The sequence below is a fragment of the Vigna angularis genome, chromosome 4, assembly GCF_016808095.1.
Source record: "Vigna angularis cultivar LongXiaoDou No.4 chromosome 4, ASM1680809v1, whole genome shotgun sequence".
NCBI lineage: Eukaryota > Viridiplantae > Streptophyta > Magnoliopsida > Fabales > Fabaceae > Vigna > Vigna angularis.
This window is the reverse complement of record NC_068973.1, coordinates 29,472,661-29,544,749: the sequence shown is the minus strand read 5'-3', so window position 1 is coordinate 29,544,749 and position 72,089 is coordinate 29,472,661. Positions and strand designations below refer to the sequence as shown.

Sequence of the window (72,089 nt, the reverse complement as noted above, 5' to 3'; positions counted from 1 at the left end):
GAAAAAAATAAACAAAATAAAAAAAATATTAAAGAGTAAAAGTAATCAAATATGATAATTCAAATTAATTTTATTCACTTAAATTGATAATACATCTTTGAATATAAATACACAAAAAGAAAAGTGTGTAATCAAGATTATGATAGTGGAAAAATATTGAAATATGAGTGTGTTTTGTAAACACAGAACCAGTTAAACAATTGAAAGAAAAGAGAAAGAAAATAATATATATATATATATATATATATATATATATATATATATATATATATATATATATATAATTATCTAGTTAACTATATATAAATATTTTAGTTGTAACATCCCAAGTAATAACAATATAATAGAATTAATTACATTTCATAATCAATCAGTGCAGTCTTACATTAATACCAACATTCAAAAACCGAACAGCGTTAAGTACATAGTTAATTTACAATATTACAGAAATAAGAAAGAGTCAGGATTGAACGGTTTTACAAAACCAAATACCGAACGATCGCTTACAAAACAACTAACATCTAATACTACCGAACGACCTAAGGTTCGGCCTTAACTTCAACGTCCACCAGATTCTCCTCTTCAATCACGTCTTCCAACAATGCTTCTCCTTCTGCTCACATCCACACGGATGATCATTGCAATGACAAGACGGACGTACAAGTACGAGACAACACAAGAAAACACAGGGTAAGCTTATATAATTTAATTCATACATCAACATAAAAATTAAACATTCCAACAACACAAGAGTAGTTCAACACATATAACTATACGAAAGCTATCACTAGACGGACCGTCCGGACTGTATGAATATGTGTAGCTACAGGCGTTCTTGCACCCGGGTGATGTAGTAACTGGGATACACTCAACAGTTGCCACCCGAGGTTAGCCCTATCCAAAGTACCCCTAAGGACTAGGACCTCCTGCCGTTCCCACACATGACCTACCCTCCTCTACGTGAGGACGAGTACTCACGGAACATCAGGATGAACTGCCAGCATTAGCATGCCCACAGTCATACTTTACAAATTTCAAATATTCAATACATGAGTCGTTCCTCCCCGGAACGCTTGTTCAACTTCACATAATTTTATTCATACTCAATCTCGTTTTCATCTTTCACTATCACTTTCCTCAATTTTCTCTTTCATTTCCAATACGTTTAAATTCATCATTTGCTCTAAGAGTATAAAATACCGAACGTTCAGACCCCTTTAGAACGAGGACGAATGATAAGAATGACAATTTTCCCATTCAGAACAGAATAAGACTAAGAGAGTTACTTTTGGATTTAAGAAATGAACTGAGTAAACTAGTACAATATGTGACGAACGGTATTTACCACGTGAGTCAGTTGAATGAACTAACTCTCTTGAGTTCAAACCAATACTTAAGGAATAAGTCAAATATGGAGGCCTTAGGCCGGATCCAATAAAAGAAGACTAATCAAGATGTTAAGAAATTATATTTAGAATAGTTCACATACGGAAATCCAATGCCAGTAAATGACCGAACATGGTAAAGGAAAATATTACTGAAGTTGGACGAACGCTATTTCAACAAGCTTGATAATTAAAGACAAGTATGAGCGTCCGGTATAAGACCGAGCACTACTCATTACGAGCGCTAGGTATAAGACCGAACACTAATTAGTACGGACGCTAGGTGTAAGACCGAGCGCCACTTATTACGAGCGCTAGGTATAACACCGAGCACTACTAGTCTTAAAGTATGAGGGTATATATATGTATTACTTTATTTCGGATATCCAGGTACACTATGCTTGAACGAACGCTCAAACATAGTGTTCCACATGAGAACGCTCATCCTCGATTAGAATTCTCTCCAAATGAAAGAATTCCAATTTTAAACAGTTTACTAGAAAAACCGAACGGTAGAGGACCGTTCGATGACGAACGTAAATTATCATAGTGAACATTTCATATTCAGATTTTCATTTATCTCAAATTCAAATTTCAACACATCAGTTCATAACCTTATAACTTCACTCCAAATTTCAATTTACATACTTTATAGAATCCATAGTTATAATTCATACTCCAAAACGATTACTCATATTCACATTCATACATATCAACCATCACCATACATATCAACCAGCATGCACCATATTCACTCAGTCAAACAACGGACGTTCATACAAAACAACTACATACAGATTAAATTAAATAAGCTTCCCTTACCTGGATCAGTGAGTGAAACGTCCTAAACGTAAGATTTTGGGTTCGTCCGCCTACAGCTTTCTACCCTCAAAGATCACTTAACTCTTCCAACTAAATCTAACCAAAAATCAAGAATAACTTAGACTATACCTCCTTCATGCAGCCAGAATTTGGCTTTGCATGTAACAAAAGAACGCACGACGAAGAAGAGAAACTTACCAGCTCAAACTTGAAATTTGTTCGGTTTAAGAGGAAGCTTGGGACGCCAGGAATACTCCTACGGTCTCTGAATGATGAACGGAGAAGAGAAAGATGAGTTACAGTAGAGAGAAGGGAAACTTCTAGAGAGAAGGAGGAGGAAATGAAAAATCAGAATTTGGAAAGGAGAAGGTGCATGCAGAGGAGAGTGGGCAGGGTTTTCAGAAAAATCATTTTTGTCTACCCCACGTCCAAACGGACGTGCGCTCTCCTGTGGACACCTGTCCTCCACTACTGATTTTCGAATCTTCCATTCTTGACACCTAGCGTCAGTTTACAGAGTCTTGAGTGCGTTTTAATGATTCTTTGCAGGGTTTTGGGTGCATTAAATGAGATTAAACAGGTGGGGTTTGGGTTAAATTTCCAAGGTCTGACATTAGTCATTTAAATACAAACATGAAAAAAAGAAATATGTCTTTGGAAAATGAGAATGGCCATGTATATAATTATTTTTATCTCTACATTTAATTGAAAAATATAAGATATTATTCATATTTATATATTCGAGTCAATATGATATTTCTATAAAAACATAAATGAATTAGGATAATATCCATAAATACTATTTATTTGTGATTCCTATTCATTCAAATATTTTTATTATCATGTAATGAAGAAATAATGACAAAATTTGATAATATGTATCTTAAATCTTTAAATTAAAGGAATCACGTTTTATTAACTAATTTTCTATATTAAATATATATATATATATATATATATATATATATTTTAAATTTAAGTTATGAAACCTGATTAAAATTGGATAAATTTCAAAAAAAAATGTTTAAATAATAACTTTTCACATAGTACATTTTAAAATTTAAAACTAATTGGATTGGCGTCTAAAAGTAAGTATTATTGTTAATATTTATTGAATTATAAAATATATTATTTGTATAAAAAATTGTTAGTAGCTTTTATTTCATCAGTCTTTACCAATATTGTTTTTGCTTGATTATATTATTCGGTAATTGCTTCATGTTAACTCATTATAAAAACATATAAAAAGAAAATAAAAGAAAAAACAAAGTAAAATGGCATGTTCATCAACAAAAGAAAAAACAGAGAAGAATTCTTATCAACTAAGCTACGTTAAAATCTGTTATTATGAAATGCAATGCATCTTAAAACACCGAAAGAGAAACAAATTACTTTCCATTAGTGGAATGTTCTTTTATAAAAATGAAACTCTGTTCTCTGTTTTATTCCCTTCTCACTTGCTTTTTTTGTGCCTAGGGTTTTAGTAATATTATGTTATTAGGTAAGATTGGTTAAACAGTTATCAGTTTTGTACATATATCAGATTGTAAGTTAATGTATTTTATTTCCATTTTAATTTCTCTCTCTCGTGGAATATCATGCTTTAAATTATGATAGTACATTTTCTTAAAAGTGGTTATATAAGTTATTTTATAATTCTTAAAGAATGACAGAATAAAAAAAATTCCATGTTCTTAAACAATGGCGTGTACTTGGGTTGATTCCTCCCATGCACAGGGCAAAAAGAAGCTGCCACCGCGTTTTGTTTTTATTTTTTAATATTCTTTTTATATTTTCCCGTTCCGAGATGTTAAATAATCGACGTACGTAAGCTGCTACATGTCATGGTTAGTTCGTCACAGTTTTACTTTAAGTAACAGCACACATTTATGAATATTTACAAGTAAAATAGTTATAAAAAAATAAACTATATAATTTTTCAAAAAATAAAAAAATGATGTTAAATAAATGTAAAAAATATATGTATATTAAAATTTTATTTTTCTTTTAATTATACTTTTACTGAATGGTATTTTTTCAGTCTAAGAAATTAATTTTATGACTCTCAAAATATAAATAAGGAATGAAAATTTTATTTAGTCATAAAAATGTATTAAAACTACTGTGTTATTCTGTACATTATATAAATATGAGACAAAATGACCAATCGAAAAATATTGATATTTGATGAAAGTGAGTAAACATTAAGACGAAATAACAGTTATATTAAAATGATTAAAATAAAAGTTGTTTATAACTCAAGAATATTTTTGGGACAATGCAGAAAATGAAACCATTTTAAAAACATATTATATGTATTATTAATTGTAATCAAAATCAATTTTTTATAAGTTTATTAAAATGGTTCAACATGATTAATCAATTTCGTTTGAATGGAAAAATGTGTTTGAAGCCGAAGAGGAAAAAGTTATTCGAAAGTAGTCAGTTACAAATTTTCCTATAGAAAAACATTATTTTCAGAAAGAGCACCTTTACATATCGAAACTATTGTTTCAAACACAAATTTTATTTTACGAACAACTTTATTTCTAGAAACAGCATGGATGAAGTAAGTGTTTTTGGAAAGGAAATCATGGGTACTTTTTACATAATAGATTTTTTATATATAAATACGATGAAATTTTATAATAGATTTAGAGTGGTCATTCATATTTTTTTAAAAAATTATTTTTAATAAAATTTTCATTTAATAATAAATATATTAAGGATGAAGTTATTTGAAAGTAAGTGATTAAAAAAATGTAGTCTAATATAATAAAGTATTGTTGTGTGAGGGGCATGTCTCTTAAGTGGGAACCCCATTCACATTGATATTTCCTTTTGAAGAAAATGATTATTTAATAAAAGTGGGTGCTATTTAATTAAGTGGAAAGAGGTGGCATTAGCGTGGGTGGGAATGAGAGGGTTGAGGTTGTGCTGCGAAGGTGTTGAGTATGACACCAAGGTGGAAGCTGAGCCAAAGGACAAAATCGTTGTTCCTAGTAAAACAGAGTCCTTCCAGAAACCCAGGGAAGCAACTGTCATCCCTGCAAAGAGAGTCGGTGTCAAGAAAATGATGTGCTGTTGCTTTATCCGTTGCATGTGTCACAACTGCTCCAAAACCAAGACCAAGACCAAGCCTCACTATGCTGCAGGTAACCATTTCAGTTTGATTTATTCAGTTATCCTCGTAATCGATGTTTGCTTGTTTTCATTTTTGGTCTCATTTGTTGCAGCCAATTGTGGAAACTAATCAGAGCCCAGCTTACTCTCTGCAACTGGAAAATGAAATAGGGACAAACGAACAGTGATATGGTAGTGGGGAATGGAGATTGTTGTTTAATGCTTCGTGCTTGAATAAGGAATAAGAGTGATTATGTAATTTGTATGACATCATTGGAACTTTAGCATTTGCAAACGTTTTCTGTTAGTTATTCCAAAGTTAAGGAAATAAAAGTAAGCTTCTTGTTTTAAATTTGCTTTGACGAGTATGTTCTCTAGCTCTATTAATTCTACCCTTTTAAGTGTTAACTACTCAACATTAAAAATGTTGATCACAATATTTTTAACACTATGTTCTATCATAATTTATTAGTAGAGTTGTCAAAACGGATAACCCGGTTCGATCTGACCCGACTATCACGAATTGGTAATTTAGTGAACCAATCCAACCCAGACTCATTTCATTATAAGTTTTTTATTTAAATAAAAAAAATTATAATTTTTTTAATTCAAATCTAAATAAATTTCATACAATTTAAGAGTAATTAAAAAACAAGCACAAGGAGAACAAATAAGTTTTTCATATTGATAATTTTTGTATCACTTGTCCATCTTTAATATTAGAGTCTCTGTAATATTTTTCTCTCTTAAAACATCTTTTTTTATCTCATCTACAATCTAATAAAAAAAATACTAACTAATAACTAATAATAATGAAACACAAAATAATAAATAATTAAATTAAATTAGGTGGGTTGGTGAACCAACCCGATCGAGTGAGCCGGTTTTTAGGTGAGTCAGGTTGAAAACTAATCCGCATAAAAAAATTATTTTTTTTTTTAAATCCAATCTGACTCAAATCCGTGGTGAGCTGGATTGACTCGCAGATCACAACACATTTTGACAGCAGTATTTATTAGAATTTGAGATGAAATGGTTGTAATAAAATTAAAATATATGATTTGAATTTTGATAAATTTGGATAAATGATTTTAAAATGTATCTCTGAAATGGACCCAACGCTCAATATAAGCAAAAAAAATTATCTTTTGACTGCACTAAACACCACAAAATCCAAACAAATTGTAGGGCAGCTAAGGGACCAACCAAATTCCATATAAAGCCACAATCAACTCAGTTGAACGGCATATGATTGAAGGACATATGCAGTTTTTTTTTTCTCATAATATGATAGATACAAAGTCTGATTAATTTTGTTAATATTTTTATTTTATTTTTATAAATCTTGATTGATCATTCTGAAATCTCTTCTCTTTTTTTTTTCATTGACGAAACTTGTCTTAAAATCTCACATAAGATATCCAAATTAAATTACCTATTATATGTATGTTCGTAAAAGAAGCATAATTAACTTGTGATAGATGGTGAAATATAATATTAAAAACGCTGCTTTTTTTTTACCTCTTTTTTTCTTGGGAATCTGGTTTGTGGTGGGATTCCTGACATGGTTTTGATGCCATAAACTCCATTTTTGAGTGGCTCATAGATGTTATGACAAGAAAGATCAAAGTTTTGATTTGATTCTATTATGTTTTGATGCCGAAGCTAATAATGTCTAAACCTAAAATCCATAATGAGGAACGGAAGAAGTCTTTTGTGCTGTCATAGACTTGCATGATTATGTAAGAAACAGGCGTTTTTCTTCATCTTTAAATGATAATTAATAATTTACTACAACTTTTATGTCATTTTAAAAACGTGTTAATGACGCAAATTTCCAGAACCTTTACCTTCTTAGATAAAATAGTATTTTAGATATTATTTTAAAGTATAAGTTTCCTCAACTATCTTTTGTTGTCCCATAAAGCAAATTGTTCAAGTATCCGGGGCATATTTTTATAATAGATTATGACAGCTCAAAATCGTAAATGTTTCTTTAAAATAAAAATTTAATTATGTAAGCGGATTCTGGAATGAAGAAAATTGGGTTTAAATATATCAATACGAGTTTGAATATTTAATTTTGCAAACTATCCATATCCAACTTCAGCAGAAGATTATCTTAACAAATTTCAATGAAATTCGTCAAAATGTAAATTTAAATTTTCACTTTTACTTTTTATATGATATTTTTTTATTTAAACTTAGCAGCAAATTAGTACAAAACATATATCTTACTGTAAAAATCATTATTTAAATTACATAATTTTTCCTCTATTAAATGCATAATATAATTATTTAATTTATTTATAACTATGATAAAATAATTATTTCTTTCTAAAAAAAAGTTTGAAAATTAAATTTAAATAATTAATAACTATTAACCTGCAACTTAGCGGATAAAAATAACTCAGAACGTGAACAATCAAAATTTGATTGATATACGAGTCAAATGGTTGAATTTGAGTTACATTATATTAATTAGATTGAATCTAAATCTAATAGTTAATTACATAGCTCTCAATTTGACCTATGGGTACATGGATACATTTTAATTTACTTTTGAATAAGATTTCTTTCAAGGAACTCACAAATGAGAGGGTAAAAAGAAAATTATAATCCTTCAAGCTTTGTCTCAAATGAGTTACTATCAAGATCAAGGTGAATTTGACCTCACTATAAAGATTTTGATTAACTCTTAAAAACAACACATTTAGCCTAAGTCAAATGTTGAATCAAGTCGTCTCCACCTGAAGATCAAGATGGATTGACCTAGAACGAAGGTTGAGACATATCTGCTCATACCGAAGGTCAAGACAAGCTAACTTGTGCTAAACGTCAAAACGCATCGACCTAGCCACTACAAGAAATAATTGATTTACATATGTAACTGTACATACAGATCTAAATCCGTATATAAAGCAACTGTTATATACGGAAGGTCTAGTATAGGCCGAAGGTCAATATGTGTCGACTTGGGTTGAAGGTTGATATGTGTCATCTCAGTCTGAACGTCAAGATGGTTTGATATGGGGCAAAGGTAAAAACGAGTCAATGGTAAAAATGAGTTAGTTTAGATTGAAAATTGAAACAAATCGATTTGGGAACAAGAACGAGACGAGAAACTTGTTCATACCTAATATTAGAAGTAACTCTTAGAATAATATAAATATGTTTATTTCATATTTGATTTAAAAAAATAAATTACATGAAAATTTATAAAATAAAAACTATCTTTAAGGTATATGTTTTAGACAATTTCAAATATGTTATTGAATTTTCAAGAAAAGCACAACAAAAATAAATATTAACTTTAAATGTTTAAGTATGCAATATAAGAAAATCGTGTATTACTTACAAACACGATAATAACAAAATTTTGTTAGTAAATCAAGTTTATTGATGAGTTACCAATAGCTAAAAATTTAATAATAAATTAGTTGTCGATAAATTTTACTGAAAGACCACAAAATTGTTTCGTAATTAGTAATGCTCACAAATTTGTCAATATATATATATATATATATATATATATATATATATATATATATATATATGTCAGTACTTGTCGGTAGAGGTGTCATTTGAGCCCCTGACCCATGGGTTGACCCTGACCCCTTCTAAAATCAAGCTCCAATTTTTTAGCCCACTTAATAGGGGGCTTTTTAAAAGCCCCAACCCCTAAAGCCCCACATAAAGTGGGCTGGGGTAGGGTTAGGATGGGGCTAGGCCCCAAACTAAATTAATTCACTTTTAATATTTTTTTAGTTATTTCTTTTATTTACTTTACAAGTTCAATAATTTCCAAAGTTTACATGATATTTAATATCTTTTTAATTAAATATAAATGTATAAATATTGATTTTATAAAAATTATTTAAAATATTTTTTTAATTATAAGTATATTTTAAATATATAATTTTATTATTTTGGAAAGTTAGAAAATAAAATTTTTATTATTATTTTTATTTAAAAAAAATGAAAAAAATTTCAAAAAAGAAATTATAAAAGTAACACAGTTGAAAATTCCATTTTTCAATAATCGAATTCTGATATCTATATAAATATTTGAAATATTAATTATGGATAAATTTTAAATTCAAATATACTGATTAGATGAATTTTTAATATCGGTGTAAAATTTTATTTTTTATAGTTTGTCATATAAAATTCTTTTGTTGAATGTTTTGTATAGATATATACATTAAAAAATTAAACCACAAACTTTATAAAGTTTAAAATTAATTTCACGTAATAAAAGAACTAACTTTTTAGTGAAAATCCTTGTTAGGCAAAATTGTTATAAATATTATATATGTTAGTATACAAGATCTAGATGTAATCCTAGTGGTTATAAAATCAGATTTTTTTTCTAACCTTTTAGATTAAATTAATATTTTAAAATCAGACTTATCTTTATCCAACAAAGATCGATTTTATTGAATTATTTATCATAATTGAGCCGATTGTAATAAAAATAATTAAATAATAGATACAATATTTTTAAATAAATATAATGTTATAATTTATAATACTAAAATTAAAATTATTATTGTATTTAATTATTAACATATAAAATAAATAAAAATTATAATAATTATTATAATAAATAAATTACATCAATGTCTCTTAATAAGAAACTAATAAAAAAGACAAATGAATATAATATAAAATATATGAAAAAGACATAAAAATATATAAATTGATGAAATGACTAAATTATACGTTTCATAATTTTTTTAAAAGAATTATATAACTTTATAAATAATAAATACTAATTTTATTAAATTTGGAAAATTAAAAAAGTTAAAAAGTTATTAAGTCAAAATTTTAACATGTTCACACCAATTAAAAATAATGTAATTTTGATAACAAATCTTAATCGAATGATATTGATTTAAACTAGTGACAAAATAGATTACCATCTATAAATAAATTCGTTAGTTCATCAAAATTTTACAAATTAAATTAAATTTTTTAACTTTTAAACCTATTTTATGTGGATATCTTTAAACGGTCAAATTTACAAACCAAAATTAAGATGAAAAAATTATCAAAACAAAATTTGGAAATTAAAGAATAATTGTATAAAAGCATTATTATTAAACTAATTAATATAGAAACAGTTATGAAGTAGAAAATTAATTTTATTGGTAAAAAAATATAATTAGACATGAAACAATTATGTTTATAAGTTATTACTAACAAAAATAAAATGAAAGCTGGATAAAAAATACACATGATTTGTGATTACTTGTATGATGATATTATGTTTCTGGACGTTAAATTTTGTAAAAAGGAAAGCCCATGGGCTGGCCCTGACCTATAGGGCTTTAGGGATTTTTAGCCCTGCGAGCTTTTTTAATAAAGAGTTTTTCTGGTCTTGTGGGCTTTTTTGGCCCCAACCCACATGGGCTAGGGCTAAATCTTATTGAAGGAGCTCATTTGACAGCTCTACTTGTCGGTGGATTCTAGTTATCGATAAAATCTTTCAGTAAATGTTGTTCTTTCTCCTCCTTTCTTTTTCTCCTCCTTTCTTTTTCTCCTTTTTTTCTCTGTTTTTTTTTTCTATTCATCTTCATCTTCTTACTCCTCCTACTATTCTCCTCTCTTCCTCACCCCTCCCTCTATTGTCGCCCCTCACATCCACCACTGCCGTCTCTAACTCTTCCTCCAACTCTGACTGCTACATGGCCAAGCCGTCACCCCATGCCATTGTTATTGCTATTGTGTTGTCCTACCCTCTTCTCCCCTCTTTCTTATTTTCTTCTTCCCACCCATATTTTCTTAATATAAAAAAAAAAAATCACAATCAAACTTGATAAAAAATTATCGTTTATTTTATAGACAAAAATATTGTGAAAATAGAAATTACAAATTACTAATGAAATTATTACAAAATTGGATCTTACAAATGAATTCTTTAGTAACAAAAAAATATCTGTTACTAATTTAATTTTTAAAATTTGTTTGTAAAATTCATCAACGAATTTAAGTTTATATAAAAAATTACTGATAATTACAAAAATTCTTACCATAATCATATTAAATCATATTAAGTAAATAGTTTATCTTATTAAATGTAGGACTTCAAAACATTATTACCTCCTTTTAATGGTTGATGTTTATAACAATTCCGCACAATTGACGTTGACTCGATGGTAGTCTTTCTCGCTTTAAGACTATTTTACTTATTTATCGATGTTTAGTTTATAAATATATTTTTTTAATAGTTAACTCTCAATAAAAACTAAATATATAAAGATTTAAACATAAGACATTAAATCCAAAAAAAACTCGTTCATTAGGTAAAATATATTAAGATTTAAGTATTACATAAAATCATAAAATTCAATATAAAATTCTCAATATCGTCATTTCTTAGATGATCAATGTCCACTAGTGCAAAAAAGGTTTTTTATACCTCTTAAAAAAAGGCTTTTTATACCTATTTTTGGGTAGGTATAGAAGCAGGGGATATAGAAAGTTTTCGATTTTTTATACCTACTCTAGAACCAGTGTAGAAAGTTTTACTTTTATGCCTGTTCTGTTTATAATAGGTATAAAAGTATGATATTTACACCAGAGAAAAAAACTTTTTTTTTATACTTGCTGATGCTATAATAGGTATAAAAATCTCACTTTTATACCTGCTGGTACTATAACCGGTGTGAAAAAACAAGACTTTTTATATCTGATATAGATTTAACCAGTGTAAAAAGTGACGTTTTTTTAAAAATATTTGATTTGTATATACTACTATCCATATTCAGACCTGCATAAATTTCAATCCTAGAATACAGTTTAAATAATCAATAACGAGTAAAATAATCAATATTATTTCAATTACTAACACATCAAAATGTAATATTTACCTAACAAAGTTCCTAAATATATTTACCTAACATAGTTACTTAATATAGTTACACATAAAATAGTTCCTAAATTCAAAATGTAATATTGAAACATCTAATCATTTACAAATGGTTAAAAAAATGCAATCCACTGCTCCCGAACATCCTTTATGACATGTTGCTCCATTGGAAATGTGTCATCAAATATCTACACAATGAATACTTTGAGTCAAATTATAATATTAATGGCTTAATATCTTAATTATAATATTAATGACTTAATAATAAGTTACCAATTTGTTTTTTTAAAACCTGAAGGTGCATTCAAATAATCATGTTAGGAACCTATTTACTACTCTTTGTATGGTACAAAAATCAAGTCGGTCAAATTTAGGGACATAAATTTATAATCATGTGATTTTAATAGAAAGTAATTGTCAAAATATGATATCACATTCAACAGGACATAATATGGCCTTCACCAGGATAGGTAATATTAATTCACATAAAAAAAACAAATTAAACAGAATTACTCACAGTGAGTGGCCACCCTCTCAAAGTCAAATTATTGCTACCTTGATTTGATCCTTTCACCAGAAAATATCTTGTTTAATCTTTTTATGTGCATGAATAGTACAAAAGAATCATAAAGAAATTAACACTAAATGTGGAACTTATTTACCCTAGAAAAAAAGTATTTTAGGTAGTTAAAAGTACTAATTATAATAGTGAATGAATATTTGTACATCGTTAGTTCTAAGAGGATCCAATCAGCACCTATAAATGAGTGATAGAACAGTTTCTTACCTGTGGCTCACATACATAATAGAGCAAGATAGAGAATATAACCTGGCATGATCCTTTAATGCTCTGTTCATTTGTTGTTGTGCAGTGTGCTTCACCTCATCAATTGTCATCTAGGAACAATGATATAAGCTAATTAGAACATCCTTTCAACAAGATTAAACAGAACTTTCTAGCAAGTCAGAAATAAATTCCATTTTTTAGCATTAGAAAATATGTCAGCAGAAATAAAATGAAAATATGAACATAGACAGTACAATGAGAGCTTGAAATATAGGGAAGCTGGTAAAACTAAAATCCATATGGTTTTACTGATCCTATTTTCAACCCAGCTTACTACCATTCAAGATAAGAAAGTTTTCTCAAGTTTAGAAGAAAATAATTTATAGTCTCATTACATACATATGATATACATATATACATTAATTGGATAAATTTGGAAACAAGCACTTCCTATTCTAGGAAACAAATGCCTGAGATTGTGGGATTGATATGCTATTAATAAAATCAAGATATAGCCAACATACAGAATTAAAAACAATAGAAATCAAATCTGAAACTTCTCAAAATAACTCGCCAAGTTTGGACTTCGGATTTTTCAACTTTTTCCTTGTACATTTTCATTCCAATTCCTCCCTCTCTCCCCACCAGACATTTTTGAGTAACAAATTAGTAAATCCAATTCAGATAGTTTCTACGGGTTAAGTCTAAAGGCTTTGGTAAAAATGAAACAAAAGTTCTGGAACCCAAACTATCTTTGTAGCATTTACATCTAATTTCTATAACTGCAGATTAGCACTGAATTTATTATGGACAAAAGAATAAAATTTCAACACATGTTAGGAGGTATTTGTAAGAGCTTCCACAAATATTATGTGGGCCTCTACCCTTATAAGCACCTTTTATCTTATTTAAATAAGCTTTTTGGCGAAGTTTATCAACACAAGTTATCTCTAACTTGCTTCTTTAATTGTTTTTACAGTCAAATTTAAGATAATCTCTAATGTGATAAGAGCTACCTAAGTGCTTAATAAAGTTGTTCACTCAAACTCCTCATACATTGAAGAATTCTGTCGAAAATTCACAACTAACATATGAGCATGTCACTTAATAATAATCCAGCCATCCAGTGAGTAAGCCAACAGACCATACAAATACAATCACATAGCATAAGCCTCCTTATGCAGTGTTATAACAGCTAATTATAGGCAAATGCAACTACATATATGGTCAATTTTTTTAAAGCATTAAAATATGTAGTTGCAGGACAAATGGCATTTTTCTTGAAAGTTTATATGCTTTCTTGTTAACAATGCATGGTGATTGGACATTTGTACATAGTACCATAGCAACCTCTGCTCTCATATAATGCTAGGAGACCATATAGAGAATTGCTTGTTTTTATAATAAAAAAGAATCTAGCCTATGTTCTCCTCATCAGGGCCAAAGTGACGAATACTAATTATCCTTTCTTTCTTGTTTTTATTTGTGGCCATGTGTCCCAAGACTAAGATAACATGCAGATTTAATGTTCATAGTAATTTATCATTTAGCCAATAATGCAAAGGACAGAGAATATTAATACATGAGTTGTGGTAGAAATACTTACATATTTTCTTTAGGCTTACCAGAAAACTCTTGAATGTGTAGGGCAAATGATGAAAACTCTTTGGAGTTAGATTTTGGAGCTATTGATTTCACCACCCCATTTGGTGGATAATGACCAGATTTGGCAACTGGCAGCTTCTTAGCTCATATCACTTGGAAAAAACACTCTGAAAACATTGGAATACTAACAAGATTCCCTAAAAGTAAATATCAAGAATATAACCATGAAGTTGCCCATGTCTCAAGTGACTGCTTAGAACTTTCATCACTTACTGCTAAGCTGACATCAGATGAAATCAGTGATTGACTCTTCTGATTTGGCACACTAGATGCTGAATCCTCAAATTGTGGAGAAGACAAACCACTAGCATTAGGAAACTTTGATACAGAAGAAGGTGTGAAGAAGATGTTGCAGGAGAAGCAACAATGTCATTCTCAAATTGGACATGAGATTTCACCTTAGACACGTCCAATGAGGGAAAATTATTAAACTTCAACGGTAGCCCACTGTTAGAAGGAACCAACTGAAGATACAATTCCTTGCAATTATTAATAGGTAGACAACTATTTTCCATATAATATTGTTGATTGCTCCCACTGGCAGGAGTAGGCAAGAGTTGTTTCTGTAATGCACAAACAAACACACTTGAGCCCATAGGAGGACATCCCATAGTATAATAAAGGTTTGAAGACAGGCGTACTCCATCCTTCGAAACCTATGTAAATGTAAAAAAATATAGAAGTTTGGTAAGGATAGATGCCGCATAGTTATTATAAATATAAATACATACAGACACTTAGATATAAAAGAGGGTCTCCTATAAATATAGCTCATAAGAAACAATTTTATGAAAAAAAAAATAGTAACAGGACAAACCTTACTAGCAGGAAACACCATTGCAAGCACAGAGTAGTTCCCCACATCATCATCATCATCAACTGCCTTCCCAATTTTTAGTCCATGGCATTTGGCACACTCATTAGCTAATGACATGAGGGGAAAACTACGCACCACAGGGATCTTGTCTCGTACCCTCACCATCATCCACTCAATCACCTAATCCCATATCTCATTGCTCACTTCTGCGTCATCTAGAAGCCGCAATATTATCTAAAATTCAACAAATCCGAGATATTAGCTCTAATTTTAACAATCTTCCGTGCAATCATAAATCTTGAAATTGTAAGCATTTTTCACCTAAGTATCAGACTTCATAAAACTATCCCTTCAGTGACTAATATATATAAAATTCAGTAATGTTCAGAAAACTCAATTAAATAGTGCTTGGAAATTGTGAGAATCAGTTACCTCGAAGACGATCTGGCACGCTCGGAATCTGGCTGTTTTGTTGGATGTCGTAGTGGCAGCTAGGAGGAACTTGAGGAAGTAATCGAGGAACTCGTCGGAGGCGGAGGCAGCAAGGGCATAGACGAAGGAGACTACGCGTTCAACAGAGGCAAGGCGCCTCTGGAAATCAATGAGAGGAGTTAGGGTTCTGGAGAAGGCAGAAAAGAAAGCCGAAGAAGAGGATTTGGCTCAGAGGAGTGACATGAGCTTTCGGTTGTGGGTGGCGTATGATGTTCGAGCCTCATCGAGAATGGCCGCAATTTCAGCATCAATCGCTTCTAGATGAGTCGTGGAACCCTAATCTCCCAAATATAGCAAAAGAGAGAAGTCGCAGTCCAGTAGGATGAGGGTTTTCACGATTGATTTGGCGATTTAGAAGCAAAGGAGAAGAAGTGCAGCGTGAAAGTGAAGACACGGGGAGAGGAAGTGAAGAGGGAAAACGCGGGCAGAATATTAAATATTCCATACCAGTTTAAAGTTGTAGTCGGTATAAAAAATCAACTTTTATACCTATTTTTATTCTAACCGGTGTAGAAGTATTTTTTATACCCATTTTCAGTATAATCGGTGTAAAAGAATTTATCTTATTTACGATATTGCCATTACATCATTTTTTATATCTGATAAATTTGAACCGGTATAAACAGTAGATATAAAAAGTCTATTTTACACTAGTGGTATATAAAGACTTGATTCTATTGACGTTAACTTAATCTCTATACAAACCTTTTTATAGCATAAATTATAACATAAATTAAGTACAAAATATTTAAAAAGTATTTTTTTCATTTAATAGTTACATTTACTCTTTTGTATCCTTTTCTCTTCATAATTTTACCAATATCATTGATAGTATTGTTGCTGACCTTTGCTTGGACTACATTTTCATCTCTATGATGTAAACTCCGAACCATAATCCATGATCACTGTTGTATTCTCATATCATCATGGTTGTTATTATTACTATGGTGAAAATAACCATTCTTATTTTATATTATTATAATCACTATTATCATTGTATTGTTTTAGTGCAAGAAAATAATTCTACATCATTTTTAGATGTAAATTGTATGTATGGATTTCAAAATCAATTTAGAAAAAGTTTATTGAATGTCAATTATAGATTGATGTAAAATATGTCAACTTATATATTGATTATGACTATAAGTGATGTTAAACTATCCAAGTTTTGTCTATTTTACTTTAGTTTATCATACTAATATTGAATGTATAATTTTTTAATGTTCGGTCTATCTTTAGAGTAGTCCCAACTTGCAAAATAATTTTTTTCATGCCTAAACAAAAATATAATTTAAATTTTAAAACTGTTTGGGATTGTAGGGTGGAGAGTAATTTATTCACACTTTATAGTGTCTTGCTCTATTCTTACTCCTCTTACAACGTTTTTCTATTCTTTTTTACAAGTTGAGTGTGTGGATACCTGTCAAAGGTATCTTGACATTCAAGTCAGTTAATTATTCCGATATGTTATTACAGTTAATTCTTAAATGTACAATAAATGTAACCACCTACCTCCTTACCTTGCCTCTGTATTTGTAGATTTTGGAGTGAATTTTTTGTTAAAACTAACCCAATGTTTCATAAGTGTTTACTTTGTTAATCATATTGAGTTTATACAAATGACTTTAATATACAAAGTAACGAGCGGTTCCTACCCCGGTCACATGTTATTTTAAATTCTAGAATACTAGTGACAAATTGATCACTTTGAAAATGTGTTAATTGGAGGATATATATGGTAAAGAAACCTCATAAACAAAACGTTACAACATAAATGAATAAAATAAATAACAATGTACACACTTTAAAACAATTTTAATTGCCTAATTCCATATTTCATGTAATAAAAAATCTAAAACTATTACATATTTAATTGTTAGCACATCGATTACTAATGTCATTGGTGATCTCCATGGTTAAAGATTATTTTCTCTAAATACATGCAATAAAAAATAATTATAAATAGAGTATAAATATACGTTTACATTCTAAACTAATAATGTTATCTTATTTAATTTGAATAAATTTTATTGTTATTTATTATTATAAGTCGCATTCAGTAGGTAATAACCAAATTACAATTACAAAATTGGCTATCGAAATAAAATCGAATACGATGTTAATTTATTGTTTAAATTAACTGAATTAAATTTACAATTGTATGAAAAAGTTACATGACTTTATAATCCACCGCGATTCATCGTTTACCAGTGTGTTCTCCATCATAAATTTACCAGTCTTGAAAATATTATTTATTTACGAGAAAAATTGAAAATTATTAGCATAATTGGACCAAGAATTAAAATTTTAATGCAATAAAATAACGAAACAAACGGAAAAATAACCATAACAAGTCAATAATATTGTCTATAAATAAATGGTTTAAACCCTCCCTTGGTCCTCAAGTTTGTATGGAAATCTCATTTGGGTCCTCAAGTTTTCATCTGTCTCAATTAGATCATATTTTTTGTAAAAGTGAGCACATTGTACCATAACCGTTAAGTGGTGTGAGACGGCGTTAAATTGATGTTGACGTGGTGCACAGAGAATGTGGTGATGTGTGTTGATGACTTACGTGGACTGTTTTGTTTAAAAAAATAGTGTTGATGTGGCATAAGTACCCTTTATTCATATTAGGTATATCAGAATTAGGGATTTGAAATTGGAATTGGGGATTTAATTTCGTTGTTGCGAGACGAAGCGGAGGACGAACAAGAACTCCAATCTTGAACAAGATGAAGAGAATCCAGCTAATAGTTGACGCGACTAAGGTAAGATATTTCGTTTCGTCTTTGGTTTTTTGTTTGAGCGCATAAGTGTGATTTTGGTTTAACGAACATGTGCATCTTCGACAATTGGGTTTTTGTCTTGGTCTGTATGAATTATTATAATGATTTGTGGTCCCCATTTTGCATGTTCAATTGTTACATTGTAGTTTACACATTGTGGTCCCAAATTTTGTTTGTTGAATTGTTTATCAGTTGTAGTGGTCCCCTGTCTATGAGTGTTTCGTTAGTGGGGATGTTACTTTGTTCCCTGTCCCCCTGTCTTTGTCGATGTGAGTGTTTAGTTAGTGAGTGAGTGTTTCCGTAGTGGTAGCACTGTAATATTCGAAACAGTTGTTAACCCCCATAATGTACAGGTTATAAAAGCAAGTTGTTGATATGGATGAGGAACGTATTAAGGTGGTGGTCCACCATTCTGGAAATTTTGTGAGTGATGATAATGGGAAGTTAAAATTTGAAGGAGAGAGAGCAGAATGGTCTTGTGATCCAGACTTGTTGAGCTATTTTGGCATAGTAGCGTCAGTCAAAGAATTAGGTCATATGGACATCAAAGAATTATGGTACGGTTTAGGAGGTCAGTCTGTGCACCCAGATAGGTTAGAATTATTAACTGATGATAGGGGTGCCATGCACATGTTGAACATTGCTAGGTTAAATGATGAAGTTCATCTGTATGTGGTTCATAATATGATGGAACCAGAAATAATAGAAATGATTGATTGGGTTGGTGGTCAAGTTGATGATGAAGGTGATGTTGCAAGACAAGTGGAGGAGGTTGAGGTTGAGGTTGTTCGTGATGGTCAACTTGGAACAGAAATGGTGGAGGGTGAGGGGGATACCCATGAGGGTGATGTTGAGGTCCATACTGAAGTTGGAACAAAAATGGTGGAGGGTGAGGGGGATGCCCAGGATGGTGATGGTCTTGATCATACTGCAGTAGGAAGAAAAATGGTTGAGGGTGAGGATGATGCCCATGAGGGTGAAGGTGATGGGTATGAGGGTGATGGTGAGGATCATAGTGATGCTGGTACAAAAAGGGTTGAGGGTGAGGGTGAGGGTGATGGTGAGGATCATAGTGATGGTGGTACAAAAATGGTTGAGGGTGAGGGTAAGGGTGATGGTCAGGATCATAGTGATGCCCATGAGGATGTTGAGATCCATCATGTAGAGGAAGCTGAGGTACATGATGTAGATGATTTTGAGCTAGAGGATTATGGAGAGGATGATGATGTAGAAGACAGTGAGGGTGATGCACATCAGGCAGAGACTGAGGACGAAGATGTAGATAGAAGTGAAGGAAGTCTAATTGATGTCAGCGTGCATTGTGACATTGGGACTTTTAAAGGAAATGTGGGAGAACAAGCTTCCAGTGCCTTACTTGAGTCTGAACGGTCAACAGAAAATGAATTTATTGATGATATGTGTAAGTTGTCTGACAATGAGTGGTTATCAGAGGAGTTGTTTAGTGGATCAGATAGTGAGGACAATCATGTGAGGACTAAGATAAGGTTTCCCACTTTTAGTATGCCTAAAACTTTGGTGGGTTATAAATGGGAAGTAGGAACCTATTTTACTGAGAAAAATGAATTCACAGATGCCATAAGGACTTATGCACTAAGTAATGGGAGAAGTTTAAAATTTATTAAGAATGACAAGAAAAGGATTTCTGTCAAGTGCTTGGGTGGAAGAGGAAATTGTAAATGGTATGCGTATTGTTCCTTTAGGACTGATGTCAGTGCATGGCAACTGAGAAAAGTGTTTGATGTTCACAACTGTAGTAGAGATTTCAATGTAAAGTTGATGACTTCAAAGTGGTTGAGTGAAAGGATGGAGAAAACTGTGAGAGAAAATCCTACAATGAAGGTCATGGACATTAGGGACAAAGTTACTAGGAAATGGAATGTAGGAATTTCACGAAATATGGCGTTTAGGGCAAGAGCAATGGCAAGAGATAAGGTTGAAGGATCATTCAAGGATCAATATAGAAGACTTCACGATTATGGTCATGAGTTGCTGAAAACAAATCCAGGAACAACAGTACAAATTAAAGTTGATAACAGTAATGGTGAGGTCATATTCCAAAGATTTTATGCATGCTTGAAGGCATGCAAGGATAGCTTCATTTGTTGTAGACCTATTATTGGCTTGGATGGATGCTTTCTGAAAAGCAAGTATGGAGGGGAGTTACTAACAGCAGTGGGAAGAGATGGAAACGACCAAATGATGCCCATAGCATATGCTATTGTTGAGGTAGAAAACAAAGACTCCTGGACTTGGTTCTTGGAGCACCTTATTGAGGACCTTGGTGGGGCAGCTGTATGTGCAGGATGCACATTTATTTCAGACCAACAAAAGGTCAATGAATGTTCAATATGTTGTACATATAACTGAATATCTTCATTAAACAAATGTTAATTACAATATGTTGAATATGTCAGGGTCTTTTGCCAGCAATCCAAGATCTTCTACCTGGTGTAGAACAAAGATTTTGTGTTAGGCATTTATATTCAAACTTCAGAAAAAAATTTCCTGGAAAAAACCTTAAACGTCTCATGTGGCGGGCAGCAACAGCAACACACCCACAACAATGGGAGACTGAAATGAGGAATATTAGAGACATAAATTTAGACGCATTTAAATATCTGCTTGCCATCCCACCTAGGTATGCATTAAGTCGTATAATTATTAACTCTTATAAATATTTCAATATTTGCTTCCCATGACACATACTTGACTAGTTATATTCACTTATCCCAGGTTTTGGTCAAGATCTAGATTCACCTCTAGATCACAATGTGACACTCTTGTGAACAACATGTGTGAGGGCTTTAATAGTGTGCTAGTTGATAGTAGGTCTAAGCCTATTATTAGCATGTTAGAAGACATAAGGGTTTACATAATGAAGAGATGGGCTGCCAACAGGACAAAGATCACATCATATCAAGGTTCAATCTGCCCCAAGGTTTTTAACAGATTTCAGAAGGAGTCCTGTTAACTAGATATTGGTTACCAAGGTAACTTTTATTATGTGTGTTTCCATTCATGTTAACTTTCTTTCCATTTATAGTGATCCATCTAATTGTGTTTTGAATTGTGTATTACATATAGGTGGTCAAGAGAAAAATTATTTGAAGTGAAACATCTTTCAGAATTTGGTCAGCAATTTGTTGTGAATGTTGACACCATGGACTGCACATGTAGAAAATGGGAAATTACTGGCATTCCGTGTACTCATGCCATCACTGCAATGAAATTTTTGAATATAAATGCAGAAGAATACATTGGCCACTGGTTTAGGAAGTCTACTTATGAAGAGACTTACAACACAATAATTAACCCTATCAATGGACAACATGTCTGGGATGTTACACCCTATGCAGATATATTACCACCAAAGAAGAGGACAATGCCAGGAAGGCCCAAGAAGAAACGAAGACTAGAGGATTGAGAGTTGAAGAAGAATAACAATGAATTAAGAAAGGGTGGGCAGAGGAAAACATGTGCCATCTGCAAAGAACTTGGACACAACAGAAAAGGCTGTCCACAAAGACCTCCAACAGTAGAGGTTCCTACAGCCCAATCTGTACAAGTCACCCAACCTCCAGCAGCACATGTTCCTATTAGTCACCAAACAACTATGCCTTTATCTGATGAATGATGTGACGAATGATCTAATGTACTGAACTTATTTATATTTTGTAGCAAATGTTTGCTCTATCATTTTGAACACAGTCTGTGCAAATGTATTGTTATGATGTATTTTGGATATGTAAGACAATGTTGTTATCATCTAAGACAATGTTTGTGGTTATCAGAAAGTGATTACTGCCCAATTTTGTTATCACTCATCAACTTTATTGGTCATTACTTTATCATGTTTCTCATTATTCCACTTAGTCATGATTTTGCTTTATCATTATTCCACTTAAAGTAACAATACAATTAAATGAAATTAAATGACACACATTATCACTGTAATAACTCACCAACATTAATAAAACACACATTACATATAAGCCAAGTTTCAAGTCTGATCACAGATGACACAACATCAACCAACTTTCATCAACATTGCTAATACAATTACATTCAAAACAAATATGACAAAGATCATCCCCACTAACAATTTAAACCACTTATCCAACTTAACTAAACTTTTCTCTATAAAACCCAGTCTGATCTTTTGACAATATTTTCCTTCCATTTGCAACACACTGTCTTCCATGCTCATCACACCCACTTCTTCATTTCTTTCACTATCAGTCCTTTCTTCTACATTCAGCCATTTTCCTTCATTTCCTTCGTCAATGCACCACTTGAAGAAGTTGCAACCAACCAATTCTCCACTCCCACCCTGTTCAACAACAACACACACTCCTTCGTCAAAACCCAAATAAATAGACATAGATTTATGGTTATATCAAACTGACCTTGAAGTTAGGGCAACCCCAGAATTTTTTCCCCTTGTTTTTAGGGGTTCTCGCAATACGAAACACTGCACTGTGACTACATAGGCATCTTGGGTTTCCATCGAAGCTCCTAACACTGCCACTACTGCGTTGCATGGCCGAACCCAAACATTTGCAAGAGGAAGATGAACGAGACATCCTTACCACCACCTCAACAGTGCTTGCCCAAGACGTAAGACAGCAGCTCTGCTTCACCAAGACGAAACACGAAAGACATTCCTCCTCTCCTTCCCTAACACGAAAATATACTTTGGATGAGAGGGGATGCCCTTAAATGTTAGGGCTTCGTAGCCTACGTGGATAAAACACAACAAACAGTCAATTTTAGTGCACAATGCCACGTCGGTAAATGAAAAAATCCAGCTCACATCAATTTAACGCCGTCTCACACCACTTAACGGTTATGGTACAATGTGCTCACTTTTACAAAAAATATGATCCAATTGAGACAGATGAAAACTTGAGGACCCAAATGAGATTTCCATACAAACTTGAGGACCAAGGGAGGGTTTAAACCTAAATAAATCGACAGTTTGATCAAAATAATAATTAAATACAATATATATTTCTGAAAATAATTAACAGAAAGGGGTTGGGGTTGGGCATCTTGAAGTTAGATCTTTTCAAACAAAAAAAAAATGAAATGATTCCTGGTTGGGTGGGATCTCTAACCTGAAATAGTTGTTGAGTTGGGAAAAAACGAGCATTACACAGAAATGGAGTTTTAGACCCTACCATTTATTCCATATATGTCTCAAAGGTCAAAAGCAAGGAGTAATAAGAATATGATATATCCACTACCACCATGTTGGTATCCAACCGTTACCCAACGGAACCTCTCCCCGGTACCCAAATTCAAATAAACACTCTCAAAAGCAAAAGCAAAAGACATTCATTCCCTCACTTTCCCTTCCTTTTCAAATCCTACTATATCAAACTTCAATCACTCACTCCCTTCTTCTTCTTCTTCTTCCTCATACTACCAATTCTACTATCTCCTTTCTCAAAATGGGTTGCTGCGTTAGCAAATGCAGACCCGACACCAAACCCTCCCCAGAACAACATCAAAACCAGTTCAACTTCAACCTCCTTCAAGACAAACTTCCTCCACCACCTTCCACCCTTTACTCCTCCACCAAAATCTCACCCTCCCCTCCTTCTCCAACCTCTTCCACTTCCTCCATTTCCTCCTTCACATGCACCACTTCCAACACCATCTCCTCAGCCTCCTCCCTCTCCACCGCTTCCTCCTCCTTGAGCTCCAAGGACAGGTCCTTCTCCAACGAATTCCTATGGTCCTGCTACAAGGACAACCCTCACATCACTCGCATCAACTCACTCAGGGAAGCCTCTCTCTCCTTGATGCCACCAACTAAACCCAGACCTCATCATAGAAAGCTCACAAATGTAAACCCATCACCACCTCCCAAACCCAACTCGGTTACACGCAGGCAGTCTCCACCGCCACAATCGTTTTCTATGCCCCAGAAGAGGGTTCGCTCAAACTCGCCAACGAATCTGGCCAGGCAGAAGAGTTTCCGGAAGGACACGGAGAGGTCGATTACTATTAACTATGCTTCCGACATGCACAGTAGGACTCTAAGGTCACCCTCTCCGAGCAGAAGATATATCGGAGACAAATGTGGGAGTGCTAATTCGGCAACGGACAACGTTGTTTCGAGGAGAATGGTGAACAGTTCGAAAGTTAGTTTTCCTGGTGTTCATTCTCATCATTCTGGTTTGCCTTCAACGAGGAAAGAGAGTGTTAAAGCAGAGAGTCCAGGAAGAGTAGTTAATTGTGGTGGTTTAAGGCAGAATGAGAGATGTACTTTCGGGGCTGGCTCTAAAGTTGATGAAACTCTGGCTAAGGATGTGGTTTCTGACCATGACATGGACTTAACTCTGATGGAGGATATTAACAACCCTCTTATCTCCTTGGACTGTTTCATCTTTTTGTAGAAAACACTGTGTCCTACATATTCATATATTTTTGTGTCCATATAATGTTCCCAACCAATTTTCTGCTTCTTTTTGTTTCTTTGTTTGTTTCATATTTTTAGTCTTTTGATTGTTTGTTTGTTGAATGTGACAAAATATTCATAACTGCCCTAGAAGTTCAAAGGTTGATGAAATTCTAGTTTTAATCTTTTAGATATAAGATGAAAAACACTGGTGTGTGTTTTCTTCCTGGTTTGAATTTGTTATGTTTCTGCATAACCACAGAGAGTCCTGTATCATGTAAGACTGTACGTTTGAGATGTGATTTACATTTCATTATTTAATGGTTTTAATATAATATATCAATACAATGACTGTTCAAATTAGATTTGATTATTGTTTTGTTTATATTTTTATTTAATTAGTTCAATTTATTCATTTATTTTTAAAATTTTGTTTATTCTTCTAATCTCTAAAATCGAATTAATCTTATTATTTCCTTTAACCCTTGCAAGTAACAATCTCAGCTATTAAATATGTGTTAATTTCTTACCTTTTAACTGTAAAACATATGTTGTTATTTAGAAGAAAATGGTAACGTTAATGTAAATTTATATTGATGAAAAGTCATATTCGAAGTGTGTAAAGAATGAAATTAATCCGTTTACGCAGCCGTTGGTAAAGTGGAATTGGCACTACCAAACACATCTACAAGAAAGATAGCAGTTGAGAGTCTAAATCTCCCTTTTGTTGATTTGAAAATTATCTATATTTTTCACAACCATTATTCTACATATCACAATTACTTAATAAAGTATTAAACTACAAATATAATGTATAACTTTGAATAGAATAATCTTAGAGACGTAAGTAGTTAGATGGGATGAAACGATTGTTAAACAATCATGAGAATTTTTATTATCCCTATACTTGGAATAAATTAAGTAAATGAGCAAGAGTGTGTATTAGAGACGATTTCATATAGTGGCTTCCAAACAGGATTCTATTTTTCTTTTCATTTTATACCAAAGTTGTGATTAGTATTTAAATTTTATTTTCAAATTCATTTAGAAGTAATATTTAAAAATACGATTTTATTTTATTTTTTAAATTTTAATTTAAAGTATAGTTCTAAGTATTACTTCAGTGTTTTAAAAATTAAGTTAAAGTTGCAATTAAAAGAATGCCTTCAAATTTTTTCATTTAAATTATATAATTTGAATTTTTCTCTAATTTAGGTTAAATACTAAGTATTTTTTTTATGTAAAGTAAAAGTGAGCATGGATTTAAAATAAATTTGCTGAGCTTAAAACTATAAGATATTATTAAATACAAGTAAAAATAACAGGTTGCTAAAATAGGTAAAAGTATTTATTAAAAATGACGAAGTTGTGTTTTAAAAGATTTTTAACTTCATATAAAAGTCGTATTCTTATTAACCGTTTCACTTTTTACTGTTATATATTTATAATTTTATACACGTTTTATTTTAACACATGGAAGTAGTACTTTTTAACATATGATTTCCTTTTTTTATTCTTTACTTATTTTTTATTTTTAAGTTTAATCCTTTTTATGTTTTTTCTTTCAAATTTTCATATACATTTATCTTTTTATTTTAAATTATTTCTTAATAATATGGTTATTATTTTTTTAATGTTTTTATGTTTTCTTGAATTTTTATACAACCATATATTTTTAAATACTTTTTATTTTGAGATATCTGTTAATAATTTAATTAATTAATTAAAAATAATGTTTTAATTTCTTTTACTTTTTTAAAAAACGGTTATGTCTTCTTATTTCATATATAAAAATATTTTGAAATTTTTAAATAGTTTTATTATTATCTAAAACTATATATAATTTACTTATTAAAACTATAAATATAAATATTAATTTTAAAAAATGTAATAATATTATATATTTTGAGATATTTTTTAATAATTTGATTAATATATTAAAATTAAATTACCAACAAATATCTCAAAATAAGAAATATATTAAAAATATATGATTGTATAAAAATTTAGAAAAACATAATTTTTTCAAAATCTATTAATCATATTATTAAGAAATAGTTGATAATTAGAAGATAAGTTTATATAAAAACTTGAAAAAACATAAAAAAATATAAAATGTAGAAGAGAAAAATATTGAAAGGCAAATGTTAATAGCACGACTTTTATAAATTAAAATTATATATATATATATATATATATATATATATATATATATATATATATATATATATATATATATATATATATATATATATATATATATATATATATATAGACAAGGGAAGTCACAAGTAGGAAAGACGACTTTTATATAAAACTAGAAGTTGTACTTTTGGAAAATGATTTCATCATTTTTAATAATATGAAGTTGTATTTCAAAAACACAACTTTATTTATTTAAGTGATTTTTTTAAATTTGTCGATATTGGTAAATTCGATAAAAAAAATTGCCCGAGTAAAAAAAAATCTGTACGATCATGAGAGAACTAACTATGATGAGAACATGCATGAATTCCTTTTTTATGTTAAGATGATGTGTATTATTAATATCTTTTCATAGCTTCTTCTTTGTTTGCAAATGGTGTATAGATAAAATGGGTTGATAATAATTTATGGATGATGTTCATCAATGAACAACAAATTCTAAAGTCATTATTATGAAAAATTATGGATGATCTTCATTCTTGTTGGTATTATTATGAAAAATTATTTGCTACATATCATATTATTAATATTTGTTTCTCTCATTATTATGAAAAATTATGGATGATCTTCATTCTTGTATATATGATGAGAAATATTTATAAAATTTATGAAGTTTAATTTCATTTAATTCGTAATTAAGATAATTGGTGTATACATATACACGTCCACATTTCATTTTCAAACCTAACATGCAACTATAACAATAAAAGAACAACTACCACTAACTTTCATACTAAAAAAATTGTACTTACCCCATCATAATTTAGTTAATTATTCCTCAATAAATGTACTACAATAAATTCATAAAAAATAATTAATCATTTTATTAACTAAATTAAATATTATTTTATGAACTAAAATTACTAATATCTAAAATAATTTCTATTATTAATAAAAAATTATAATTGATTTATGAATTAGGTGTTAAATCAGTATTTAATTAGGCACAATTTATTTAACTATTTAATATTAATTACAAATGTTTTAACTATTTACTATGAGAAACTCTTAAACACCTATAAAGTTTTTGGTATGTTTCGAGATGACAATAAACTCTTAAATACAAATAACTGTTAATTTGTCTTTGCATGAATTTTGATTTGGTGTAGCAACTTCTTTTATAAAGTTATCTTCCTATGCCACGTATATTTTTAGAATAAACTCTTTCAAACACAATTTATCCATTTATATCTTTTTTTCCCCATCAATACTTGCATTAGTAATTTCCAAATTAAATTGCACAATAGTTTTTGTTGAGAAGATGTTATACTAAATTCTTTTTTGTGGCTACTTTAGGTTAAACTCCTTTGGACCAATCACTTAGGGTCAAGTTCTTTTGGATTGATCACTATAAATCGAGCTCCTCTAAGCAGAGCTCTTTTCGTCGATCATTATGGGTCAACCTCTTGGACGTATCATTCGTGGTTAATTATCCTGACTGAACTATATGACCGATCAGTTACAAAATAGTTAGATTAGTAATGGTAATGACGAATCAATCTTTTAATGTCGATTATAATATGATTGAACCATAGACTGACAAAAAGGTAAAAAAAGTTCATAACAAACACTATAAATAAATCTTGAAGGAATAACTTTCATATACATGCATCACTACATTAATATTATACCAATTGATTATCTATTAACTTTAATAATAAAATACCTTCTATAGGTATTATTTGAATTGTTATGAAAAAAATGCGAGACTTTGAAACGTAAAGGATAAAAAAGAGGAGCAGAACAGGAGAAACAATCCATCTGTGGTACAACTCATCCGGATATATGACACAACTCGTTCAATGAACACGCGAAACATATTTCAATTTGTTAGAGTGACTTAGTCATTTAGGAGTGGATTTGTGAAGTACTAATTTTAATTAACAGGAATATGAATAGCTAAATAAAGGGAGAAGTAAGATATCGAATAATAGATAGAGACTGGCTCTACAAAAGTAATGGGCTACGAAGTGGTCCACTAAAACTGAGTTCAAATATCAGTTCATGAACAAAAACACATATTTTATATAGAAAGAAAAATTAAGTTCTGTAGAGTTTAATTCAATCGAGTTGTAATATTATTAAAAACTGTAGGTCTAACATTGCGGCCCAGTCTATCAAGGCCCAACATCAGAGAATTAGGGCCAACAATAATTGCCTCTTAACAAGTTGTTTATGCAAGATGACGGAAAAACAGAGGAATCAAATGAGAAGGGAAAGAAAAAAAGAAATTGAAAGTATATAAATGTAGTAAATGACATGGTGCAAAAAAGTGAAATAAAAAGAGAGGAGAGTTGAAAATTAAATGCAAAACAAAGTGGAAAAACTTCGCTTGCTTTTTATGTTGTCTCTTCCAAAGTTGCTGTCTCCAAGATAAAAATTACAGCATGATACGAATACACGCATGCTTTGAAAGTTCCAATAAGTATCAGATTTTAACAATACGTTGGTGGGTTTAAAAGGACAATTCATATATAAAATAGTGAACATTCAAATTTGAGTTAAGATACCTATATATGATTGTGACTGCAAAAAATAAAATGTCATATACTACCACGTCGATGTACTAAAAAGACAAGTTACGACTTCTTTTTCTTTTTTTAGTATGCGTGTGATCTTTTAGGTAAGATTAGTTGACTTTTTCTTTTTTTTCAATAAATTTGTAATATCTTGGATATTTTATTTTTAACTCTGTGGATATTGTAATATATATATTGTTTCAAGTTATGTAACATTGGAGTGATTTAATAATGAAAAGTGTCAAAAGTCAATTACACAATAGTTAAGACAGTATCTTCAGCACAAATTTAAGTTATATGCCGTGATATTACTTTTAAGATTTTTTTGAAAGACATATTAGGATGATTAATAAAAATAAGTCGATCATTAAGTGATTATGACATTATTTTTTTAAATCATGTTTATAGTTTTTTAACATATTATTCAACTTTTTCATTTTTATTTAATGTGAGATTTTTAATTTATATTTAAACTTTAATACATTTACATGTGAGACTTTCAACTAAAATTTAAAATTTTAATGAATTTCATGAAGAAAAAATAGTTAAATATTAAGTACTTTTCTTTAAATAAAGTCTTTTTATACTTTGTTTACTCTTGTGATTTATTTTTTCATTTCGCATCTTGCTATTATGAATAATGATTTGTTTGTTCTTATTGTGTGTTTTTCCGTTTTTCTGTGACCAGTTCTATGCTTCGCGGATAAAAGGCCTTGTATTATTTTATAGTTACAGGATTGTTTAGTGTCGTTTTAATTCGAAATTTAGATGAAAAACGACATCTTGTGTGGTCCTTGAAAGTTGTCGAAACTTTTGGGTCATACCTGCAATTTCGTAGAACCTTAGATTCTGAAATATTACGTAGGCATGGGGTTATTGGATATGGTAGGCGTGCGTACTTAGATTCTATTCTATATAAAATACTAAACTTTCTTCTCTTATTGATATTATTTGTAAGAACGTGAAGACAATAAAGAAAAAAAAACACTTGAGACTTTTAATCAGTCATTTCTTATATTTTCAATTTTAAAAAAAGAATTAATAGCATATTTGTATAATGTAAATGTTTTGTACAGTATTATTTAATCACAAAATGGTCACATATAATTAAATTTTATAATAAGTATTTACATAATATATATATATATGTACTATGATAATGATTAGCTATAACTAGTAGAAATGTGAATAGCTAAGTGATATTAATAAGAATAGGAAAATTAGTTTTAAATAAATTAATTTTTATAGTTTTTTTTAAACTAATTTTTTAATATAATTGTATATATGCTATAAATGACATGGATGGATTAGACCATATTTTTAACAGTAATGACAATTGAACATTTATTTCGTAGTAAAATTAAATATTTAAAGTGAGACCATATGATTAGTATCACTCAAATTTAACCAAAAACATTAATGAATCCACTAAAACGATATTATGTTGAGTTATTGTATCTCCATAATTTCAACTTGTATTTTTATAAATTTTTATATTCTGGAATGTATAATTTAGAAAAAGGTTTTTATATTTTAAAATATATAAAATAAAGAATATATTTCAAATAATATAATTTAAAATATAAATATATTTGAGATTATATAATTCCAAAATACAACTTTTATATTCTAGATTATATATTTCGAAACACAAAATAAAATATGGATTTCAGGGTGTAGAATACAAAGTTTCAAAATATAAAAAATCATAATGAGTATAGGTTAAAATTATAAAGGTGCAGAAAGAAATTGTTATTCTTGTATTTTTTTTAATGTCAAATTCAATCCAACCCGATCCTTTTGAATGAGATTGTTTTGTGTTAGGTCAATTACATCACATTTTTTGAAAAGTTTTTTTTTGTTAAGTAATCTTTACAAAAATTAATTTAAAGTAAAATAATATATTTGTCCAAATTAATTCAAGAAGTCAAAAAAAAAATAACAATTTTTTTTATAAGATGTCTTGGAATTTAAATGAGTTTAAGTCTCACATTAAGTAAATAGGAAAAAGTTGAACAACATATAAGCATGAAGATTCATAACTCTATTACCTTAAGGTTATGGGTTAAAAATAATTTCAATCTCTTGTGGATTTGACTCAGGTTCCATTATTGTATCTTTTCCGTGAATCTTTTTCCTTGAAAAACCCCATCATGATAAGTATAACAATGAATGGATCTTCAGTCATTCATGCTAAACCCATATACAAAATTATATGAGCTAAATTAAAACTTTTCCTAGATTTCTTTTATAAGATGTAATTGAATATGTTTAGCTAAGATGATATTTATTTCAAATCGTGATTTTTTATGCTTAAGAATTTAATTTACGAAAATGACTTGATAAGTTAGTGAATTGATTCACTTAAGAATGTTTTTTTCTTTCAAAATCATTTTATATATTTATTATAATACAATCATAATGGGTTAACTTAATCTATTCCAGGCTTTCCAGTGTGCTTTGTAGAAAATTAAGCTATCCTTCAACCGTATAGTCCAGATCCCTCTCATTCCGGTGTCGTCCATGTACCCCTTCCACCCGAAGCTGTCAGGAGCCGCTCCTTGTCTGTGTCCCTGCACCATGCTTCTTGCACCGGCGTCACTCCCCACCCTCGTCAGTGCCCGGGTGTCACATGCCCACCAGCTTCCGTCTGGTTCGTCCTCGAACCACATCGTACTGGGAGAGGCTAGGTTCTGATACCATCTGTAACGCCCCGGCTACTCACAGGGACCATCGACTGCCCCCACAGATCACCACCAGGTCACCCATCCCAGAATTACTCCAAGCTAAGCACGCTTAACTATGGAGTTCTTATGAGTCAGGCTACCGAAAAGCAAATGCATTTTGGTGATATGAGTAGTCAAATCAATTCCTTTAAGCTATCCTTCAACCGTATAGTCCCATACCTATACAGTCTCCAGATCCCTCTCATTCCGGTGTATGTTCGATTCGTCCATGTACCCCTTCCACCCGAAGCTGCTAGGAGCCGCTCCTTGTCTGTGCCCCTGCACCATGCTTCTTGCACCGGCGTCACTCCCCGCCCTCGTCAGTGCCCGGGTGTCACAGCATTATTATAACAATACGAATTCAAACTAAATTTACATAATTTGAAAAAAGAAAATTACATATCTAAACCATTTAAACATTATTACACAATATTTTAATATTTAAAAAATTAAATTGTCAATCTGAACAATTAAAAGTAATAATTATAATAAAAAACTTATAAAAAAATAAAAATAAATAATTATGGTTGATGGATTACAAAACAATCTATCTTCAATTTGGTTCCAATTCATATAACCTGCAGATTAAGTATTTCAAGTTCAAATTTATTGATATTTAATAAAATTTATTTTTTTTAACTCGACTTAAAATGATTGAACAATTCACATGTTAAAATTTATTTTAACTATAGTCAATTCACTAAAGTTAATAAATAGTAAATAGTAATAGTAAATATAATACATTTAAATATTTGATCTTGAGTCAAATTTTGGGAAACCTATTTATTACAGTTATACTCAATAAAAGTTAAATTAATAAATATTTAATGGTGACAGAAATTAAAAGACATAAAGCCAATAAAAATGTTTAAAAAATAGTAAAAGTAGCATGTCTTACATTTTAAAAAATAATTTTATTCTAAGAACTAAATCAATTGACTTTCTTATAAAATAAATTATTATTTTGTCAAAATTATTTTATATATATTTATGTTTCATAACAAAAAATAATTAATTATATTTTTATCTTTTAGATATTCTAATGATACGATTTAATATCAGTTCTTAACTATATCAGTTTAATGTGTGTGGTTTTAATTTTTAAACGTTATAATTGCCTGTTACTTAAATATTATAAATCTATAATAATTTTATTTACGTGATAGAAAACGACTAAACGTGTTCTTCTATTTCCTAGGATAGCCCAGTCTAAACATTCCCTTAATCTTGTTTTTGTCCTTGATTGACTTGTTTAGTTGTTAATGCAGCCGCCATGACCGTGAAATCAATCTCACAGCACAGAATATGTTGTTCAAAGATTCTGTGTCATTGATTCCAAAATGTTTTCCTGTTCCTTCCTGATTATTCCACCTCTCAGCTCTATAAGTACACGCCATGTGCATTGTTCAATACACGTTCCCTGTTTTCCCTAGTCTGAGCTCACTACTAGATAATCACCAGTGTCTGTGTTGGAGTTCCCTGAATCCTTCCTTAATTTGAACATCATCATAGATTTTTGTTAACGTGAGATGGATTCAGGTTTGCTGCGATCAGAAGGTGGTGTCGTGTCCCAAATGCCCACGAATTTCGTTTGGCCAAAGGAGTATTTGGTGGATGCCCAAGGCGAGCTCCAAGCACCAGTGGTGGATCTTGATGGGTTTCTGAGAGGGGACGAAGAGGCCACACAATGTGCTGCAAAGCTCATAAGGGAAGCGTGTTTGAACCATGGCTTTTTCCAAGTGATCAACCATGGGGTTGATTCATGCCTCATTCGTGAAGCACATCATCAAATGGACACTTTCTTTAAGCTCCCAATTCACAGGAAGTTGAGTGTTCACAAGACACCAGCTTCCATGTGGGGCTACTCTGGTGCACATGCTCATCGCTTCTCCTCCAAATTGCCATGGAAGGAAACCCTCTCTTTTCCCTACCATGACAACACCTCCGAACATGTTGTAACCAACTACTTTAAATCCACCATTGGAGAAGACCTTGAACAAGCTGGGTAAGATATAAACATCATGTTTTTTTCTTCTTTTCTATATCTCTTTCTTTGGAGACATTATAAAATACGCTGTCACGTTCCCAGAGTGATATTCCAGAAGTACTGCGATGGTATGAAGCAGTTGGGGTTGAAGCTGACGGAGCTATTGGCCATAAGCTTAGGCGTGGATCGGTTGCATTTCAGGGAGTTGTTCTCCGATGGATGCTCCATCATGAGATGCAACAACTACCCATCTTGCCAACAACCGAACCTTACGTTGGGGACAGGACCACATTGTGATCCAACATCAATAACCATACTTCACCAAGATCTTGTTGGGGGACTTGATGTTTTTGCGGACAACCAGTGGAAGACGGTTCCACCTCGTCTCGATGCCCTTGTAATCAACATTGGAGACACCTTCATGGTAGGCCATATAAGCACTAGCACATTGCATGATATTATTACTACCTTCGAGTGCTGATTTTCCACACCATTTATGTAATATTTCTGTTTATCTTTTACCTTTTCCTTTAATCCTATCTCCTGTCATCACCCTGCAACGACTCATTTACTTGGAGTTATATGGAGTTGTGTAAGTATCCAAATAATTTAAGTTGCAGGGAAATATATATAGGCTGGACATAATCATATATAATTTTTTTAATCAAATTTTATATTATTATGTAAGATATTTATACTTTTGCCTATTTGTCATATTAAAAAGGTTAAAAGAAAAAAACTTTGGAGAATTGCTTCAACATATGGATCGGTCCGAGATGGAGTACTTGAGTTTTTTTTTTTCTAAAATAAATGAGTGTATACTAAAAGAGTGTTATATTATACTTTTTTATTTTCTATTTTTTTCTTTCTAAAAAATACAAAAATTATTTTTTTATAATGATTTTACTGTTATAATATGTGCTAAAATGTAAATGTGTAATCATATTATTATTCTATATATAATATTTGAAGGGGTCAGTAAAATGGTTATATGTGCATTTAAAAAAGATAATGTAAGGTGTCTATGCATTTTGGAAGCAAAAAGAGAGATGGCATAAAACATTCTTTAAAATATTTAGATTAATATTTTTCAATGTGAAATTTAATTAACCACATCCAAAAGGTTGACATTAATTTAAGAATGAAAATATAACTCATTCTGGTTTGAGTCTAGATTTAAATATATTCACTTAAGAACTGGAGTATTTGATTTTTATCCCTTATAAAACATCAATATTTTATCCAGCGAAGAATATATTTAAATATTTAGACATGTTTGAGCAGATTTGATTAAAGGATTTGATGGGCAGTTTAACCTATTAAGTGCAGGCCAAGTTTTTATCCACACTGTTTATGACAATTATTGAATATGAAAGGCCTTGCATGTAGAATTTTTTTATAAACTTGTTAGCATTTAATTGGGCCGATTCTTAATATGTAATATTGTATAAATATTAGTCGATCGAGCACTGTAATTAATGTGAAGCAGTATTTAGATAATGTATATGTGGTAATTTGGGGAATGATTTGTGGGTATTGATGATTGGAAAGGAAGCGTGCATGGTGTAGAGTGAGGAATGATATGTTGTTGGTTGTGCAGGCGTTATCAAATGGGAGATACAAAAGTTGCGTGCATAGAGCAGTGGTTAACAAGTACAAGGAGAGGAAGTCGTTGGCGTTCTTTCTGTGCCCTAAAGAAGACAAGGTGTTGAGAGCTCCAGATGAAGTTGTTGAGATGGATGGGACGAAGCAATATCCCGATTTTACATGGTCACATTTGCTTCATTTCACACAAAACCACTACAGAGCAGACCAGGCTACTCTGCCAAACTTCTTCAACTGGTTCCTATCTTCCAAAACCACAGACTAGCTTTTCGCTAACCTACAAATCCATTCTGTTCTACTACTTTTTCTTTTTCAAACCACCTTCTTCAACACAATCTCCCTTCTAAATTCTCCCTCTACTTTTCCCACCTACACTCCAAAACTTTTCTACCATCCATGTCTCTTCCACTTTGCTTATCCACTCGCCTTAATCTTTCCTTTACCACCTTTTTCTACACCTACTCCATCTCGCTACCTATTATCTCCTGTTCAATTTAAATAAATCTCTAATATATCCATATTCATATTTAATATTGTTTACATTATTAATCACCCCGTTATTATTTTTATCATCAATGTTTTTCTAATATTGTTATATGTAAGCTTTGTTTTACCAGTAACCTATTACTGCTTTCTGTCATTTCATTTTATTCGTCACTCTTATATATGGTCAATTAATCAAATGTCTCCCTGTATATACTCTTATGTTCATTGTTAGGCTTTGTTGAAAGTAATTTTCCAGTGGAAAGAAAAGCGAATATTTTCTCTATTTTTATCCCATGATTTGTAAAAAAAAAAAAAAGAAAGAGAAGTTGTTTGAAAAGAATCTTTCAACCCATCTTACAAAATGTAAAAAAAATGAGATAAAAACTATGCAAAACTATATAAAAGAAATGAAATTACAGTATAATCCTTATTTAATTCAATCTACTTCATATATAAACTAACATAATTGATTATATATTATGTATAAAAGTTTTAATAGTTATAATATGTAATAACTGTTACAACATACTATTTATAATAAATTTATATAGTAATAAATTAATAATATTAATACTAAAAAAATAGTGATATAAATAATAATTAATATAAATTCATAAAAAAATAATAATATTTACTATTATTATAATTTTATTTTATTTTCTATATTATTTTACTATAAGGTTGAATGCTTGATATTGATTATGTGTTGAATTTTTACCCTAAATTTGTAACATTTTATTTTGAATAGCATAAACCACTAAAATAAGAGTTACAAAAAAGATACTAAAGAAAAACTACCAATTTTCAAAGAAGAAGATACTATACATTTGAAAAACAAAGACCTATCTATGTTGTTTTACCTTCAACTTTGCGTTGATAACTGGAAAGACGTTTATCCTAAGCTCACACAATTTAAGGTGATCATTGTAAAAGAGAGAACAAACACAGACAAACAAACACAGACAAACAAACAAAGACAAAAATAAAAACAAGGGTAAGCTAATGATAAAAAGAAACCAACAAGATATATTAATATTGCATCGTACATCACATTTCAACCAAAGTAAAACAATCATCCTAATCATGCCATAGACCTAAACATGACCATCCAAATATAGTATGAATGTCGAGTTATAATAATACCTGTGTGGTGGAGTAGCTAACCCAATCAAAGCTACCACACAAGATTAGTCCATTAAAACGCTCTTTACCAAATGGAGAAAGACCCTCAAACTAGGACCTTCTATTACTATCATCGCATGACTCATCTATCTCTGTTTGAGCTCGGATGATCATTAGAGCGTTAGGATAAACCCCAACTTAACTTCGTCCATTCATACTAACAACACTTGAAACCACCAATAAGAAGTTTCTCCTTAGAACTCATTTCCACAATTTTTCATCATATATACAGTCTCATATAAATATTGCAAGCAATCACATGATATTACTAAGTATCCGTCAAAGTACAAGGAAAAGTCCATCAAAAGATCACAAAACAACCTTAAACACACAAGACTAAAGGGTGCTTAGTTCCAAGCCCACTGAAAAGAGGCACTCATGCGTCAGAAAGGGGCGCTTAATGCTAGGGCCATTGGAAAGTAGCGCTCAGGCACCCAGAAAGGGGCACTTAGCGCCACACGAGTTGACATCATCCTATATTTTGAGACTTATTTCGATTGATCAAGTTGGGTCTTTAAACATTAGAGTTGATGTGAAAACACATTTATAGGTAAAACCAAGTACCCCTTTGATCATTAGACCTAATGTGCATTAGACCATTCGACAACTACAAAAGTACCCAAACTCGATTCCACACCTTGTAACACCAAATTCTGCAAACTAAGGTTGTGTTTACTTTGAAAGATAGATTTGAGGGAGAGTGAGTTGATGAATTTGAGGAGATTTAAGGATGAATTAATTGTTGTTTATTTGAGTGGATTTGGAGGTGAGTGAGAGTGAACTTGAAAGTAAAATTTGTGAAAATTAGTGTAGGATTTGACCGATGTGACAGATAAAAAATGGTTTAATTGATAGAAATTGAAGATTACCAAAATACCCTTAGTAGTAAAAGTAATATAAAATGATAATTGTTAATATTATATATAATTGTAAAAATTATTATAAAGAGAGAAAAAATAAAAATTAATTTTTAAAATTGTATTATTATTATTATTAGAAGTAAAATATACATGCAAAAATATACATTAGATGGAAGTAAAAGAGACATAAAGTAAAAAGTTGTTTTTGAATAATAAAACTAAGGAGATGAAGAAAAGCTAGGGCTAATGCATGGACAAACATCAACACATGGAGGAAAGCATATGGAGAGGTGTGAAAACTCATGGAATTGGATAAATCACCATGGAATCGAATAAAGGGTGTAGTGGAATCGAATAAGGGGTGTATGGAACCGAATACAAGTTTATGAGAACTGAATACACATATCAGTTGCATTTGTTCTTTCTACTGGAATCAAATACTCAAATACAACTCTTCTTCAAGATTTGTTATTCACCTTCTTCATCTTCAACATGGCAGCAACCATCAACCTTGAATCACTATAGACCAACCTTCATTCTTGGTCATCATCTCCAACCTCTGGAATCAAATTGCTTGCATTTTTACATGGTATTTTAAAAATAGTGGAGGGCAAAGTTGAGATTTCAATTAACATCACCGCAAATCCGAGCATATTAGCGGGATGATGAAAATGTGCATATCCCGCAAGTTAGCTCAAATTCATCTTCATATATCGACTGAAACGAATGCAATGTATCTCACAAATTTGTCCTAGCCTTTCCTCTTAAATAGTCCAATCTGTTGATGTGAACATAGCCTAAAGGTCTGAACAAGTCCTAATGGATTCAATAACATACCCCAAAAATCTCATTTTAATCACAACCTCTATACTTAAAGTTTTCACTTGTTACAATCTCCAATTTTGACTAAAACGCAATAGAAAAACAATATATTAACCAATAACAGCTCCATATCAGATTCATGGTTTAACTTACATCTAAACAAGTTTATTATAACTACAAGACATACCTTAAACCTCAATTTTATATCAAACTTGCTTCCTTTAGATTTCTACCTATTAAACCTCTAAAATTAAACCTAAAAGCTTCTAAAATCACCTTATTAACTAACACCTATTTCTAACTCTTACTTTTACTATCTCTAAGTCCCAATAAGTTTAATTAACTTGAAAATAGACTTGAAATACCAGATTTATTAATTAAACCCTTATGTCACAAACTTGCCTATCAAAACCTATACTTTTAACTACAAAACCCATAACTTTGATAACTCACAACCCCTTGAACATGGCATCTAATTCCAATCATCAATAGAACTTCATAACATACTATTCATCACAACAATAACATCAAAAACCTCATCATACCGAACATTCAAGCATCATCCAAACACAATGAATACTAGAACATATATCACAATTACAATTAAATCATCCTATCATCCAAACAATCACAGATCATACTAGTAAATTGAAATTTTAAGAATGCACACTAGCTTCCCTTACCTTTTTAGAAGACCAAACTGTTCTAGAAGCCCAATACTGGTTTCACATCTCAAAGAGCTCTATCTACACCTACAGACAATAAAATCATGATTAAGATACATTGTTAGAATCACTGATCAGTAAAGAACCTAAAATAAGACTCAAACCATACATGTGATAGAACCAAACATAACATGCATTGAAAAACTTGAAACTAAAGCAAAGAGTAGAAAATTAACTTACTCTTTTTGAAAAAATGATCAGATAGACTTGAAGGTTTCACTGCGGAAATTCTAATCCTCTAAACAATAAACATGATGTTAAAGTACCGAATTATAACTTTATAAAATGAAATTTATTAATTATAAGTGGTACTTCTTATAAAAAGTTATGGTGAATGTAGGAATGCTGTCGGCCAAAAACATGAGATATTTATATGTTGTGCAAAAGATACTCTCGGCCAAAACATGACCCAAAGCAGAAAAGCAAATGTGGAATACTCTCTACACGACAGGGGTGTTCATTGTCATCTTTTACAAATTTGTTTATTTCAATCGCTGCCCTGTAAGTGATAAATGTTTGGCCCATGATGTCTTAGAAAGGAAACTATATAACACAATCCCAGTGAAGCAGTTCCAAATCCATTGGGTAAGAAGCAGTAAGAGTTTAAAGTGGAGATAATAGCCATAAAAAAGTTACTTTGAAGCAGATATATCATATCAGTGTACGTATAGAAGTGATTTCGAGCCTATTTTGGCGTGAGAACTGTATTCCATTATACGCCAAAAAGAGTTTGTCACCAATCTGAAACACAAACTGCAAGCAGACACTTTGCTGCCATTCTCAAACCTTTTTCCGTACTTTTTACCTTTTTATTTATGAACTGAAAGAATAACGGGACGGGGTGATTGATTGAAACATCAATGGATTACGTACAGAGATGACAGATTCTTCAAAAGACCTTGCTACTCTACTCCACATTTTCTCTCTATCTACCCAGCAACTATGGCAAAATAGGAACCCTTATAAGTGATACAATATCATCAAACATTTTTTCCAATGCAACGATACACTATGAAAACATGTGTCTAACTTTTATTGCTTCAATGCTACCAAAATAAAAAAAAAATACACCTCTTACATAAAATCTAGGACTGCTTCTCCAAAAAATAAAATCAAAGATCGTTGCCTTTATAAGAGTTTTCTATTTTTCATATATTCAAATTCGTAATGATAGTAACTTTATCTTTTTGTTATTAGAGGGTCAAATAATCATGTAAAAATTTTAAGGTCACTTTGAGTCTTTAATTTTTAAACACACTCTGTAGTTTAACTCAGTATAAGTAAATAATAAATATAATAATTAATAAATGTAATTAATCAATCATATAAAACATGTTATTTGAATTATTGTTTATGAATTTTTATTTGGATAGATATAATATGACACAATTTAATTATATTCTAAAATTATTCTAACTAATCATAAATAATATTAATATAATATTATTTTGATCAAACAAGTAAAAATCAAATACATTTCGGTTTAATAAATCGATATATAGTCGACCAAAAACAAATTTTGTCGTGTCCAAAAATAATTTAGTCACATCTTATTATTACTAAAAACATAATTTCTTCTCTATCTTTTTTCTCAACTTTTATTTTTCAATTTTTTCTTCTTTTTCTCGTTATAATTGCTTTCCTTCTCGCTCTCTCTTTTTTACATGGTCACGTTTAATGATGTTTACCTTTTATTTCCTAATTAAGCCTACCTCTCATAAAGAAAAATTAATTTATTTACTTTTATATAACTTTAAAAAAAAATAAAAAATTTAAGTGTTTAAATTTTTTCTTACACATATAACTCTCAGAATAGGTTGTCCGTGAATTAAGTTCAAATAATTTGAGAATATAACTTAACCTATATTTTAAAATGAAGAATGTTTTTTTTTATTTAACTTGAATTTATGTTAGGTCCACAAACTAAGAGATCAATTTTTTGTCTAACTGAAAATTTGAAAAAAAAAAATTACAATTTGTTGATAAAAAAAATCATAATATATATATATATATATATGTATAAAAATCTAAAGTTTAATTTTTAATAATAAGGTTCATCATATAACAACATCATGCTTGTTGATCGAAATATTATTATCTCATAGGTTGAATGTTTTATATTAATTAAATTCAACACTTCATTTACTTTTCAACTTGTACTTGATATTACGAAATGGAAGACCAATAATAATAATAATAATAATAATAATAATAATAATAATAATAATAATAATAATAATAATAATAATAATAATAATAATAATAATAATAATAATAATAATAATAATAATAATAATAATAATAATAATAATAATAATAATAATAATAATAATAATAATAATAATATAATTATTTTTATAGCTGTGGGTGCTTTTTTTAAAGTTATTTTTAAGTGAAATAAAATATAATTATTTCTTAAAATGTAGAAGAAAGACAAGTATATGTTAGTTTTCGTAATTAAAGGTATAGGAATTTATGTCTTAGCAAGAGATCAATTGTTTTTTTCTTTTTTAATTTAGGAGATTGTCATACGTTTTACTTCATAAAAGATTGAGAAAAATATATTCCAATAACTCATTATTATTAGTAAAGTGTCTACTTTCAGTCATATTTAAAATTTAAATAGTTGACCAAGTACTTTGTTAGGTGTAAGTGACTATATTATTTTTGCATGTTATTTAGTCGATAACATATTCCGACACTATCATAATGGATGATTGACTTTTTTTTTTTTTTTTCATTTTAATGTATATCAAGCAATGAACTTGCATTTATTGAAATCATATGTATTTTTAGCTAGTACTAGCAAAACTTAGACGAATACGTATTTTGAGCTGGTAGTAGCAAAACTTGTGATTTACTATAACGACTAAGACCTAATAGACCCAATAGTATAAAAAATAATACTAATAATGTTATTAATACTGATAATACTTATACCAATTATAATATTAATACCAATAATAATAATAATAATAATTCTACTACTATTAATACTATTAATAATATTAATAATAATAATAATAATAACAACAACAACAATAATAATAATAATAATAACAATAATAAAAAAAAATAATGTTAATACCAATACTAAGACTAATATCACTGATTCTAATATTAATATTAATTCATATAATAATACTAATACTAAGACAAATACTAATATTAATAATAATACTAATAATAACAATAATAATTTTAATACTAATAATACAAATAATAATGATAATAATAATAATAATAATAATCATAACAATAAAATTAATAATAATAAGAATAAGAATAATAGTAATAAATAATAATGATGATAATAATAATAAAATTAGTCATAATGAGAATAAAAATAATACAAATAATAATAATATATTAATACTAGAGGTATTTAATAAGTAACATTTTCATAAATGAAGAAAAACTGTAGAAGTATTTAATGAGTGACAATTTTGTAAATCTATATAAAGGTAGTATAAGTATTTATTGAGTGACTTTTTTAGATTAAGAAAAGTAATTAAATATGTTGATAAATTAGTTAGTATGTAAAAGTAAAAAGAAAAAAAATCATTAAAAGAAACATGTGTCAACATAAGAAATGGAGTTAATAATGTATTTTAATTATTTGTGTTTTTTCTTTTATATATATAAGATAGTAGATATTAGAAATGGTGTTTTTTCTTGTATACATAGTAGATAGTAGATTTCTCTTGTATAAGTTAAATGTAATAATGCAAAGAAGTAAAGATGTTTTTTGAATGACATGCTTATTCTTTGATTTTTATGATATATTTTGCAATTAGGAACAATAAATGTGGATTTATTTAAATTAATCCATTTACAGAAGAAAAAAGAAAACCATAAAATTTGTAAATATTCATCACACGTCGTAAAATGTTGTGTGCTGGTGTCATATGGCAGGAGACAATAAAAGTATAATAGATTTGGATACTGTGGACTAGATTTGTTTAAAGTAAACAGTCCACTCCGTACTGGATTTAATTTAGCTTTAAACGAGTTCAGTTCTGTTTGAACCTCTTTTTTTGGCACAACCCTAGCTAAAACCATCTTGATAACAAAAGCCTGACATGGAATCTAGGCTAATGAAGACCACCAAGCAGGTAAAAACACCAAAAAAACGAACCAAAAGTAAAAAACAAAGCAACATAAAAAATCTAAAACCAGCACGAAACTCAATGGAATCAAAAACCACTGCAATCATATTTTACCTTCGAGTTAGAGAAGAAACTCAATGGCATAGGTGATAAGTGTGAAAAAGAGTTGTTTTTACACTTATAAATGATCTCAATCTTCTAATTATTTATGTTATTACTCAGTGAAATGTTGTAATAGGAAGTAGATTGTTTTGTAAATTATTGTACAGGAAAGGATGTATAGTTGGGAGCTGTCAGCCAAGTTTCGCATAACGCAAGCCAAAACTCGCAATACCAGGAAACGGAAATTTGCATAGCGCACCATTACTTGTGCGCTGTGCAAATAACATCAGTTGAGAGGCAGCAGTTACACGAAATTCGTATGGGACACACGAAAATAGCCAGAAAAATACTGGAGAATTCAGGAGACGATCAGGAGACCTTTCAAGACATCAAGACTTCACTTTCTGCAAGGAATTGCTGTAAAGAGTACGTTTGAGATGTCTAGGATAGACTAAATTTTCTGTTCATTGGAATTGGTTGTATGACGAAACATTAATGTAAATTTCCTGTGCAATATATGTTTCTGTTCTTGTTCTTTTCTTGACTTGCTTTTGATTATACGGAAGTATTAATCTCTTTAAAAGTTCTTTTGTACTGGGAAGTATTTTTAGAACCAGAAACGTAAGAAAAGAAACTAAAAGTAACTACGTTAGGAATAGTTATGTGCTTCTGGTCATTCTTAACATCTGAACTTAATGCAAAATTATCTGATGAATTAATTAAGGAATTAATAATTCAATGGATAATTTTAGAACTTGTTTTAAGGAATTAAATCAAGATACTCTCATGTGAATGCTTGATCAGAGAATATATGTTGTTCAGGATCTTACTGTAATGTTAGTCAAAGACCAATTCCAGTGATCTTTTATTGCATTTTTAAATCTTAATTGTTTACGTTGTAAATTTCATGTTTAAATCGAAGTTGAAATCACAAATATCATCAGTAATTGATCTTGATAAATAATTTTCATTGAAATACGTAACTCAAATTCCATTGGGAGAACAATACATTTTTACTTATCACTGTATTACTTGTAACGATTTGGTATACTTGTCAAAAAGTTATCAATAGGCTCAAACAGAATCATAATATTTATCAAAACTCCCAATTAGGGTTTCAAATTCTCATGTTCCATCATTCTATTAGAAACTTGCTGAAGAAAAAGAACCAATTCCCCTCAACGCCTATTTACCTTCGAGTTCTGCCATTTCTATTAGGGAGTTTCTAACTCTGACATGACAAAGTTAAAAACAGGAGCATAATGGTTAAAACTTTAAGACAAAGAACTAAACAAGAGAAAGCCCGAGGTGGTGAATATCCACACTTTCAAAACCCTACACTGTAGGAAGATAAAAGAAGACGACACCGTAGGCTGGGCCATGAGAAGGGCGAAGATCTACGGGAGCTGCATGCACGAAGAGTGGGACGAAGGTAGCAGAAATCTTTGGGAAAGTGAAGGCTAGGGTAAATCCAATGTGTGTAAGACAAAGGTGAGTAAAGATAAAAAGAAAACATGAAAATTATCAGAGAGTGAAATTTAAGAGAGAAAATAATTATATATATATATATATATATATATATATATATATATTTTTTATTTTTAATTTTATACTTTAATACTAATTACATTATACATTATTTGTCATTAAATAGTGAAGATTGAAACTATTATGAGAATGGAATGGTTTATTTTCGGAATGATCAAATTGGTTAAATTTTTTTAATTAATCTTTCTATCTATTCCAACTAAACTTAAGCTTAGCATTTAATATCTTTCGAATATGTACGTCGCCAATGAAGAGAATGAATCATTAATCTTTTTATCAGTTTCTAATTCTTTCTTTTTTTCTCTAAAGAGGTTTTACTTTCTCAGAGCACAATCATTAATTAAATACTTTGAATTTAATCAAATGGTTAAAATGATTTTAATATAAACTTTGTTATAAGAAATAGAGACAAATATCATTTTTCTACTCTAACATATTATAATTGTTTTTTTTTTCTAAAAACACGAAAGATACTGAGAGAGACTATTTTAAAATCTGAATTCCTTAGTGCTTAGACAATTTGAAGAGAGAATATAATAGAAACACACCGGTACAAAAATTTGCAATTTTAATAGGGGTTATTTTTTTACGGGATTTTAACCCTAAAAAATACGTTTTTCGTGATTATAAAAATCATTGAAACAACGTCACAAAATTACAGGCGATTTTCTGCAAAACTGCCCTTATTTTTAGTGTTTTGGAACCGCCGGAACTATCCGGGGTTCCCGGAAACCGCCCCTATTTTCGTACCAAAAAGGAAACCAAATCCCACCTTTCTCGTGTCTCGTAATTAACACCTTGTTGTTTTGTCCTATAGCTGAATGGGTGCCTCTCGAGGAACTCTGCATGTTAGGTCACTGTTGTGACTATTTTTGTCACTTTTCTTGTCTTCTACAGTTTTGACTATATTTTATAAGATTACTTCACACAAAAAAATCTTCTCAATAATAGGATAACTTTGTTTTCTACAACAGCAAGCAACTCTGATCTAATCTTACAAAGAATTGGTCTGTCTCTATACAGTAACTACTATGATACAAGTGAATAAATGAATTGTTTGCAGCAGCAAAATGGATGAAACAGATATACAATTTTTTTTTCTTTCCAGCCTCAGTCACAAATACTGGTCCTTGCACCATGAAATCACCGTGGAAGTGGATCTAACTTGTAAGCAACACTCCTCTTGTTACTCCCAATATATCCTCTCGGTCTTGCCATGGCACCAAAAGTTTCAACCTGTTAATATTATACACGTATAGCAAATAGCTTGAGTCTTCATACCATTTTCTAGTAAAACGTTCATCCCAATGAGCAATTTTATCTTTATATCTTTGATAATAACCTAATGGACAAAAACAGGTAAGTTGAAAATAACACCAAAGACGAGTTTAAACTTCAAATCACTATTTGAACCTTACAGACCAAGCATATGTCAGAACAATATTAATTGTTATTAATAAGATGGAAAACAAAAAACCTAGGCAATGATCTCATATCTTGCAAATTGTACTAATGAAAAAAAGTTTTTTTCCACTTCAGTTATTTTACCAAACACTCAGGAGTTTTAAATGGCTCTACCACCACTCCAAAGATCATCCTATCTAAAAATGATAATAAGCTAAAGATAGTTACAGAATTGAATCTGAAATCAGTTACGAATCCCAAAGGCAGTTTAGCTTATTCACTATGGTGGCCACAAAGAGTAGCGTTGCACTATTTTGAGATTATGGTACAGAATAAATAAATTATTTAACACATAAATGTTCGATAAAAAAAACCCCAAAAATAAAGACATTCATAATTAAAGTAGATGTTATAAATTTCAAGCTAAACAGAAACATGGCAATGTCACGAAAAGGAAGGGAATAAAATAATTTTAAACTTCTAACATAAGGGTAGAAGAGGTGCCACCACTGCTGTAAAGTTAGAATGCCACAAATTATGGAAGAAATGTGGTTTACCAAAAAAAAAAAATACATGTTAACCAGAATTGGATCGTGTAGTTATTTGTGTATGTTCTCTTTACAGAAACAGACACAGGTGATTTCTCTATACTCTTCCATTTCAACTTACGAAATTTAGTAACAAGACTGGTTTAACCCTTCAACATATTATTTTCTTTCCAAACCATCACAGAGAGAATAAAATCTAAACATGTTGCAAAAGAAAAGAAGGCCGTGTTTACCAATCTTCATTTTATCTTTAAATACCATTGAAACAAATCACTAGAATGGTCAACAAAAGTTAGTTCCATAGATATAGTTATTAAAAAGGACAATGCATGAATTGTTAGATGTACTGATAATCCAAATTGTATTTAAAGAAACTGATGCAAATGCAAGCAAGAGATCTTAAGAGAGTGTGAACACATATTGCAGGTAAACAGTCATAGCAAATATGCCTTATTTTGGAGACCTAGAATGCACCTATTGGACTGACTAGCAGCAATGTTTCTAGAAGCCCAAACGAAATAGCAATTTTCACTTTTTACTTGATATCAAATAGCAATGTTTCTAGAATGCACCTATTGGACTTATCTCAAATAGAAAGGAAAGAGATATCAAATATACAAGGGAAGACATAATATTTGTAACTGCATCATGATAGAACGAAAAAGTAGGGCAACATAAAGTACATATTCAATTACCTGATCATTAGCTCATAGTAGATCTGCTTCAACTCCAGCAAAGAAGGTATATATGCAGGGGCCTCTTCAACAACATTATCACCTTCTTTAGGCTTTTTCTTTTCCTTAGATGTATCAGCATCAAATACTCTTGGACTAATTTTTCTAGAAAGTATTTGTGCACGAACATAATCCTCACGGTTTAGACACAAACGAACCTAAAAGACATACAATATTCTTATGTCAGCTACTGAATTGCAACACAAAAACTGAATGACCTGCTATTGCTCTAATCAAAGAAAGAAACACAGAAAAATGTCTCATACTTGTTCAAGAATGAATGCAATCTTCTCGGTCTTGGCCATGGCACCAAAAGTTTCAACCTGTTAATATTATACACGTATAGCAAATAGCTTGAGTCTTCATACCATTTTCTAGTAAAATGTTCATCCCACTGAGCAATTTTATCTTCATATCTTTGATAATAACCTAATGGACAAAAACAGGTAAGTTGAAAATAACACCAATGACGAGTTTAAACTTCAAATCACTATTTGAACCTTACAGACCAAGCATATGTCAGAACAATACAATGCATCGTAGAGAACCTCAAACCTGTCGACGATGAACGTGGCGTAGGAGGAGACAAAGCTTATTTGGCTGCCACAGTAGCCAACGGAGACGACGAGGCAAAACTTTATGAAACCCTATTTCACAGAAGAGGCGAAACTTATGAAACCCAATTTCACGAGACCCGAGGGTTTCTTCTCTTCTTCATCCTCTCCGTTCAAATGTTTCCTTTCCTCTTCCCGCTCCACCTTCTGCTTCTTCAAATTTCGTCATTGTTGTTCTCTCTATTCCGCTTCTGGTTGGGCTCACCGTTCGATGTTGAGTCAACGACGGCGGGTTCAAAACTCTCGACAGCCATATCTGTAGCGGCGTCAATGGCGATGGACTCGACAACTCCCAATTTCGGCGTCAATGGCGATGGGTTCCGCGATGGTGTGCGAACGACTGTTGGTCTTTTTAGTTTGAAAACTTCATCAAAAGCAAAATAGGGAGCAGGATGAATGACCTAATTCTTCTAGAAAGATGCTCCCTCCATCACCACGGCCTTCTTCCAGCACCTCTCAATTTACTTTTTTCCAAAATTATCCTAAGTTAATTTTTCTTCTTACTTTTAAATTAACTTTTTATATTTTTAATTAAAAACCCTAATTTTATACCCTCATTCCAGCACACACCACACTCCCCTCTCCCTTCTCTTTCTCTTTTCCATTTCCGTCACCCACCACCTCCCCTCTCCTCTTCTCCTTTTCTTTCCCATTTTCCTCACTCTCACACCCATCCCCTTCTTCTCCTTCTCTTTCCCTTTTATATATATATATATATAAAATGTGTGTGATGGTATGTGAAAAAAATGAAAAAAATTCATTAACTACTAAAACCTTATTAAAAAAAAGTTGTGTGTTTTACCATGTAATGTCTCGTGAAAATATCAATAAACATTAACAAAACATAGAAGTAGACGACGGATATGGAGGCTTAAACGAATATTTATATCCGTTTGGCTTGGCTTACGGATGTTGAATCTTTCATTTTGGTTTATTTTTTTTAATGTTTTAATTAAGGTAATTCAATTTTCACTAAGAATAATTGTAAAATGGGGTGGTGCAAGAAGAAATTTATGATGGTGTAGGTAGCAACATCCATTCTTCTATCTTCATAAACCAACTAATTGGGCTCACGAATGTTTTTTGGGCCAATGCATACACCCCGAAAATTTAATTGCGGCTTTTTATTAAAACCTCATAAATTAATATAAACCCCTAGAAAATAACCTCTACTATATTAGCTTATTTGTGTAGTGCACGTTTCCGTGTTTTTATTACGTCTTTGAAATGCAATTTTTTTTTTTCATTTTGCCTTTGGCTATTAAAATTTATCTCAGTTTCTGTCTCTGATTAAGACACAAATATTGTGGTCTTTATATTTCGTTTTTGAAACACAATTCTCTAGTAGAGTACTATAATATCTTTTATGTTTGCTTAATTTTAAGAAAGTGACAATTTTTCCAAACCTTATTCAGAACCCGCAAAACTCTTGTCACCATTAACAAATTTGAAGAATAATAATAATAATAATAATAACATGTTAGCATTGAAGGTTGGAAGCATGTCGATAGCTAGGATAGGATGGCTTGGGAAGGAGATATATGTTCACATGCAAGGTGGGTCAGATGCAAAGGTGAGGAGCTGTGATTTTTTGTTGTATGTGATTTGTGGGTGGAATCAAAATGGTTATGGGGTAAGTTTTGTTTAGTTGTAATTTTGTTCAACCAAATCAACCACATAATTTTCATGGATAGAATGCTGCTAATGATTCATGAAGTTCAGGCAAATAACACATTATACGCCCAATCCAAAATCAGATTCGGTGGTTGTGTATCAATACACAGATATATAATGATAGAATTTTGTAGAACAATATTTAAAGTAATTAAATTATTATCCAGCAAAACGTTTGTTCTAACCATTATTTAGAGTTAAGAGTGAATTTAACTCAATGTTATATAATTTTGTAAAATGAGGTTTTCATACATATTTATATAATTAAATTTGTTTTATCTTCACTCGATGATGTAGAACTTCAATATATCCTTTTCATATCAATGTATATACATTTCATGAATAAAACTAGACATTAATAAGTGACTCGATATCAATACCAATAAACAAATTTTATTAGGAAAGACTCTAATTCATAACTCTGATACTATGTTAAAAAGTGAACTTTAAATCTAATTCAATTTTACAAGATCAATTTGTAAGGTGAAGTTTGTACCTACTTATATATTCAAAATTGGTCTTATATGTGATCGATGTGAAACTTTAAAATTTATGAACTATAAATTGCTATCCATTAAATAAATTTATAAACTCATAATCTCATCATCTTTAAGTTGAAAGTTCCACATCGATCACATATAAGACTAATTTATATTATATAAGTTTGTGCAAATTTCATCTTACAAATCGATTTTGTGAAGTTGAGTTAGGCTTAAAGTTCACTTCTTAATATGATATCAAAGTCATTGTTAGAGTTTATCCTAACGAAATTTATATTTTTGGACATATCATTCTCACGATCGAGATGTATATATCTCAGGGTGAGACCATTGTTAGAGCTTATATCGAAAGTTCTACATCTACTAGAAATAAGATCAATTTTTAATATATAAGTACACTAGTGTAGTGAAGGGAAACGATACCGGTTATTTTCGTCTATATGTAGCGATTCTTGAACCGAGGAGATATATACATGCAAGACAAAAACTGAGACAGTATGTAGGGGCCTTTTGCCTCGGTTGGTTTCAAACTGAGGCAGTAGATGCCTTTTTCTTTTTCTTTTTTCAAAAATTGCGGACTTTTGCCATTCAAAATAATTTTTTTTCGTTTTTATCTACGACAGCAGAGGAGGTGATGAAAAACCGTGAGGAACGGTCAAAGGCAGCAATGAATGACCGAATACGACGATGAATAGTCGAAGGCGACAACGAATGACCGAAGACGGTGACGAACAACTAGTGGCGACGGTGAACGACCAATGACAACAACAAACAACATAGTTCGCGCGAGACAAGTAGAGGCAACAACTTGGAACAATAGGTTAAATTTTTTTATCATGGCGACCAGTAGTGGAGGTAGCGGCGACAACCAATGGTGGAGGCAGCGACAACGGTTAGTGGTAGAGGCAGCAGCGACGACCAGTTGTGGAGGTAGCGGCGACAACCAGTGGTGGAGGCAACACCTGCGAGCTATTCGCGCGAGATGAGAAGCAACAATTCGTAGCTGAGTCTGAGGTTGAGTTTGACTAGTGCGAGTTAAGGATGGTGGTGGTGAGAAGCTTGTGGTAGGGAGAATGAAAAGGGACGAATGAAAGGGGAGAAGGAAATGAAAGAATGAAAGGGGAGAATGAAAAGTCTGAATTTTAAAAATCGAAGAAGTTATTACCTCGGTTAAGTAGTTAAGCAAGGCAATAAGACTATACTACCTCGGTTCTAAAGACAACCAAGGCGTAAAACTTTTAGAAAAAAATTCAAAATATAATTATAAATGGAAAAATTTAACGATATTTCTAACTATAGGCATCGGTTCGCAGTTAAACCGAGGCATAAAGGCCTTATGACATCGGTTCAAATGGAACCGAGGAAGTAGAGGTTGACAAAATGGATTTGAAACGTTCAAATTCAGAGGTTGTCAGATTTTGGCAGGACATCCTGCCTCGGTTCTACACAGAATAGAGATAATAGGCCTATTTTGAAAAAGCTGGTAGGTGAAAAGTCTGATTTGCAGTGAGAAAACAAAGTTTTTTGCCTCGATTGATCAGAGAACTAAGACAATATACCCTTTAGACATCAGTTCCAATTGAACTGAGACATATAGTTTTGCAAAAATTACGAAATTGCTATCACGTTTTGATAAGCTTCAGTTTCAAACAAACCGAAGCGTAATGTGCGAGTTAGAAACTTTTTTTACTAGTGGTAAGTGTAAACTTGAATCTTAATTTTATTTAAATATTCTTATAAGAATAATAATTATTATATACCAAAATATAAAATAATAACAAAGAATATATTAATATATACTAATCTATAATTAATTTAATATTTAAAACACCAATGCATTGTGTAATAATTCATTTTTAGGACTCTGAACCTACATCAAAATCCAAGAGAAACCTTGAGTAGGGTTGGTAGAGAACAAGGTAAGGGAAAGTCAAGAATTATGGGGTAAATTTGATATCTTTCACGTGTCATGTACGGACAGCTTTTCCTACACCAAATGATATATATATAATCTCTCTGATAAATATCTTAAAAAAAACCTATGAAGAGGACAAAAAGAACACCATTGAGAAGATTATGAGAACTCATGAGAGGTTTTATATACCTTTTAACATCACTATATAGGCAATCAAGCTAAAAGTATCTTAATTCATCGTGTAATGGACGTTGAAGACTCATAAAAATAAAAGGTAAATATTGAGTATGCAAGCACTCGATATTAAAAGTACTATTTAACATCAGATCTTATGTAACCGATCTTGAATAATAAGTTACTTACTTCACTTCTAACACCAATCCTTAAATAACCAATATTAGAAGACATCATGATTTCACTTTTTATAATAGTGAAAATTGTAAGAAGTAAACGCATATTGTTTTGCCAACAAACAAAATGTCTATTATCAAACCTCTTTAAGTTTGACCATATTAGAAGCCAGCTCTTTAGAGTTGCACAAATTACCGTTAGAATGTGAACCTAAATGTTGTGTTGCTTCAAATTTATGTAATAACTCCACAACAATAAAAAAATATCAGAGAAAATAATTAATAGTGAGAATTCAATAACAAATAAAATACACAATCTTGTAAAACGTGTGTAACACCAATTTTTAGAGTCAATTTGTATCCACGTCTCGAAAACATTTTAATGCAATATATGACGGTGTCTTGGAACATTCCTTTTAGAATAAAATGAAGTTTCTCAACATGGTTGGCATACTCACAATCAAGAATGTTGTTAAAGGAACTTTATAGAAAATTAGATCTTCTTGAGTGTTAAGAGAGAAAGTAATGTAAATACAAAGAATCAATTTTACATCATGACTACGTGTCCTGTCTCCTTTTGAGCTACTAATATTTACCTGTGTATTCATCATATACCAACACATATCTTTTTCTATGTCGAGCCCAAACATTTTTCTCTTTTGTATTGGACCGTAAGACGAACTCACCTTAGACAGGAAAGCAACTGAACTGGTCAATTACCTTGAAAACTTGGAATCCTAGAATTCATTTTTCTTTTTCCCCTGAAAGGCCAATGTTTGAAATAGCAACCGCCTCTTAAATTTCATAGGACTACGGAACAATACAAGAATTCAACGTTGCCTTTACCATGTTACCAAAGGATATTAAACTTCTCAGATGACCTTTACTGACTCCAAAATACACTAGAGAAAAGTTTCACACCCGGTCCCCCACTCTAGTCGTTTATCAATATAAAAACTTGGCGCAATCACTAATCCAGTTCTTATCTGTAATGTTAACTATCCACGACAATGATTCTTCTACATAGTAGTTCTCTAAAAGAAAAATAGAATTGTAGGTCCAATAGAATCCTAGCTAAGAAGGTATCAAAGAGATATTTATTCTCCTAAACCAAAAGACAAATCCAACTATAGTTAAAAACGAAGTAACCATGGAAGCTTGACTTCTACGGCCTAAGGTTTGAGCAATTCAAAATTTTTGGCCGAGTTAGCTGTTGCTTAATCTCAGTTTTTGATGATGAATTGGATAAAGCAATGACTTCAGCACGAGACAGTACAAAAGTTGTGCTAGTTGCTTGCTTAGTAATGATCTCAGCTGCGTCACAAACAATTCATCCGAGCTGCCAAAAAAAATGTGGAAGCGTTAGCATTCCGTATCCATTTGGTACAATTGAGGACTGTTACATGAACAGCAACTTTTATGTTGCTTGTAACACAAGTCACAGGCCTCCCAAACTATTTCTGTGGAATGTGACAAAAACTATTGAGGTATTAGAGTTGTCATTGAATGGCCATTTGCGGGTAAAATCCCCAGTAGCGTATGTCTGCTATGATGAAAAGGGTGTGCTAGTGGATTCAGGGAATTCATCTATGACTTTGCAAGCATTCCCCTTCTCCTACACCCAAAACAAGTTCGTAGGAATTGGATGCGACACCCTTTCAACCATCAATGCAACAATTGGGAAAAACTACTCTGCTGGAGGGTGTTTCTCTCTTTGTAGTAGTGTAGAAAGTTCAACCAATGGATCCCGGTTTGGCATTGGTTTCTGCCAAACCTCCATCCCAAAAAACATTTTGGCATATGAAGCTCGTGTCCTGAGATCAAATATGCTTCATAGGGATATGAATATTCCTTGTAGCTACTCTCTTTTGGTGGAAGAAGACTCTTTCGAGTTTTCCACGGATGACTTCATCAAACTGCAGAAGAGAAGAACAGTTTCCACAGTGCTTGATTGGGCTGTTGGGAATCTAACATGTGAAGAAGCTAAGAATAATTTGACTAGTTATGTTTGCCAAGAAAATAGCGTATGTATTGATTCTCAAAATGGACCCGGGTACCTCTGCGGATGCTTAGAAGGTTATGTGGGAAATGCATACCTTCAGGGTGGATGCCAAGGTATGGATTATGTTCCCTCCATGTGATTAGTCTAAATGTAATTTGTTTTCTTGATAAATGAAAGAAATATTAACTTCTTTTGCCTATTTCTTCACTAGATATTGATGAGTGTGCCAATCCGAGTCTAAATGATTGTTCAGACATTTGCATTAACCTACCCGGGAGCTATAATTGTTCTTGTCCCAAGACCAGGAAGCACCAGGGAGATGGCAGAAAAGGCGGAAGTGGCTGTGTCTCGAATCTACAACATGTGGTTAACGAGATTGTGATAGGTACGTGTTATTTGTTTGGTTTACATAGTAGTACTCAGTGAAAAGAAGATAACAAGACAAATACAAAAGTAAAGCAAGGCATATGTAAAAACATGTGCATTTTGCTCCATTATTTTTGAGATATTTGATCTGTTTGATTTTATTTTCTTTCACTTGTAGTCTATTGATTTGTCTTTTTGATTGCTTTTACGCTAAAAGTTTTGACGTTTTGCAACTTTATGTCAGTACATATTCCATAAGGGAAATCTTAATTCACAGCTCGCCAAATCTTAGAAATAGAAGTGACATTTGTTTGCAAGTAGATGGTATGGAGTGTCATGAATAGTATCCGCTACCGAAAATAAAGTTATAGGGAAAGTGACCTTTAAATTAAATAATTCGAGGATATACGTGAATGACATGATTCCGAAACCATAACAAAATTAAAGACTGATCCAATAAGCAACTTTTTCAATGTAGGAACTGGCATAGGCCTTGTGCTGTTGTTAACTGGTAGCGGTTGGCTATACCATATATTTCGTAAAAGAAAACGGGCGAGTCTCTCAGCGCGATATTTTAAGAGAAATGGTGGCTTAATGTTAGAGCAGCAGATTTCAAAGATGGAGGGATCATCTGAGAGAGCTAAAATATTTACTGCAAGAGAGCTGAAGAAAGCCACTGAAAACTTTCACGAGAGCAGAATCATTGGCAGAGGAGGCTACGGCACAGTTTATAAGGGAATTCTTCCAAATGACCAAGTTGTTGCCATAAAGAAATCAAAACTAGTAGATCACAGCCAAACTGAACAATTTGTCAATGAAGTGGTTGTACTTTCCCAAATTAACCACAGAAATGTGGTCAAACTCCTAGGTTGCTGTCTGGAGACAGAAATGCCACTGCTAGTTTATGAATTTGTGAACAACGGAACACTCTTTGATCACATTCACAATGAAAACACCACACTTCCCTGGGAAACACGTCTAAGAATAGCAGCAGAAACAGCTGGTGTGCTTGCTTACTTGCATTCTTCAGCTTCCATACCGATCATCCATAGGGACTTCAAGTCAACTAACATACTCTTAGATGACAAATACACGGCTAAGGTTTCTGACTTTGGAACCTCTAGATTGGTTCCACGTGATAAGTGTCAGTTGACAACATTGGTTCAGGGAACTCTTGGGTATCTTGACCCTGAATACTTTCAGACCAGTCAACTAACTGAGAAAAGTGATGTGTATAGTTTTGGTGTTGTACTTGCTGAGTTGCTAACTGGAAGAAGAGCACTTTCGTTTGACATGCCAGAGGAGGAGAGGAATTTGGCGTTGTATTTTCTTTCGGCTGTGAAGGATGATTACTTGTTCCAAATTGTTGAGGATTTTGTCAATGAGGGAAATAGTGAGCAGGTGAAGGAAGTTTCTAACATTGCTCAATGGTGCTTGAGGCTTAGAGGTGAGGAAAGACCTACCATGAAGGAAGTTGCTATGGAATTGGAAAGTCTCAAAACCATGACAGCAACAACTTCACTGATTAATGCCACATCGAATGCAGCAGAATACGTTATCGGTGAAAGATCAGGTTCAGCAGAAAGAGACACTGCTAATTGTCATTATACTTATGCTATACGTGCTGGACCTGAGGATGATACCATTTGCAACGATGTGATGTCACCGTTATGGGATGGTAGATGAAGTGTGCTTACTTGGAGGTGCTTTGTCTATGGACCAATTCGAATTCGATATATACATATTATGATGGCCACGATAAAGCTTTTTAATTCATCGTCCCTCAGTTCTGCATCAAAAGTAATAAGGTATTGTTGATGAGTGTTATTTTCAGAAACGTTAGCAAGTGCTTCGACAAATGCTATGATGTACAATTGAATGTTCTGTCACCATTGTTCAGATTATTACTAATGAAAATGCTTTCCCTTTTTGTATTTAAACAAATGAATGAATGAACATATCATTACCAGTAACTTCATAGAATTAAATTAATTCATGAACTCGGTTTAAAAAATTGTTGATTTAAAATCTGTCAATGTTGCTTACAAATGAACTCACTTTTGCAAGAATTTTTATAATTATTAATAGAATTTACTCGATAAATTGAATCGTACATAACAAATGTGTGAAAGGTAAAAAATATAGTAAATTAAGAGCTAAATGTATATACAAATTAATAGATAATTTATTAATTATTTTTTAGCAGATACCTTCATTAATCAGTTTTTGCCTTCCACAGCCGGCTGTCCTGCTCTTAGCTAACAAATCGACACAATCAAGGTCTTAGGAAGGTTGAAAATACAACAAAGAAAGAAAAATATGATGAAAAAAACAAAGTAAAACAGTTGAAATGAGAAAGAACACAATGAAAAATAAAAATATTCTATAAGTATATAAATATAATTATTGATATATTAAAATTGTAGAGCATGCAGCCTTGTTTGAATCCATCATCCAATGCAGTAACAGAGTTAATCCTCTTGATCCCTTTAGATTCTCTCTAACCACCATCATTACAATAGCAGAAGAGATAATGTCCATTACAAGAACTTGAAAAACAAAGCCATGTCTGTGCACTCTAAGCAGCTGCTGCTGCAGGTGCTTCTCGTTGCCCTCCTTATTGCAAAATCTAAAACTCAAGCCATATCAAGGCCAAACTGTTCTTCAAACTGTGGCGATGTCACCATTCCCTTCCCCTTCGGCATCTCCGACACTTGTTCCTTAGACGCCTCATTTGTTCTTACTTGCAACCAAACCTCTCCCTCATCACACTCCCTCTTCCTGCCACAAACCAATATAACTGTGCTTAACATCTCACTCAACGGCCACATGCAAATTTCATGGCCTGTAGCCAGCGACTGCTACGCCGACGGAGGCAAACTCGTGAGACAATCATTTCAAGACCTAAACCTCACAACTTTTCAAGTCTCTTCCAACAGAAACAGGTTGACTGTAGTTGGGTGTGACACGCTTGGATTAATGGTGGGAAGCGATTTGGAGGGAAAGAACTACACCACGGGATGCATTTCCTTGTGCAACAGGCTCCAAGACATCGAAACAAACGGCACTTGTTCCGGCACCGGTTGTTGCGAGACTTCGATTCCACGCGGGTTGTCGAGTTTCTCCTACGGTTCAGGGAGTTTGTTCAAGCACACGCATGTAATAGACTTCAACCCGTGCGGGTATGTGTTTCTGGTGGAAGATGGGGCCTATAATTTCTCCTCCACGGATCTCTTCAAGTTCGACAAAACCACGTTTCCCGTTGCGGTGGATTGGGTGGTTAAGAACCAAACGTGCGAAGATGGTAAGAAAGAGGCTTTCAGTTACGCGTGTAAGGCAGAGAACAGTGAATGTTTCCATTCAGTAGAGGCATCTGGTTACCTTTGCAGCTGCTCAAATGGTTTCGTGGGAAATCCCTATCTTCTTCATGGTTGCGAAGGTATTAGTAGCTGAATGCATTCTATATATATATATATATAATTAATATGTTGTTCATTACTTTTTCTGTTTTACTTATAACCACTTAAACTTTTAAATGTACAATAAATAGAAACAAGTTTTTTCTTAAAACTAGACAAAAAAAAATGCAAGGTGATAGTGAAAGAATAATGAATGAATGCATGATTGACTCGTTACTATAATGCAGATGTTAACGAATGCATGGGATCCAACGATTGCGTTGATGGGGCCAAATGCAGTAACTCTCCTGGTGGTTATAACTGTTTATGCCCAAAAGGGTTTGAAGGAGATGGAAAAAATTATGGAACAAGATGCACTTACAAATCTACCATCAATTCAAGGAAAGAAATCATACTCATAATTGCTCTGAGTGAGTATATACACTCTTGTCTGGTAAATCACAACAAATTTCATCCTTAATTATGTAACAACGTATATAATATTGCATCTGCTGTACTTATACAAGCAATATTGTTGAGAGATTTCTCATCCTAATCAACAGTAAGAAATTCAAGTTAATTATCATTACAGTATATGTCATTGGTAACTTTGAAGATGAGCCAACATAACGAAAACACTAATTACGTTTCTCTTTGTTTATGCATAGGTGTGAGTGTAGGCCTAGTAGCACTGCTTGTGGGAAGCTTTTATGTGTATTGGGCATCAAAGAAAAGAAAGATCATCAAACTTAAAGAACATTTTTTTCACCAAAATGGTGGTCTTTTCTTACAACAACACATAATCAAGCATAAAGGGTCTATTGAAACGGCTAAAGTCTTCACTATAGAGGAGCTAGAAGAGGCCACCGACAACTTTGATGAAGGCAAGATTCTTGGCCAAGGTGGCCAAGGAACAGTTTACAAAGGAGTATTGCTAGACAATAGAACAGTGGCAATTAAGAAGTCTAAAATTAGTGATCCGAATCAGATTGAACAATTCATTAACGAGGTAATTGTGCTTTCTCAAATCAATCATAAAAATGTGGTAAAACTCTTGGGTTGTTGTTTAGAGACAGAAGTTCCCATGCTTGTTTATGAATTCATTCCCAATGGTACTATTTATGAGCACCTTCATGATCATAATTGTTTTCTAAAACTTTTATGGAAAACAAGGTTGAGAATAGCAACAGAAACAGCTGGGGCCTTGGCTTATTTGCACTCAGCTACTTGTACACCAATCGTACATAGAGATGTGAAAACTACAAATATTCTTCTTGATCATAATCTCATTGCAAAGATTTCTGATTTTGGAGCATCAAGGATTTTCCCCCTTGATCAGTCTCAACTAACCACTCTGGTGCAGGGAACATTAGGGTATCTTGATCCAGAATACTTTCACACAAGCCAATTGACAGAGAAGAGTGATGTGTATAGTTTTGGGGTTGTCCTGGCAGAGCTAGTAACAGGAATGAAGGCACTTTCATTTGATAGGCCAGAGGCTAGTAGAAACCTTGCACTGTACTTTGTTTCTTCAATGAAAACAGGTCAATTACTTAACATTGTGGACAACCAAATATTGCATGAGGCAGATGTTGAGCAACTGAAAGAAGTTGCCAATATTGCAAATCGATGTTTAAAGGTGAAAGGAGAGGAAAGACCCACCATGAAAGAAGTGGCAATAGAACTTGAGGGACTTCAAATTGTGGGAAAACACGGATGGGAAAGTGTTAGTTCGTCTTCAGAAGAGACTGAAAACTTCATAAACTCAGCACCATCCGTTCTTTGTGTTGAAAGTGGCATCAATTTAGCTTTTGATTGCTTAAACCAGATTTCCACGTCTTTGGGGAGTGGAAGATGATTATTGAATGGCATTACTTAAAGGATAAATTTATTCTGATTTTAGGATTGGGTAATAATATATTTCTAAATTGAGACATAATAAAGTGGTTTAAGTCGTAGGCTATAATAACAGATCAAGTAAGGTTCACCACTTTAATCAATTCAGACAAATTTTCCTGATCAAAAGAATATTGGGATTCCAATAGGTTAAACCATTTATAATATCACACCAAACTAATCAAGAGTTGAATCAACAGAAAATTCAAAACTATGGATGTATGAGCTAAGGTAAACCACGTATTTTTTTATTAAATTAATTATAAAATTATATTTAAAAAAAAAGTTTAAAACAAATATTTTTTTAATACTAATATATCTCTATTAAATTAATGTTATATATGTTTTTAGGGTATGACCTTTGACGTAAAATTTAAGTTTGTCTATGCTTTAAACTTTTATACATTTTGACCTCCAAACATTAAAAATGAATGATTATAGTCCTTTTAATTCAATTAAGTTAAATGGTGTAAACAACTCAAACACTCACATGGAGAATTTGACATGTAAAAAAGTTTAATGTAATTAAGTTAAAAAGACTATATCAATTCATTTTTAAAGTTTGGAGACTAAAATGTATTAAAGTTTCAGAAATATACAAATTCCAATTTTGCGTCAAAATTCAAGAATTAAAAAATATATTTAACCCATAAATTAATTATAAATTTAGGTTTGAGAGTAAAATTTAATTAAAATATTACTAGTGTCAGTTAATTGTTATTGGTATTAAAAAGTTTTAATATCCAATTTTGTCCTCAGTTTGGTTGGCAAATATCAATTTAGTCCCTCGTTAGAAAAGTGTTTGAAATGGGTCCTTACTTGTAAATTTGTGAGTCAAATTAGTCCCTTCCGATAAATATAACCAAACGGAGTTAATGGAATGATGATGTGGCAGTAGTTAGTGGTTATGTGTGAAAATATAATTGTGTGCGTGCTTACGTGTTGGTTAATTAGAGAAGGAAGAATTTTATTAAGAAATTGAGTTTTTTTAAAATCAATTTCTCCATTCTCAGTCAAGATAACAACTCATATTCAACCATCGCCATAACCATCTTGCCACTCACCTTTTCACCATCTTCACCTCATCGAATGTCCATTCCCATCCTTCTTATCATACTTTTCTCCTATTTCCCCTGCTTTCAACCAAAAACATATTAACAATCCCAACCCCCATTACGTTCATTATCACCATTCTCCCAACCTACATTCTCCTTCACCGTTGACCGCCATCATAACTCGTCATCTTCTCCCCTCCATTCTGTCTAGCACCTGAAAAAAAATAGAAAAAAAATAATCACTCATTGAGGACAGTTGCAAGCTCAGTGGAGGTGTGGGCGGCGACTAGGGGCTTAGTCTCCAATGGCAGCGGCGCCGTAAAGAGAGAAACCTCAACCAAGAGTTTGGCCTCGCATTCATGACCGGTGATGAACCTGACAGGAGCGGACCGCAGTGGCGTCTTCATCGTTTACTTGGCCGGAGAGAAACCCTAACGTTTGGAAGAAAAGAAAGGGGAACTCTGATGGTTTACTTGGCCGCAACAAGCGTTGTCGGCGACAATCCCGGCGATGACGACCTCGTTTGATGCAGTTGCGGCGACGACTCTAGCAGCGAAGAATGGTGGGAGGCACGGCGGTGAGGGCGCAGCGCGGAGAGCTGAGTGCACTTCTCTTGCGCGCGAAGAAAGGCAGGAGAGGAAAGGTTGGCGCGGTGGTCGGCGGTGACTCTGGCGACGATCGATGTCGTTGGCGACAGTTTTGGCCGGTCAATGGGATGTGCAGCGATGTTGGGCTGATGGAAGGCAGGGCTTCCACGATTGGGAGTGAAGAAGAGACTCTAAACTTTGTCCCAAGAGAGAAAAAAGAAGAAACCCTAGTTTCTAATCTGAAGGAGCTTTGGGCCTATACACCAAAACCCTTTATTCTCTAATTAACCAACACGTAATCACGCACACAATTATATTTTCACACGTAACCACAAACTATTGCCACATCATCATCCCATTAACTCCGTTTGGTTATATTTAACAGAAAGGACTAATTTGACTCACAAATTTATAAATAAGGACTTATTTCAAACACTTTTCTAACGAAGGACTAAATTGATATTTGCTAACCAAACTGAGGACAAAATTGGGTATTAAACCTATTAAAAATGATATTTAATAAAACTTTGTTTTCAATAAATTATAATTTTGTTTAAGAAAAAGAGAATAATTAGTTATATTTATTCTCTTATAATTAATTTTGATTTCTATTTATTTTTCTTTTTTTTTCTTCTCATCTAGTAATCTCATTCCTTATCTTTCTTGTTTTCTTCTATTCTAGAAATTCTTCTTTGCAGGTTTTTGACTAATTTCATTTCTTGAATCTCATGTTAATTGTGTGTATCAATTTTTTTTTATCTTCATTTATGGATAATATTTTTCTTTGTATTTGTGTTTGTTTCTTTTATTCTATTTCTTGAATTTTTATTAGGATTAGAAATGTATTTATTTTGTTTGGTTTTATTCTTTAGTACTTTTAATTTATGAATTTGGTGAGTTTTATGCTTATATTTTGGTAAGGGACTAGAAAAATTTGCATACTAGAGCTTGTAAGCTTTGAAGAGGCTGCAAAAATAAAAAAATGGGTCAAGGCAATGAAAGAAGAGATAAAGACAATAGAGTAAATAAGGGTTATCATTGGAGTTAAATGGCTCTTCAAGATAAAGTTAAACCCTACTGGTACCATACAAAAACACAAGGAAGAGTTAGTAACTAAGGGTTATTCATAACAACTTGGAATAAACTATAATGAGACATTTGCTCCAGTGGCATGATGTTGGTTGCAAAACCAACGACAAGTGCATCGGTCACAGCGTAACAAGTGATAAGTATCATTCTCTCCCAAGGGACTTATGTAACACTTGACAACTCTCATAATTCACAACTCAATTACACACAAAGATGACAAAAATACAAGAAACTCTTTTTGTATTTTTATCAAACAGTTGACGTGCAAGGAAATGTACATTGATATAGTATTTACAATTTGTTGAGGCAAAAGTTAAACCACTTCATTCTCATGTATTAACCAACATCTCAATTCAATATTCACGTCGACATCAACTCACAAACATACTCAAATCCTATCCCTAGTGACTTTGAGCCTATGATATCTTATCAAGTTTCAATCTCTTGAATCCTCAACAAACAATCATGCATTAAGTTCAAGAGTCTAAGATTACTAATGAATCAAGTTCTATTCCTAGATACAAGTATACATGAGACATTCAGTTTCAAGTCTAGGTTCAAGTCATATTTTCCAATGCATCAAGAACAACAAATCAAGCAATGAGTAATCAAGCCACAACAAGCATGAAGCATAAAAATCAAATACTAACTTTGAAATGGAAAAGTGTGTATATATATATATATATATATATATATATATATTAATATCACAAAATACACAAGATTTAGTTTATTACATCTAATCTCAACAAATAAGAATAACCCTCCATGGTGGAGAACTTAGGATTCTACAAATTGAAGAGATAGGAAATAAATGAAAATCAAAGAGAAGATGCAAGTCTTCTTCCATGGTTCTTGACAATTGCTTCATGCTCCAATTGCGCCTCTCATTCACATCAATACCTTCAACCCTAAAAAGGGGAAAACCACCATGGATAAAGGAGGAAACCCAAGGAGGAGAGGGAGAGCTTCCCAACACTCCAAACAACCTCCAAGAGTCTCTTCCAAGCACCCTAGGTGATTCCATTATTGTAAAAATGAGGAATCTCTAAACCCTCGTGAAAACATGATAAAAATACCACTTTGTGTATCAGGGCTGACAGACTCGTCCAACGACTTCATTCTCGCCCAGCGAGGCCTAAAAATCGATGATTCTTGGCTTATAATTGGACATGCTAAACGAGTAGCCAACTCGCCCAACGAGCTAGCCAACTTGCCCAACGAGCTAGCCTGGCGATCACGGGTGATTTTTTGGTCGTCTAGGGTCGGTCCATGACAATATACCCTACAAGTGAGTCTTTTCGTCATGTTTGCAACCCTGGGTGCGATTCTAGAGTCATTGAAGTGAGTATTTGTCTAAAAATAATTCTTTTGTCCAATCATGCTTCCTTAAGTTCCAACTTGTTTTTCTCCACCATAACTGCTTTCTTTTTCCTTATTTCACACACTCAAAGAGAGATTAGAGGTAAAACAAACATATTCTAACTAAAACATAAGAAAACATAGAAACACATTAAACTTGGAAACAAAATAAGGTGAAAGTTATGAAGGAGTTGATTTATTCGTGAAAGTATGCACACAAAACACATAAAATCAATAGTTATCACATGAATAGACATAATAAAAGCTCTCTAATAACACTTGCAATACAAAAAGGATGGAACATCTACCAATTAGGCGTCAAGTCTACATTCCTCAAAAGTGTCCTTGAATAAGTGATTTATATAACACAACCACCAGGATTTATGATTAAAGGCCAAAAAGGAAAATTTGAGATTAAAGAAAGTTTTATGAAATAAGCTCCTTGTGCATGGTATAGTAGAATCAACCAATATTTCATTGATCAAGGATTTATGAGGAGTATGAGTCTACACTATACATCAAGACCTAAGGTCAACATACTCTCTTACTCTCTCTATATGTGGATGATCTTATTTACACTAGAACCAATGTTTATGGAGTTTAAAGAAGATATGATGAAAACCTTTGAGATGACTAATCTTGGCTTGATGATTTATTTCCTCGATATAAAGGAAAGTAAGAGAAATGACGGAATATTCATCTCATAAAAGAAATATACAAAATATTTATCGAAGAAATTCAGGATGAACGAGTGCAAATGTGTAAGCATGTATCGCTAGTGAAAAATGTGAAACTGCAAAGATGGATGGAGCACCAGAAGTTGATGCATCTTGATACAGAAGCCTAGTTGGAAGTCTACTTTATTTGAAAGTTACATACCATACATCATGGTTGCTACAAGTCTTTCATCAAGATTCATACAAAACCAAGTCAAATATATCTTGGCACAGATAAAAGAATTTTAAGATATCTACAAGGAACAGAAGAGTATGACATATGGTATAAGTCCACATGCAATCCAATGTTGCTTGATTATACGGATAGTGATTGAACATGGTCGATAGATGACATGAAGAGCACCTCAGGTTATGCTTTCTCACTTGGATCAGGAATATTCTCTTGGGTGTCAAAGAAGCAAGTCATAGTTGCACAATCAACACCTAAAGTAGAATACGTGGTTGTTGTTGAAGCAACAAGTCAAGCTATATGGTTTCAAAAGATACTCAAAGATATAGAAGAAAAACAAGTGGACCTACTACAATCAACTATGACAAAATCAACTATTGTAATGACGAAAATTCCAATGCATCATAGTAGAGCGAAACATATATAAATTAAATATCATTTCATAAGAGAAGTAAAGACAAATATGAACATTCGACTTGAGTACTGCCCAATAGAAGATCAAATTGCAAATATTTTCACAAAGGTGTTACCAAGTCAAGGTTTGAACTACTATGCTTCGAGTTATTGAATTGCATCAAGGAGAAATATTAAAATGTAATGAAAATTCTAAAAGAATATAAAAAATCCTAAGATAGGAGGTAAAATCTAAAACATTCTACATAAGTGGTTGTAATTAGAATTTTCTAGAATAATTATATGGGTGAAATGGGTTTATAAATACCTATGTATAGAAGACAACATCCAAGATACAACACATTTCACCACACTTCTATCAATTCTACTATTTCAACTACTTCATGAACTATTCTTTTCACAACCTCCAAATACTACCCTATCATTTACTTGGTAACTTATTAAATATTTATAGTATAATTAATACACTTCTACTTTAATAGTGTTTGTATATTTAATTTTAATGCCAAATAAAAATGTGAAAGAATCTTTTTATTTATTTTAAAAATAAAAGGAACTTTACAATTTTAAATGAAAAAGAAAGAGTAAACTAGATCTAAAAATGAACTAAAAGTAAAATGTACCTAAACTTATCAATATTTGTTATACATATCAATTCACGTGTAATTAATAAGAGAAGAAGCTTTATCAGGTACACTATAAACAGTCGGCATATAGAAAGTGCGTTTACAGGGTATTCCTTGTTGTACATTTGTCGAAGACTCTTTGTCTTGTATCACTTTTAGCCAAAACTTTGTAAGCTGGAACACTCAAGTTTCCAAGAATATTTTTCCACATTCGTTGGTGTTGTCCCTTCAGATTCAGACATAAAATCTTCTGTAAGTATAGAAAATAACAAAAGTCATTAAAATACCCTCAAAGTGTTATAATATTAATATATTCAACCTTTTGTACAAGCTCAAACAACGCAACTAGTAGATTGGCAATTGATAGTGCAGTGCACATGACACTATGAGATCGATCGTAATGTAGAAACTAATCTTAAGATAGGGAATTATGCAATATAATTTATCGTTTAGGAGACATAACAGGGAGATGACTTGGAGAAATAATTTTAGCACGATCGAAATAATATGAAAGACTACTTTGTTTCACAGGAAGCGATTACACTAACGCAAATTCAGTTGCCTATATATAGCCATTAACCCACCCTCCATATTACATTATTTATTTATTATATATATTCTATTTCTTTAGGGCTGTTTTGCTTCTAGACTTATCACGGTTATTTTCTTGAATTTTCTCATAGCAGTGATGATTTATCTAATGAAATTTATAGTATTTACAAATAGGTTTGGATAAACATTATTAAAAATTTTGACATTTGAATTATGTTGATATTTTAAATTTTATTAATTATTTGTTATCATATGAAAAGAAAAATTATTAATGAAATTTATGGAATAGTTTAGCACTATTTTAATACAAATTTTAACAATTGTAGTCTTTCAATTTGATTCGTGGTCATTTTTCTGGAAATATATTTGCAATTTAATTTCTTGATATGTACAGTATATTTGAGTTAAATTTGCTTATTTGTTTTTTTTCTCATAAATTTACTAAATAATAATATATTGTTTTTTGATCATGTAATGAATTCTAAAAAATGGTATAATCTTGTGGTTGTCGCAACAGATAATAATAGATATAGTTTGTTGTAGTAAAAAAATTATATACAAGTAAGGTTTAACTAAAAGATATCTATGGTTAAAATACGTTTCTGCTAAAAAAGAAAGACATAATATGAGAGAGACTTACATTTGAAAATAAATACTGTTGAAAATTAAATTATAAATTGAATGTCACACCTTAAATAAAAATATAGAAAGTTGGAAATGAAGAGGATAATGAATCCCGCTGCCTACATTTATGTTCAAATCATTGGCATGCTTAATATGTCTCATTAGAAATGCACAGAAATTTTAGTTTGGATATGATTGGTACTAAGAATTAACGTATGAGAAGTCAGTGTAAAACAAAAAAGTTGTTCCATTCCTCAATATATAGCAAGCCCGCTGCTGGAAACGAATCACTTAGAAAATACCTACTTACCAACCAGATCGAAAAGATATTATATATTATGGAAAATATAACCAATAACGACGATGTTACATGAAACGAAAACCCAGCAACCTTGAATTGAGAATTGAAATGCTTCTTCAAAGATTTTACATGTAAATAATTATTGTCATTGATAAACTTATCCTGCGAACTATAATTAAATGTCTTTACAGGAGATTATCTTCAGACCCAGATAAACTCTGATTCTCTCAAGTTTCACAGTTCGACGGATCTAAATGACCATAACTAACATTAGACCTTTCCATCTATGGAGGGATGAATATCAGATTGGGAGGCTGTGGAAGAAGTGGCAAACACAGAGTTTGTGCCTCCGGAAGGAGAAGAAGAAGGAGAATTTAGCTTCTTGGGAAGCATCTGTTCCCAAAAATAATTGGGAAATCTTGACCCTTGTGATTCTAGAACAACAAAAGCAAGAAGGGTCAAGAACAATAACTGGTGCCTCCAGAAACCTGGCATGACGACGATGAGTGCTACTGATATAACTACTCAGGAACTGCACAGAACCTTCATTTGGCTTTAAATAGAGAGAAGCTTTAGAGGGCTTCTGGCAGCAGACATGTTCAGTAATGTACGGAAGCTGCCAACTTGTTTGGTTGGGGAAGGATGCGTAAATGGCAGACATTATTGATAATTCTATGCTGTTAAGCAATCCATGTCGTTCCTCTCATTATGTAATAAACTAGTTGAATCTGAGTGTGCATGTGTCAGAAATTTTATGAATAAATAATAAATAATCACTTTTTGACCCTCACATTAGTTGGATGCTATAATAGTTAACTCACCGTCTTTGTTATTATTTCTCTCTTTCTCTAATTTAAACATTCTGTACTGGGTACATATAAGAAACCTATGATTGTCTTTCAAAACACAGAAAATTAACCAAATCTCTTTTACACCTAAATTCTATGTTTTTATAATAATTCATTTTCTGACAGACCTTTGTTCTTAGTGCGGATTCAAATGAAGCATTGATCAAGAGCCAACATTATATTAGAATGAAAACATGATATTTCTTTTTCACATTTTGAAGTCCTTAGATACTAGCTTAACTAAGATAAGACCTATAACCTAGCTACTTTTAGTTTTGATATCCTTAAATTTTGGTCATGCAGCATGAGGAGTGCTCCATTATAGTAATTTGATTTTTTTTCTTTTTGTTCCTCTCTTTTAGGGACAAACACTTTAGTAATTCTGAATAGATTAAAAGATAAACTGTTTTAACTAAGGAAAAGTTGGTATCTATGAATAAGTGTCCACAGAAAGAAAAGTGGCTAGCACTTTTTATGCTGATTTCCCGACAGCATGGTGTATGAAATACTAATATAGAAAGATAATGGCATTGGTGGAATGAGTGAAACGTGCATACCTTTTAAGATCATTATGTCAACGTTATTGCTTCCCTTTGATTAGTTAATAGTTATAGCCTTCTAGGTCACATCTACTTATTGAAGGGTCATACATTTAAAATCTTCTGCATATGCATAAAAGAATGCAGGTAATATGTTAGGTTTGTTCAAGTTTAATTAGTGGCTACAAGCTAGCTTCATAGCTCTTAATTAGGCTCTTTCTTTTTGCTTCCACTGCCACAACCACAGCACTCATAATAAAACTAAATTTTTACAGGGAATAACCAAAATGTAATGACACATAGAATGTTATCATGATGAAGACTTTGACCGAGTAAACAATTAGATTATTTGAAGTTATGTTTGGCACGTTACTTTCTAGTTTTTTTTTTTTTACTGGTAAAAGGGTTAGTTGGAAGTGTCTAGTGTCCCACAAACGGTTTTTTTTCTGCTAGCTTGCAATTTCTTTTGCTGAACGTAGTTCTTTTAAAAAAAAAATTGCTTGAAATAATGCTTTTTAAAATGTTAATTTTAACTTTTATACTTATTCTTTTTTTATTCTTAATTTTTAAAAAAATCTTTTAATCTTTTTATATAAAGTAAATTCTATTATATATTTTTCATCTTTCACTTATAAGTTTATTACATAAGATATTGATAATAATTACTTTTCTAATACTTTTATATTATACTATTTATGTATAAGTTATGTTATATATTTCTGTATAACACCATTTTTATATCATACTATTTACTTTAATAGTTTTCTCATTAACGTATTTATTTTCATCGATTTATATTTATCAATTATTCTTCAACAAATAATTTTCCCTAACTTATAATTTAATAAGATGTGAGGTTCATGAAATTGGCGTGGTTAATGAAATTGAAAAAACAATAAAATAAATCAAGAGATGTGAGAAATTTGAAATTATCCGGCCTTTGGATTTTGATTATAAACACAGTCTAAGCATTCTATTAGCATTGATTAACGCTAATAGCCACATAAACACAGAGCTGAACCTACTCTTCTTCGTACAACACATCTCACAAAACACAACCACAGTGTGTGTTCTTTACTGGACAAAACAAACACACACTAGTTTTTGTGTAATGTTTTTTACTTATATTACATTTTTATTATTTTATCTTTTACTGTATAAAAAAATATTGACATTACTCAAATGGTAGGATCATTTTTTGAAACAAATAGGCTAACTATTCTGCTCCATAGTGTAACATCTCAAAATATATAGTATAAACTATATTAAAGAGAAGCCACATGCATGATAAAGTAATACAGTTATCCATCTAGAGTATAAAGTGTTACCTTTACAGTCATCCAAAAACAACTATAAATTTAAACTTTATATATACAAACTAAAGGATACTCCAAAGCTATACACAAATGTCTACTAAGCTAAGCCAACTACTCAGCAGCATCACTTCTATCCAAGGCTTGCTCTAGAGAAACCTCTTCTCCCGCTGTTCACATCCAAAGGATGGTCATTACAGAAGAAGAACATCAGAACATACAAAATACAAGCACACAACAGGGTAAGCTAGTTTAAACAAAGATTAATCATACATCAATTTATTTAACTTCATACAATCATACTATTCATTCACATCACTTAAACTCTTCACACATAACACCACACTGACTTTGATTGTCCGGACTTAGAATGATTGCCGAGCTATGGCGGGTCGTGCACTCGTCGTGGCTTCTA

The 72,089-nt window shown here is 31.6% G+C and overlaps 4 protein-coding genes across 6 annotated transcripts; 3 read left to right on the top strand and 1 right to left on the bottom strand.

The window, feature by feature from the left end:
- Positions 1-24,018: 24,018 nt before the first annotated feature.
- Positions 24,019-25,464, top strand: LOC108331154 (uncharacterized serine-rich protein C215.13). The gene has a single exon (XM_017565789.2). It carries the CDS (start codon positions 24,229-24,231, stop codon positions 25,177-25,179), a length of 951 nt encoding a protein of 316 aa, XP_017421278.1. The 5' UTR covers positions 24,019-24,228; the 3' UTR covers positions 25,180-25,464.
- An 8,696-nt stretch (positions 25,465-34,160) lies between these two features.
- Positions 34,161-36,708, top strand: LOC108330434 (gibberellin 20 oxidase 2). The gene is made up of 3 exons (XM_017564919.2): positions 34,161-34,636; positions 34,721-35,042; positions 36,219-36,708. The coding sequence occupies exons 1-3, from the start codon at positions 34,161-34,163 to the stop codon at positions 36,486-36,488; spliced, it is 1,068 nt and encodes a 355-aa protein (XP_017420408.1). The 3' UTR covers positions 36,489-36,708.
- A 10,271-nt stretch (positions 36,709-46,979) lies between these two features.
- Positions 46,980-50,017, bottom strand: LOC108331218 (26S proteasome non-ATPase regulatory subunit 12 homolog A-like). 3 transcript variants are annotated; one of them, XM_052876630.1, is made up of 4 exons: positions 49,292-50,017; positions 49,010-49,172; positions 48,705-48,901; positions 46,980-47,293 (listed from the first exon to the last, which is right to left on the bottom strand). In XM_052876630.1, exons 2-4 carry the CDS (start codon positions 49,046-49,048, stop codon positions 47,218-47,220), a joined length of 312 nt encoding a protein of 103 aa, XP_052732590.1. In that variant the 5' UTR covers positions 49,049-49,172; positions 49,292-50,017; the 3' UTR covers positions 46,980-47,217. The 3 variants fall into 3 exon arrangements, with proteins under 3 accessions (XP_052732590.1, XP_017421353.1, XP_052732591.1); XM_017565864.2 differs by having other exon boundaries at positions 49,299-50,017; XM_052876631.1 differs by having other exon boundaries at positions 49,010-49,066; positions 49,299-50,017.
- Positions 50,018-54,954: 4,937 nt separating this feature from the next.
- Positions 54,955-61,420, top strand: LOC108330433 (uncharacterized). The gene is made up of 6 exons (XM_052876513.1): positions 54,955-55,911; positions 56,010-56,183; positions 56,643-57,847; positions 58,658-59,603; positions 59,811-59,993; positions 60,231-61,420. Exons 1-6 carry the CDS (start codon positions 55,050-55,052, stop codon positions 61,418-61,420), a joined length of 4,560 nt encoding a protein of 1,519 aa, XP_052732473.1. The 5' UTR covers positions 54,955-55,049.
- The last annotated feature ends 10,669 nt before the right edge of the window (positions 61,421-72,089 follow it).

Excerpts from the sequence above, each read along its gene's own strand:
- LOC108330434 (XM_017564919.2), top strand. The coding sequence starts at position 34,161 with ATGGATTCAGGTTTGCTGCGATCAGAAGGTGGTGTCGTGTCCCAAATG. Across the intron at positions 34,637-34,720 it reads GAAGACCTTGAACAAGCTGG|AGTGATATTCCAGAAGTACT; the intron begins GTAAGATATAAA and ends TCACGTTCCCAG. Across the intron at positions 35,043-36,218 it reads ACATTGGAGACACCTTCATG|GCGTTATCAAATGGGAGATA; the intron begins GTAGGCCATATA and ends TTGGTTGTGCAG.
- LOC108330433 (XM_052876513.1), top strand. The coding sequence starts at position 55,050 with ATGACTTCAGCACGAGACAGTACAAAAGTTGTGCTAGTTGCTTGCTTA. Across the intron at positions 55,912-56,009 it reads CCTTCAGGGTGGATGCCAAG|ATATTGATGAGTGTGCCAAT; the intron begins GTATGGATTATG and ends TTTCTTCACTAG. Across the intron at positions 59,994-60,230 it reads CATACTCATAATTGCTCTGA|GTGTGAGTGTAGGCCTAGTA; the intron begins GTGAGTATATAC and ends GTTTATGCATAG.
- LOC108331218 (XM_052876630.1), bottom strand. The coding sequence starts at position 49,048 with ATGGCCAAGACCGAGAAGATTGCATTCATTCTTGAACAA. Across the intron at positions 48,902-49,009 it reads TTGCATTCATTCTTGAACAA|GTTCGTTTGTGTCTAAACCG; the intron begins GTATGAGACATT and ends TATGTCTTTTAG. Across the intron at positions 47,294-48,704 it reads TACTATGAGCTAATGATCAG|GTTGAAACTTTTGGTGCCAT; the intron begins GTAATTGAATAT and ends TAATATTAACAG.
- LOC108331154 (XM_017565789.2), top strand. The coding sequence starts at position 24,229 with ATGGGTTGCTGCGTTAGCAAATGCAGACCCGACACCAAACCCTCCCCA.